The sequence below is a fragment of the Staurois parvus genome, unplaced genomic scaffold (assembly GCF_062004578.1).
Source record: "Staurois parvus isolate SC_StPar_1 unplaced genomic scaffold, SC_StPar_1.0 ptg003039l, whole genome shotgun sequence".
NCBI classification, from domain to species: Eukaryota; Metazoa; Chordata; class Amphibia; order Anura; family Ranidae; genus Staurois; species Staurois parvus.
In genome coordinates this window covers 951-73,039 of record NW_028320835.1, presented here as the reverse complement: position 1 = coordinate 73,039, position 72,089 = coordinate 951, and the positions used below count along the sequence as shown (strand labels likewise).

Below are 72,089 nucleotides of genomic sequence, written 5' to 3'. Positions count from 1 at the left end.
TGTATGCTTTGTATTCATCCTCTCCATGTTCCCCCATACTCCCCGCCATCTTCTTGTAGGACCTCAGGATGTATGCTTTGTATTCATCCTCTCCATGTTCCCCCATACTCCCCGCCATCTTCTTGTAGGACCTCAGGATGTATGCTTTGTATTCAGTCTCTCAATGTTCCCCAATACTACCCACCATCTTGTAGGACCTCAGGATGTATGCTTTGTATTCAGTCTCTCCATGTTCCCCCATACTCCCCGCCATCTTCTTGTAGGACCTCAGGATGTATGCTTTGTATTCATCCTCTCCATGTTCCCCAATACTCCCCACCATCTTCTTGTAGGACCTCAGGATGTATGCTTTGTATTCAGTCTCTCCATGTTCCCCCATACTCCCCGCCATCTTCTTGTAGGACCTCAGGATGTATGCTTTGTATTCAGTCTCTCCATGTTCCCCCATACTCCCCATCTTCTTGTAGGACCTCAGGATGTATGCTTTGTATTCAGTCTCTCCATGTTCCCCCATACTACCCTCCATCTTGTATGACCTCAGGATGTATGCTTTGTATTCATCCTCTCCATGTTCCCCAATACTACCCACCATCTTGTAGGACCTCAGGATGTATGCTTTGTATTCAGTCTCTCCATGTTCCCCCATACTCCCCATCTTCTTGTAGGACCTCAGGATGTATGCTTTGTATTCATCCTCCCCATGTTCCCCCATACTCCCCGCCATCTTCTTGTAGGACCTCAGGATGTATGCTTTGTATTCAGTCTCTCCATGTTCCCCCATACTCCCCGCCATCTTCTTGTAGGACCTCAGGATGTATGCTTTGTATTCAGTCTCTCCATGTTCCCCCATACTCCCCGCCATCTTCTTGTAGGACCTCAGGATGTATGCTTTGTATTCATCCTCTCCATGTTCCCCCATACTACCCTCCATCTTCTTGTATGACCTCAGGATGTATGCTTTGTATTCAGTCTCTCCATGTTCCCCCATACTACCCTCCATCTTGTATGACCTCAGGATGTATGCTTTGTATTCATCCTCTCCATGTTCCCCAATACTACCCACCATCTTGTAGGACCTCAGGATGTATGCTTTGTATTCAGTCTCTCCATGTTCCCCCATACTCCCCGCCATCTTCTTGTAGGACCTTGTCCTGGATTTTTGCAGCTTCTTTGTAATATAAATATTATTATTGAATGTTATTTTCGGTTACATTTTGAATAATCGGGTGATTTTTTATTTTATGAATTTTATGGAAAGCTTTATTGTATTTGTTGTTTTTTTATGTATTTCTATAAATCGCTTTCTATGGATTTTCTTTTCAATGGCTTGTACATGAAAGTGTGAGAAACATGAATTCAATAGTTCAGTGAATGAAGAGTTCTCGTTCTTGTTGTCACCTATTGGATTGTATTTTGTACTTGTCTGACATCATCCAATCAGAATCAGGCTGGGGCAGGATTACAGCTCAGATATGGGACGACAAGGGGCACCTGGACCCTGGCCAGGCCTTGGGAAAAGGTTTGTGGCCTCAAGCAGCTGACCTGTTGTAGTGCTGCCCCTGCAGGGGCCACTGGTAGTATCTGGTTCTTCCCTACTAGTACCAAGGCTGCCCACCACCACAAGCACCAGTCCATACACTCCAGCTCCAGTAACTCAGGGGATGACTTTTTCACATGTATTGCTTGAAGAACTTTACACAGAAGAGAGGTTAGGGCCCAGGATACTCTGAAACCCTGCACAGTAATAGGAGGACACTACTCTAGCCTGAAACTCCCAGATTCTGCTGAGGAGGGGGAAGGGACTGAGATCCAATGAGAGCCGTCTCAGTCCAAACAACCTTACATCCCAAATGTCACTGGGAATCGGTTCAAGGTCATTACTCACAAGTCACCATCCAGCTGGTCCATTGTGAGAGACAGTCCTTCTCCAGACCAGATCCCGTATGGTGAAGTCCTACAGACAGCTCCTCAGAAGATCACTTCAGGCCCTCAGCTTTGCCACCACTGGGACCTCAAAGACCAGCTACAACGTCCACAGGCTGCCTCAGAGGGGCAGCAGCCCCCCCAAGGCTTGGAACCTTCCTGAGGAGAAAGAACAATCTCTGCAGGGCTTCAGACTATTATATATAAAGCAGCTGCAGTTGCTCCTCTCCCAGGAGCTTGTCAGAGATTAGTTGGCAGTTGGGTGTATTCAGATGGGGCCACATTTGTCTATAAACCCCCAATCATTGAATTATGAGCACATTGGTGATATTTCCACCACTCCTTCTATAGTTCATGGTATATTGGGGATTAGTATTTCAGGGTTTATTGGTCTGAGAGGGTATATGGCAGGGATTAGTATTTCAGGGTTTATTGGTCTGAGGGGTATATGGTGGGGATTAGTATTTCAGGGTTTCTGTTTCTGAGGGGTATATGGTGGGGATTAGTATTTCAGTGTTTATTTTTCGGGGGGGGGGGGGTATATGGTGGGGATTAGTATTTCAGGGTTTATTGGTCTGAGGGGGTATATTGGGGAGTAGTATTTCGGGGTTTATTGGTCTGAGGGGGTATAGGGTGGGGATTAGTATTTCAGGGTTTATTGGTCTGAGGGGTATATGGCGGGGATTAGTATTTCAGGGTTTATTGGTCTGGGGGGGTATATGGTAGGGATTAGTATTTCAGGGTTTCTGTTTCTGAGGGGTATATGGCGGGCATTAGTATTTCAGGGTTTATTTTTCGGGGGGGGGGGGGGGTATATGGTAGGGATTAGTATTTCAGGGTTTCTGTTTCTGAGGGGTATATGGCGGGCATTAGTATTTCAGGGTTTATTTTTCGGGGGGGGGGGGGGGTATATGGTGGGGATTAGTATTTCAGGGTTTATTGGTCTGAGGGGGTATATGGTGGGGATTAGTATTTCAGGGTTTATTGGTCTGGGGGGGTATATGGCGGGGATTAGTATTTCAGTGTTTATTTTTCGGGGGGGGGGGGGGTATATGGCGGGGATTAGTATTTCAGGGTTTATTGGTCTGAGGGGGTATATGGTGGGGATTAGTATTTCAGGGTTTCTGTTTCTGAGGGGTATATGGCGGGCATTAGTATTTCAGTGTTTATTTTTCGGGGGGGGGGGGATATGGCGGGGATTAGTATTTGAGGGTTTCTGTTTCTGAGGGGGTATATGGTGGGGATTAGTATTTCAGGGTTTATTGGTCTGAGGGGTATATTGGGGATTAGTATTTCAGGGTTTATTGGTCTGAGGGGTATATGGCGGGCATTAGTATTTCAGGGTTTATTTTTCAGGGGGGGGGGGGGTATATGGTGGGGATTAGTATTTCAGGGTTTATTGGTCTGAGGGGGTATATTGGGGAGTAGTATTTCGGGGTTTATTGGTCTGAGGGGGTATATGGCGGGGATTAGTATTTCAGGGTTTCTGTTTCTGAGGGGTATATGGCGGGCATTAGTATTTCAGTGTTTATTTTTCGGGGGGGGGGGGTATATGGTGGGGATTAGTATTTCAGGGTTTATTGGTCTGAGGGGTATATGGTGGGGATTAGTATTTCAGGGTTTCTGTTTCTGAGGGGTATATGGCGGGCATTAGTATTTCAGTGTTTATTTTTCGGGGGGGGGGGGTATATGGTGGGGATTAGTATTTCAGGGTTTATTGGTCTGAGGGGGTATATGGCGGGGATTAGTATTTCAGGGTTTATTTTTCGGGGGGGGGGGAGGGGTATATGGTGGGGATTAGTATTTCAGGGTTTATTGGTCTGGGGGGGTATATGGTGGGGATTAGTATTTCAGGGTTTATTGGTCTGGGGGGGTATATGGTGGGGATTAGTATTTCAGGGTTTCTGTTTCTGAGGGGGTATATGGTGGGCATTAGTATTTCAGGGTTTATTTTTCGGGGGGGGGGGGGGTATATGGTGGGGATTAGTATTTCAGGGTTTATTGGTCTGAGGGGTATATGGCGGGCATTAGTATTTCAGTGTTTATTTTTCGGGGGGGGGGGGGATATGGCGGGGATTAGTATTTGAGGGTTTCTGTTTCTGAGGGGTATATGGCGGGCATTAGTATTTCAGTGTTTATTTTTCGGGGGGGGGGGGTATATGGTGGGGATTAGTATTTCAGGGTTTATTGGTCTGAGGGGGTATATGGCGGGGATTAGTATTTCAGGGTTTATTTTTCGGGGGGGGGGGGAGGGGTATATGGTGGGGATTAGTATTTCAAGGTTTATTGGTCTGGGGGGGTATATGGTGGGGATTAGTATTTCAGGGTTTATTGGTCTGGGGGGGTATATGGTGGGGATTAGTATTTCAGGGTTTCTGTTTCTGAGGGGTATATGGCGGGCATTAGTATTTCAGTGTTTATTTTTCGGGGGGGGGGGGGGATATGGCGGGGATTAGTATTTGAGGGTTTCTGTTTCTGAGGGGGTATATGGTGGGGATTAGTATTTCAGGGTTTATTTTTCGGGGGGGGATATGGCGGGGATTAGTATTTGAGGGTTTCTGTTTCTGGGGGGGTATATGGTGGGGATTAGTATTTCAGGGTTTCTGTTTCTGAGGGGTATATGGCGGGCATTAGTATTTCAGTGTTTATTTTTCGGGGGGGGGGGGTATATGGCGGGGATTAGTATTTCAGGGTTTCTGTTTCTGAGGGGTATATGGCGGGCATTACTATTTCAGGGTTTATTTTTCGGGGGGGAAGGGGGTATATGGCGGGGATTAGTATTTCAGGGTTTATTGTTCGGGAGGGGGGGGTATATGGTGGGGATTAGTATTTCAGGGTTTCTGTTTCTGAGGGGTGTATGGCGGGCATTAGTATTTCAGTGTTTATTTTTCGGGGGGGGGGGGGGGTATATGGTAGGGATTAGTATTTCAGGGTTTATTTTTCTGGGGGGGTATATGGCGGGGATTAGTATTTCAGGGTTTATTTTTCGGGGGGGGGGGGGGTATATGGTGGGGATTAGTATTTCAGGGTTTATTTTTCTGGGGGGGTATAGGGTGGGGATTAGTATTTCAGGGTTTATTTTTCTGGGGGGGTATAGGGTGGGGATTAGTATTTCAGGGTTTATTTTTCTGGGGGGGTATATGGTGGGGATTAGTATTTCAGGGTTTATTTTTTGGGGGGGGGGGTGGTATATGGTGGGGATTAGTATTTCAGGGTTTCTGTTTCTGGGGGGGTATATGGCGGGGATTAGTATTTCAGGGTTTATTTTTCTGGGGGGGTATATGGCAGGGATTAGTATTTCAGGGTTTATTTTTCGGGGGGGGGGGTATATGGTGGGGATTAGTATTTCAGGGTTTATTTTTCTGGGGGGGTATAGGGTGGGGATTAGTATTTCAGGGTTTATTTTTCTGGGGGGGTATATGGCGGGGATTAGTATTTCAGGGTTTCGGTTTCTGGGGGAGTATAGGGTGGGGATTAGTATTTCAGGGTTTATTTTTTTGGGGGGGGGGGGGTATATGGCGGGGATTAGTATTTCAGGGTTTATTGGTCTGAGGGGTATATGGTGGGGATTAGTATTTCAGGGTTTATTTTTCTGGGGGGGTATATGGCGGGGATTAGTATTTCAGGGTTTATTTTTCTGGGGGGGTATATGGTGGGGATTAGTATTTCAGGGTTTATTTTTCTGGGGGGGTATATGGCGGGGATTAGTATTTCAGGGTTTATTTTTCTGGGGGGGTATATGGTGGGGATTAGTATTTCAGGGTTTATTTTTCTGGGGGGGGGTATATGGTGGGGATTAGTATTTCAGGGTTTATTTTTCTGGGGGGGGGGTATATGGTGGGGATTAGTATTTCAGGGTTTATTTTTCGGGGGGGGGTATATGGTTCTAATAGGAGGTCTGTATGAAAGGTAATGTAAAAGTGGACATAAGTTATTCTAATTTCATGTGTAGGGTAAAGTCGGCCATGGATGGTTCAAAAGCTGGTTCAGGAGGGACCGACTGAAATTCCATCCACCTACGGGCAGGCTGGTTGTACTGAATTTGATCCAATCAATCATATTTAGTACATCCAGCCTGCCGTGTTTTTGACATGCGATCACTGCCGGGGGCTATAGCCGCTAGCAGTAATCATTGTGTTCTGGCGGCAGGGAAGGCTCCCTGCTGGCAGAAACCAGTAGCTCTGTGGGAAGGATTCCAACAGTCAGTGTTGATGGGAGAATCAAGCATCATCTATGGATTGCCTAACTCTATAGTAACTCTTCTTCGTCATTGCAGGTAAATAATGGATTCCAAGCAGAAGCAATGGTCAGTCACTTCTTGATGAAGGACAATCGTGTCAGTGGTTGATGGTTTGTCTTCAATACTGGTTTCCCCTCCTTTAAACTCCCGTCCATCTGTGCCCATCGGTCTTGTCAATGGTGTCATCTCTGTAGACGTTCTTTAACCTTCTGTGGTTGTTGGACAGCCGGCACTCCTCCTTCATCAAGAACTCGATGACGGCACGTTGCTCCTGCTTGCAATCCATTATATACCTGCCATGAAAAAGAGGAAGAATTACTCGACCAACATGTGAGATCTGAAGAATCCATGCTAGATAATAAAAGGCCCTCTGATGCATTACTTTCCGTCACGTAGTCTATACTGGAGGTAAAGGGTCTTCAGGGTCAGCAGGGTTGGTTGTGTTCCTGACACCAGAAAAGCTGCCCTTAGCCACACATCACTTCTATCTTGTATACAGTTTAGTGCACCGAACGACCACAACTTCACCCCTCCCCCCTCCTTGGCCATAGATGATAATAACATTAAGCAATGGCTTGTATTAATAATAATGTCAAATCTAAAGGAGGAGGCCCAGGTTCTGCATCTGCAAATGAAATAACGTGCCACTTAGAAGTGGTGGTGCAGAAGAACCTCTTGGACACATTTCCAAAGAGTGGCAGGGTCCTCGCTTGTGACTAATGCCTCACACCTGACAGGATCACTGAAAGGAGGAACATCGGTGTGGTGGTTGCCTCCAAAATGCTTTCAAACCATTTTTTCAGCCGCAGCAGGTGGACCTGGTTGCATGCAGCACTCACCGCCAATGCCTAAATCATAGGACTGCAGACTACTTGTCCAGGCCTGGAGGTGGACATCCTTAGAAGTGAGAACCTCGTGAACTATTGGGTGTTCCGGCTGGATCACTGGCCTGATATTGCACAACACACATTGGGTCTTCTAGCTTTCACTGCAGCCACTGTGTTGTCTGAGATGGCCTTCAGTGCAGCAGGTGGTTTTTTGACAGAAAGGTGAAATGCCTTTCCCCTGACATTATGGAATGGCTCATGTTCATGACTATTTTTCCTTATAATCTTTCCCCCAAAAATGTTACTTTACAACAGTACCAGGTACTGCAAACCTCTGCTGGCCATCTGCCTTTACCAGTTCTGGCCACCATTACCAGCATCTTCCACCTCTGCTGGCCTGCCACCAGTACCAGCTCCTTCCAGCTCTGCTGGCCTGCCACCATTACCAGCTATTGCCACCTCCGCTGGCCCGCCACCATTACCAGCTCCATCCAGCTCCACTGGCCTGCCACCATTACCAGCTATTGCCACCTCCGCTGGCCCGCCCCCCTTACCAGCTCAATCCACCTCCACTGGCCCGCCACCATTACCAGCTCAATCCACCTCCACTGGCCCGCCACCATTACCAGCTCCTTCCACTGCTGTTGGCCATCCAACATTACCAGCTTCTGCCACCTTTACTGGCCATCCATGACCAACTCATTCCACCTCTACTAACCATCCTCCATTACCAGCTCCTTCCACCTCTGTTGGCCTGCCACCATTACCATCTCCATCCAGCTCTGCTGGCCATCCACTATTACTAGCTCCTTCCACTTTTGCTGACCATCCACCATTACTAAGCTCATGCCACTGGTAATCCACCATTACCAGCTCAATCCACATCCACTGGCCCGCCACCATTACCAGCTGCTTCCACTGCTGTTGGCCATCCAACATTACCAGTTCCTCCCACCTCTGTTGGCCTGCCACCATTACCAGCTCCTCCCACCTCTGTTGGCCATCCACCATTACCATCTCCATCCAGCTCTGCTGGCCATCCACTATTACTAGCTCCTTCCACTTTTGCTGACCATCCACCATTACTAGCTCATGCCACTGGTAATCCACCATTACCAGCTCAATCCACATCCACTGGCCCGCCACCATTACCAGCTGCTTCCACTGCTGTTGGCCATCCAACATTACCAGCTTCTGCCACCCCTACTGGCCATCCATGACCAGCTCATTCCACCTCTGCTAACCATCCTCCATTACCAGCTCCTTCCACCTCTGCTGGCCCTCCACCATTACCAGCTCCTCCCACTTCTGTTGGCCTGCCACCATTACCAGCTCCTCCCACCTCTGTTGGCCTGACACCATTACCAGCTCCATCCAGCTCTGCTGGCCATCCACCATTACTAGCTCCTTCCACTTTTGCTGGTCATCCACCATTACTAGCTCGTGCCACTGGTAATCCACCATTACCAGCTCCTGCCACTCATAATCCATCATTACCAGCTCCTGCCACTGCTGCTGGTCAACCACCATTACCAGCTCCTGCCGCTGATCATCCACCATTACTAGCTCCTGCCGCTGGTCATCCATCATTACCAGCTCCTGCCACTCATAATCCATCATTACCAGCTCCTGCCACTGCTGCTGGTCAACCACCATTACCAGCTCCTGCCACTGGTCATCCACCATTGCCAGCTCCTGCCGCTGATCATCCACCATTACTAGCTCCTGCCACTGGTCATCCATCATTACCAGTTCCTGCCACTGCTGCTGGCCTGCCATCCCAGACAGAAATCATGGAGGCCATATGTGACTATAAGACTGCATTGGTGACACAAATTGAGGAGGTCAGGGCAGATCTGTCTTTATTGAAACAGGACCTGCAAAATCTGCATAAATGCATGTCACATGCTGAAAACTGCATCAGTACTACTGAGGATAGCCTCTCCCTTCTAGCTACAGACACCAGAGCATCACAGAGCAAGCGCCTCATTTTAGGTGGAATAATTTACACTTTGTAGGTTTCTTGGAAGAGGCTGAACATAAAAACCCTTTTCTTGGAGAACTGACTCAAAGGAGAACCTGCAGACCCTGGGCACCTCACCATCTACTACTGAATAGGCACATGGCACACTCTACAACCAATGGACAGGGGAACCCTAGCCCCCTGATCGTGAAGATTCTGAATTTTGTGACAAGGTGGTCACATTGCGGGCAGCCCAAAATACTGGAGACCTCTCCTGTAATGGCAACAAGATCACCGTATTCCCGTATTTCCCATTCATGGTGTAACATAGGCAGGACACAATCCTGAAGGTGAAAAAGCGGCTGTGAGAAATGCCTTAGGAGATGTTATATCGGATGTAATATTTGGGGGATGTTTAGCTCAGTGGTAGATGCGTTTACAAGTGAGTTCAAGACAGTCAGGAACTATATTTCAGGGCTTGGTAACCCACTTTTATTAATAGAAAAAGGCAAAAACAAAAGTCCAACATAAGGTTTCCCACACAACGGTTCTTCTCCAGTCCAAATGAAAATGATAGCCCATCTGGCTACTCTTCAGCAGCACTGCTGCTCTAGATATTGGTCCCTCTGACCACCAGCCCTTCCAGGCACACAACTTGGAGATTCTCAGACACACACGGCTCCTCTGGTCAAGTCCTCCAGCCATTAACTGTCTCTAGCAGACAATCATACTCTTGCTGCCACATGCAGCCTCTCTGACTCCTGTAGGAGACCTCCTGTCTCTCTTGGGTGGAGCCCTGAGGTATTCCTAAACCTCCATTCTAAGGCCTGTGTGCACCTAGGCACACACCCTGCTGTTCCTCCACAAAACCCAGACTCTGGGTTGGAGATTCCATCCCGCCCATGGCACTATGGAATCTCCAAACTAGGAAGCCCCATCATGGACTACCAAAACCCGGAGAAAGCTGCAAAATCATGTTTCTCGATTTAAAACCTATGCTTCCTAGTCCTGCACTCAGCAAAAGTGCAAACCCCGTGTCCTTTTGTTGACCAATTTCACCATGACAGAGTCTAGTCCTGTCACACTGTCCAAACTTTGGATTTTGTTGAATAGCAAATCATTCTTCTTTACATCCCCAGCCTAAGCCTCTGATTGGATCGATCGCCAAGGGGTGTTACTTCAACATGGTCACCAGAACCAAAGATAGGTTCCTCCAGAAGGCTGATCCACTCTTCACAGCACCTATAGTGCCAGGAACTGCATTTTGATGACCAATTTCACCATGACAGAGTCTCGTCCTGTCACATATCCCCCCTTGTTTCGACCGAGTAGAAGGCAGAACACAGCAGCCAGAATTCTTGATTGGGGCACCTATGCGCCAGCCACGTAGGCCCAATCTTTTTTCTAGGTGCATTTCCAGGCATGCCCTCACCTGAATCTCAGCGGTGTCCTACTATTTACCATACTCAGCCTGACCGTGGGAATCCTGGGCTTAACAGTCTTTTTGTGAGGTCCTCTGCCTTTTCTAACACCTCTCCCCAACTCTCTGTCCTGAAGGTGTAGGGATCTGCCTTTGCCTAACACCTTCTTGTGGTTACCCTTGACAACCAAATTACCAGAGATCAACCACTGCTTATCACGCTCATCTACCAATGAATTAATCATCTCCATATCATCAATGCCATCATTTACAGCAGCCTCCTGTAATAAATCACCTTGTCCACAATTACCAACACGGTCAGTTCTCTCTCTCTCAGTGTTTGATAGGGCGAGGGCCAAGTCCAAGGAAGGGCCAAGTCCAAGGAGGGACCCCAAACACAGGTGAGCAAATATCCCCTGCAGAACCTTTGCAAGGCCTTATTTTGTCTATTATCCAAGGCTCTATGGGCAGCTGGCCTAACACTTGACACTGATGAATACTTAAACCATTGCCTAATACCTTACTTCCCACTGGTGTATTATGGATACCATCACAGTCCCGGCAACCATTGTTAGTAGGACCAATGCTTCACAGATCACACTTTTTAATGTCCCAGTTTCTGATGTCATCAATATTGTATTTTAGAGTGTCTCCAAGGACGTCAACCCGTACATCTCTGCAGGTGACAGACAGAATATCTGCTTTTGCCGGGTCCATATCAGGCCCTTCCTTCTAATGAGGATTACCAGGTGAGGGAGTATCCACGCCATTTATTGCCGTTTGCTCAGCTGCACCTGGGACCGCACTAGCAGATGTGTCCATCACCACTACAGGAGGAGAGAACTCTGATATCTGACCGTTCTCCAGAGCGCCTTCCATCCAAACCAGTGACTGGAAGCACCCCCATAAGGAGCTGTGAGAGCACTTTCCACACAGGTAATGAGCATTGGACCAACCATTTCCACACTTGGTCAACATTACCCAGCACAGCCTGTACTACCTGGCTCCACCTATTGGTACCCCACAGTACCACCTTGTCTGACTGCGGTGAAGACACCCAAGTGTAGAGCAATTGCTTTTCTGCCAACTCTAGCAGGTCTAGTAATGTTTCTGTCATCTCTATACATTCCATGTCTAAATGTGTGACCTCTTTCTGGACCTTTCCCTTGTCAGAGAAGTGAAGGGGCTCATCCACTGCAGCTTGAGACATTTGAAGAGACCTCCACCTCACTGGAGGTACTCACCATCAAAGCCTGATGCTCTCCCAAAGCTCTGTCAGACGCATGTCTCCTACTCATCCCTTCTAACTCAACATTGAACCTCTGCAAGTCAACATTAGTTGCCTGGTCATCTTGACATTATTCAGCTGTTGGGATGTGGACAACACATCTGCCATACATGAGTCCTTATCCGGTTGTTCTGACTGGATGGAAACAACCTTAGCTGGGGCCACTACGTCCTCAACCACCGGCCGCTCTGTGATCATCCTGTCTGGCACAGCAGTCCACATCCTTGTTGCATACTATAGCCTTGTCTAGCATGGCTAGCAATTGTTTGGCCCAATTGTCCCAATCCATTGTACTTCCATCATGGGTGCTGCCTCAGCACCGCATCACCTGCTCTAGGAGGCACCTGGGACTTTGCAGCACAGACAGTCCCTTTGTCGGTTCTATGTACATCACATTGTGACAACATGCTTTTAGTTGTATCACACGGAGATAATGATCCATTAACTGAGGCAGGCTGCAATACACCATTTTGGCCTGCTTGCTCTGATGGCGCCACAGATACACACAGTTTTGTACATTCCGCTTTGATCTGCTGACTTAACCCCTTACTCTCCGGGTTACACATAGGGTGAATGGACTGTTCCCACACATTCTTACAGCATGGGGCAGATTCCTCCTATCCCAGCAGGGTGGTATCAGTGCTGTCCTGGTCAATCTCTGGTTCAAACACATGGAGACCCCTGGAGATTTCCATAGACAACCCTGTGTCTCTGCCTCTGGTTGCCAAGGGAGATATCTCTCTTTCATCACTATTAATGAACACATCACCAAATCATCATAAGACATAGCAGATCTTGCTGGTGGTCTCTTCCAAAACTAAAACACCCCCCTTGGGCAGCTCCATAGCTGACCTTGGAAACCCTCTGCTTCATCACTGTGGGCTCCTGGGAGGTTTCCCTGGGCGACTCTGCAGCACCTGTCCCTAGGGACCCTGGCACACAGACTGTTTTGGTCACCCCTAGATTAACATTCCCAGCACTATGCTGGATGGCACCAGGCACATTCAGAGTCCTCAGGTCTTTTTGAGTCCTTACTCTTTGTGACGGGAGTGACTGTTGGGGGTGGGGGGACCTCTGTGTCAGCTCATGTTCCCCTCATTATGTTTAATCCACCCTGTGCCTGTTAAGGGGTAAAGGGTGTGAATGTGAATGTCCTAGTAATGTCTATTGGTGTGTTGTCATTTGTTCTCTGCCACATGGCTGTCCATTGTCCTTTGCCATGTGCTGCAGCCCATTGTTCTGTGTCTTGGTTGGGTGGGGCGGGCTGATGATGTTTCCTGTAGCCCTCCCCACTGATGGGGCGGGCTGATGATGTACAGAATAACAATCGGATAGCACACACCCCCTATACCCTAATAAAGTGACAAAACAAGTCAACCTATACACTCCTTCACCCTAAAGGAGGACTAACCAAATACTACAGCAGACTTGAATGAATATAATAGTATCTAAAAAGTCCAAAAATAGTCCAAACATTAGCCCTTCAACATGTGAAAAGGTGACAACAATGCTCAGAGCAGATCCAAATAGCTTAGATTCCTAAGGGGTCGATGATGGATTCCAGATACTCCTCATAGACCTCAAATAAAACAAAACCTAAACATAGTGTATTATCTGAGGATAACATATATGTGCCACTCGTGTTACATGCAAAAAATCAAGTGCCGCAGCAATCGTGAACATAAACTAAATAAAATGAACCCACTGCACACGGTAAGGTAAAAATGCATAATTACCCGAAGGTAAACATAACCAGCATTGAATCCATATGTGGGATGGAGCTTCATCAAAATGCCATGAGCTTCTCTGGATACTTTTCCACAGACCTCATAGACAGATCAAGGTCAGTATTAAGATCAAGTAAAACCACAATTTTATTGTATCAACTTACATAGAAAAAGGCTGAAATCGGCATCCATAATGGGGGAAATACAATCGGCGTCCACATAGAAAAAGGAGAGTCTCAGAGCCACCTCCAATGGTGGTAAATAGAAGTCCACAGTATTGTTTGGTTACTCCCCAGTCTGTCCTGCACAGAAATCTGTTTCAAGGTTTGGCTCCAACTGGACACACTCCTGCTTCACTGGGACCAGTCCCATAAACGGCAAGTCTTAGCAGATCCTGTATCAGGTGACTTTCGCTGCATTTGAGTCCGCTGTCTGTTACCTGTGGCCCAGGCAGATTCCCCCATGCAGTCACGGGGCATCACTGCAGCCCTTCTTCACCCTCCAGCACCCTCTGCACGAAAAATGGGCTCCCGATTTCTAGGGGTAACTGAAGCTCTGGGCTTCTTAGGAATATGCTGACTTTTCTCCACTACCATGGGATACAGCCCTCTGTCACATGCTTTTCACTGGCTACTCCAAATGGCTTGATCCCCTCTCTCTGGGATGCCACTGTTCACATTCTCTGGCAGGTAAGCTCCAGGATTCATCAACCTTCCATCCAGCCTTGGTTACTCTGCAGACCTTCCTGTGATAAAGGGCCCTGGGCAACCGTATGTCCCCATTCGCTACAACGCATGCACAGGCCTCCTTGCCTCACACTGTGGCACCCTAGGGACACTGTCCTTCACTTCCCCTGGGAAGATCAGTTTGGACCAGTCCACAGCTAGTGCACCCACAGTTGAATTTTCTGGCTTGGCTGGGGCATGTGGTGTATAACCCTCTAGCCATAGTAGCCTTTCCCTTGCTTCAGCAAAGATGGCTGCACTTCCAGAGACAAACCTTTCCTGATGTTCAAACTCATTGTGGAGCAAGGACCTAGATTCCACCACCTTCTTTTCGCATCCAGCAACCACCATTTGTAATGTTTGGGGGATGTTTAGCTCAGTGGTAGATGCGTTTACAAGTGATTTCACGCCAGTCAGGAACTATATTTCAGGGCTTGGTAGCCCACTTTCATTAAAAGGAAAGGCAAAAACAAACGTCCAACACAAGGTTTCCCACTCAGGGGTTCTTCTCCAGAAAAGTATATGCAGTCCAAATGAAAATTCTAGCCCACCTGGCTACTCTTTAGCAGCACTGCTGCTATAGACACTGGTCCTTCAAACCACCAGCTCTTCCAGGCACACAGCTTAGAGCTTCTCAGACACACACGGCTCCTCTGGCCAAGTCCTCAGGCCGTAAACTATCTCTTGCAGACCATCATACTCCAGCTGCTACCTGCAGCCTCTCCTACTCCTGTAGGAGACCTCCTGTCTCTCTTGGGTGGAGCCCTGAGGAATTCCTAAACCTCCATTTTATAATGGTGCACCTAGGCACACTCCCTGCTGTTCCTCCACAAAAGCCAGACTCTGGGCTGGAGATTCCGTCCCGCCCAAGGCACGATGGAATCTCCAAACTAGGGAGCCCCATCCAGGGCTACAAAACCTGGAGAAAGCTGCAAAATCATGTTTCTCCATTTAAAACCTATGCTCCCTAGTCCTGCACTCAGCAAAAGTGCAAACCCCGTGTCCTTTTGTTGACCAATTTCACCATGACAGAGTCTAGTCCTGTCACACTGTCCAAACTTTGGATTTTGTTGAATAGCAAATCATTCTTCTTAACATCCCCAGCCGAAGCCTCTGATTGGATCGATCACCAAGGGGTGTTACTTCAACATGGTCACCAGAACCAAAGATAGGTTCCTCCAGAAGGCTGATCCACTCTTCACAGCACCTATAGTGCCAGGAACTACTGCCTACTCACCAAATATTCAACAGCACCTTCCCGGGAATGAACCTGGCTTATTTTCCTTTTCTCTAGATCCTCCATAATGGACCATCTTACATCGGATTATATCACTTTTACTTGCAGATTCTCCCCTAGATGGAGATATTGCTCTTTCAATGATTCTGTTTATTAGTCTGACTTGTCTCCTGCAGATTCTTGACACAGCATGTCATTTCCAAACTAGTTGACATTCTCCATTCCTATGTGCCATCGTCACTTTCCTCTCGGGGACAAGCTTGTTTGATTGTATTTGAAGTGTAGCGCTACCCTTGCGGGGGCGGCTTGTATGATGTCCCACTTTCCCCTTACTTCGCCCCGCAGCCAGGCATAGTATATTCCTTCAGCCAAATACACACACACGCTTCTGCCCGTTGTCTCCAATGACCAGTCTCGGGGATATTTGTTTTTGGAGTTTTATTGTAGAACTGGGGATAGGGATGGGGAATGTAGTAGGATCCTCCAAATCAGAACTCTTCACACTGAGGACATCTCGCCGAGCTCTTAGTTGAACACTGTAGAAGTCTTGGCTGACTGTAGATAGCAGACTTCCCTTTGACACATACAGCAGGAAGTAGTTTAGGAGTCAGCAAAGTCCCATTTTGCAGCAGTAGTAGTTACAGGGCTGAGCTCCTCAGGAATATGCCAGTTACCACAGACTGCGACAGCCCAAAGGTAACGTAGCTGAGCAAAGTTTGCAGTAGCAACACTTGGAGAAGCTCTTCAGAACACTAGCCAGTGCTCCCTTTTTCCAGACACACGCTGACTATCAAGCACCAGGGGAGGTAGCAAGCGCACAGCGTCCCCAAATTCCTCAATGTCATTACTCACAAGGTTTACAGACAGAATGGTTGCCTCCTTCCAATCTTCCAAGCATAAGTTTCTCTAGGTAGAGCCCTACCAAGTGCAACTTTTATGTGTACCCCCTGCAAAAAAAATGGAATTGGTGTGGTAAAGTAAACACATCCCTACCTATACCCTGAACTACCTAAAACATTTCAGACAGTATCAGCAATGTACAATATATTACAGTGAGGGGCCTCAGATGAGGCAGAGCAGGTCCTTGAAGTCCTGCAGGAAGAGAGAAGAGAACAGATATGCACACATTACATATCCTACCCTGCAGGCTAAATGTGGGAACGCCCTCTCACTAAGAGGTGATCTGCTCACCAAGAATGCAATTATCAAATCTTCTCTGACCTTCTCATAGCAGACAGTTCTAATGATGGCTCCTTAAGGGCAACTCTTGACATGTCATCTCTCAGAGCTCTGAAAGAAAACAGAAGTAGAGATGTGACTAATCTTGCTAGCTAGGCATGTCATGAAAAATAGACTCATTAAGCTTTAAAGTCCTTTTCCAAGATAGAGGACCAGGCTTTGCTAACCAAAGTCCATGGTCCTCACAGAGAGGATTGGGAGCTGAAGTCTCTTTCCATGCGGAACACCTTTCCTTGAGGTACCAGGAATACCTGCCCACACAGAGGCAGTAAGCTCAGCAAGGGGTCCTCCCCTCACTGGGCACAATAACATCAACGGAAAAGATCTTCGCAAAGTGTCCTTTCAAATGAAGAACTTGGCAAGGGGTCCTCCCCTCACTGGGCTCAATAACATCAACGGCAAAGATCTTCACAAAGAGTCCTTTCAAATGAAGAACTTGGCAAGGGGTCCTCCCCTCACTGGGCACAATAACATCAACGGAAAAGATCTTCGCAAAGTGTCCTCTCAAATGAAGAACTTGGCAAGGGGTCCTCCCCTCACTGGGCACAATAACATCAACGGAAAAGATCTTCGCAAAGTGTCCTCTCAAATGAAGAACTTGGCAAGGGGTCCTCCCCTCACTGGGCTCAATAACATCAACAGCAAAGATCTTCGCAAAGTGTCCATGACGAGAATCTTCGCAAAGTGTCCTTTCAAATGAAGAACTTGGCTAGGGATCCTTCACCTGCCGTTTGGAAGTAGCTTTCTGTAGGAGTCTCTGCTTATGAACCATCCCCTGGCCTCTAAGACAGAGACATCTCCTAACGAGGAACAAAGGCTGCCCCCTACACTAAGGCTCTGTTGCTTACGCATACATTTACAAATGTGTGCTAACGCATACTGATAGACAGGTTGATTCGGGTTGTTTGCAGGCTGGCTGGCAAGTTAGAGCTGGGAATTTTTCTTTTTTGTTGTTTGACATGCATTGCCCTTCCATGTGCTCCTTGCTGTGAAGGCCAGTTATAGACTGGGGCAGTGGCCATTTTTTGTACTGTTGAATTGTTGATGAGGGGGTGCACTGTACACCTTAGCTGCCATTGTGCTACATGCTGGGTGTCCAGTGCGCTCCTGTACCTTTAAGGAGGGGTGGGCTCCCTCAGGTTCTTCTGCCCTTGGTCAATCCATTAAATACATGTGCCTCTATTATGGGGGCTCTTAAAATTATAGAGTTAGCAACTACAGAATACTGGGGTGTCATGACATACGTCTCCCTTCCATGTGCTCCTTGTTGTGAAGGCCAGTTAAAGACTGGGACATTTTTTGTACTGTTGAATTCACAGCAAAGATCGTCGCAAAGTGTCCATAACGAGAATCTTCGCAAAGGGTCCTTTCAAATGAAGAACTTGGCAAGGGATCCTTCACCTGCAGTTTGGAAGCAGCTTTCTGTAGGAGTCTCTGCTTATGAGCCACCTCCTGGCCTCTAAGACAGCGGCTCAAGAGACATCCCCTAAAGAGGAACAAAGCCTGCCCCCTACACTGGGAAACAGTTCAGTTTTCTAGCTGAAGATCCAAGACTTCACAAAGGTTCCTTTTCCTTTGGGAACAACTTCTTCTTGTGGCAAGCCATTGCCCGGCATCACAGCCATGACTTACCCGAAGTCACTTTAGCATGGCATGTCCAGGCATGAGCCAAAGTCCCCTTCCTCCTTGTCACAAGACGGTAAAGGAAGGGATTTAGAACTAGGGAGTTATCCCTTTAAGTGGCAGTTCCTTTAACACTTGAGCTTGAAACAACTGGAGGTCTCTCAATAGGAAGTCTTTTCTCCTGCACAGTAGAACAGACGTGAGCAGCTGTCCTTTCACCACAACAGCCGCCCACATAGACTTGACTGGTGGAAAAACAGAGTTCTCTGAACATCAGGGGTTAATCCCCTCCAGGTTGTAATCCTGAGTGTTGGATAGGAGAAGTCCTTTTCTTCTGAAGATAGAAACAATCCCCAGACGCGTCCCTCTTCAATGTGCAAGAATAGAAGGGGAATTGGGGAATAGAGGGTTTGCCTTCTAGTAACAATCTAGAACTAAAGAACTTCAGTCAGGAGCCCCTGACACACAATTTGCAAAAACTTCAACTACAAGTCCCGTCAAGAACAAAAAACATCTTCAGCAGTGGAAGTCAGGGTGTGGAATCTGGACCATCTATCCATCAGGGCCCCAGACATTACTGGTCCACACTTGACAACCATCCGGATTTCCTAATCACCACCCTGTCTATGAATATAGATCTTCCCAGGCTCCAATTGTCCTTGACAGACAAAAATTCCACCCACAGTAGAGGTTTTGATTCGTTGCGGAAGGGTTTGGGTGGGTACATGAAGTCCCACACAGCCTCCTCACACCAGGAAATTCTCTTCGCCTCTATCCCCTCCATGACCTTCCTCGGTGCATAGGGGTAGTCATACACATATTCTAGAGCTACCTTCCGCTGTACAATATGCTGGGAGTGGGAGAATCTGGGTACCTACTGCCTGTCACCTCTCCCTGGTGGAGCATATGGGGTGTTCTCCTTTGAGATGAGAAGAATGTAAGCCTCATTCTCTGCTTGGGCCCGAGCATTACTTTTAGGAGGGAACAGATCGGGCCTCCGGTTTGGATAGGCTTCAGAGAACCCCAAATTTCTGGCACACTGCACCAGAATGGCATCTTCCTGCCCCTCCTCAGAAGCTTCTTCTGCTGACCCCCAGTCAATGGTCCCTTCTCCCAAGGATCTGTAACAATGCTGGAAGTTAGGTGACCCTGTGTCAATAAGCTTCGGCCCTCCTTCTCCTGAAAAGCCCAAGGATGCTAGCTTCTGCACTCTGCGGGCTGCAGGAACAGGGGCTTCCACTCATGGGTAGCTGGTGAGAATGGCTGTGGAAGGAGCCTGTGCTTGTATAGTCTGAACTGGGTAGACGCCCCCACACAGAAATGACTCTGGTCTCCTTGGTCTGGAAGATGGTAGTGCGGGTATGCACAGTGATCCTGGCCCCAGCTTCTTCGCTGTACCCGGTCTCCCAGTTCACTTGCAGCAGTTTGGGCTGACAGTCAGTCTTCAACATTTCTCTGCAGTGACCACACGGGCCCACGCATGCAGCTTCATGGTCACACACTGGCATCTGCCACATACCAGTCCTAATCGATCTCTGTCCTCTCCGCTGCACAAGGCCAGATTCCTGTGGGGGACAGACGCACTCTGGTGTTGGTCAGCCATGCTGGAAATTCACCACCTCTCTTGGTAGCTCCGGCAAGCACACCTGCTGCTCCTCACACGTGGCTCTCTCTCAGCTACACCCAGAAATGGTGGCTTGACTCCCCCCTGCTCCCTGGATTGGCCGACATTAGCTGCCTCCTCTGCCCACTCTTCCTGATTGGCAGACGCTCTGGCGGCAGCCCCTTCGGTTGGGCAGACACTCCCAGCGCGCTCTTCCCCGCACTGCGCGTTGACCCTTTCACTACCACCACTTGAAAATGTCCCGTTACTGGTAACTGTGTAGCAGACATTTTCCGTGGTGCAGCCACTGATAACGATCCCGTCTCTTCTCAGGCACGGATTCTCCTCTCAGGCACTCAGACTTCACTGATGTTCACACTTTCGCTCCACACATCAACTCTTCCTCTGCTGCCACCTGGAAATGCTGCTGCTCTGGCAGAGTCTCTGACTGTAAAGCAGAAGTTCTCCATTGCGGCACAAGAGTTCTCCAGCACACCGACTGCCTCGCTGCAATCCACATGGCACTGCCAGCGACACTGACGGTCTCTTCTGTTGCCCACAGCAACCACTGGGGAAAATCCTGGACTGAGCTCCTGAATGTAGCGCTACCCTCGCGAGGGCCGCTTGTATGATGTCCCGCTATCCCCGTACTTCACCCCGCAGCCAGGCATAGTGTATTCCTTCAGCCAAATACACACACACTTCTGCCCGTTGTCTCCAATGACCATTCTCGGGGATTTTTGTTTTTGGAGTTCTATTGTAGAACTGGGGATAGGGACGGGGACTGTAGTAGGATCCTCCAAATCAGAACTCACACTGTCTAGCTGAGCTCCTCAGGTATACGTCAGTTACCACAAACTGCGACAGCCCAAAGGTAACGTAGCCAAGCAAAGTTTGCAGTAGCAACACTTGGAGCAGCTCCTCAGAACACTAGCCAGTGCTCCCTTTTTCCAGACCCATGCTAACTATCAAGCACCAGGGGAAGTATCAAGCAGAGTCCCCAAATTCCTCAATGTCAACTCACCTCAGTCATCTTACTGAAGAACCATGGTCACTCTCTCTAACTTCAGGCCCTCAGGTCCACCTACCTTAGACCAATGGTAGCAAGCACACAGCGTCCCAAAATTCCTCAATGGCAGTACTCACAAGGCTCAAGGACAGAATGGTTGCCTCCTTCCAATCTTCCAAGTGAAACCTTCCAGTGATACCAGAGAGAGCCTTGGTGGACAACTCCCCTCGGTCAACTTACTGAAGAACCATGGTCACTCTCTCTAACTTCAGGCCCTCAGGTCAACCAACCTGAGGCCAATGGTAGCAAGCGCACAGCCCTACCAAGTGCAACTTTTATTTGTACCCCCTGCAAAAAAAATGGAATTGGTGTGGTGAAGTAAACACATCCCTACCTATACCCTGAACTACCTAAAACATTTCAGACAGTATCAGCAATGTACAATATATTACAGTGAGGGGCCTCAGACGAGACAGAGTAGGTCCTTGAAGTCCTGCAGGAAGAGGGAAGAGAACAGATATGCACACATTACATATCCTACCCTGCAGGCTAAATGTGGGAACGCCCTCTCACTAAGAGGTGATCTGCTCACCAAGAATGCAATTATCAAATCTTCTCTGACCTTCTCATAGCAGACAGTTCTAATGATGGCTCCTTAAGGGCAACTCTTGACATGTCATCTCTCAGAGCCCTGAAAGAAAACAGAAGTAGAGATGTGACTAATCTTGCTAGCTAGGCATGTCATGAAAAATAGACTCATTAAGCTTTAAAGTCCTTTTCCAAGATAGAGGCCCAGGCTTTGCTAACCAAAGTCCATGGTCCTCACAGAGAGGATTGGGAGCTGAAGTCTCTTTCCATGCGGAACACCTTTTCTTGAGGTACCAGGAATACCTGCCCACACAGAGGCAGTAAGCTCAGCAAGGGGTCCTCCCCTCACTGGGCACAATGACATCAACGGCAAAGATCTTCGCAAAGTGTCCATAACGAGAATCTTCGCAAAGTGTCCTTTCAAATAAAGAACATGGCAAGGGGTCCTCCCCTCACTGGGCACAATAACATCAGCAGCAAAGATCTTCACAAAGTGTCCTTTCAAATGAAGAACTTGGCAAGGGGATCTCTTGTTTGTTGTATTGTTGGGTCAGTAGCCAGACCTGAACCTTGTAGCTCTCCCCATTGTGTCTTTTCCCCTATGCTAGCATTGTGTCCACAGTAGCATTTGCGTAGGCAGAGCGGAGTAGGGACTGGCCATAGAGGGATGACTTTGACGCAGTTGGCCAGCTTAAGCATGTATTGCAATATGTGTGAACCAAATATCCCCATTTATTGCATAGTTTGCTTGAAAGGGTATATACCAGTGTGCAGAGGGGCCTTCAGAATTCACTAAACATCCACCCCAGGAGAATCAATCTGGCATTGGGAACACATAGAATCAGGCAGATACATCTGCAGTAAATGTTTGCTGGAGGTCACATTCATTGCTTCATAAATATCCCCCCAGAATGGTCCACAGATCAGATACATGGATTGATGGATCCAACCACTGACGTCCATACAGGAGAATGTAGAGTACAGACATAAGCCCCGCCCAAAACCACACCCAGTAAGGGCACTGCCCGGCCCAACAGAACTGCTCGCCCCCCCAAGTGTCTTCACCCTTTCCTGTGTACATCATTCCTGCCAGATCTTTCTCCCTCCCTCTCTCCCCCCTCTCCCTCCCTCTCTCCCCCCTCTCCTCTCTCCCTCCTTCTCCCCCCTCTCCTCTCTCCCCCCTCTCTCCCTCCCTCTCTCTCCCCCTTCCTTTCTCCTCTCTCTCCCCCCTCCCTTTCTCCTCTCTCTCCCTCCCTCTCTCCCCCTCTCCTCCCTCCCTCCCCCCTCTCCTCCCTCTCCCCCCTCTCCTCTCTCCCCCCCTCCTCTCTCCCCCCTCCTCTCTCCCCCCTCTATCTCCCCCCTCCCTCTCTCTCTTCCCTATTTTCTCCCCCCTCTCTCTCTCTCCCCCCTCTCTCTCTCCCTCCCTCCCTCTCTTCCCCCCTCTCTCCTCCCCTCCCCCCTCTTTCTCCCCACTCTCCCTCCCCTCCTCTTTCTCCCCTCTCTCTCTCCCTCCCCTCCTCTTTCTCCCTCCCTCTTCCCTCTCTCTCCCCTCTCTCTCCCTCCCTCCTTCTCCCCTCTCTCTCCCTCACTCTTCCCTCTCTTTCCCTCCCTCCCTCTCCCCTCTCTCTTTTCTCTCCCCCTCCCTCTCTCTCCCTCCCTTTCTCCCCTCTCTCCCCCTCCCTCTCTCTCCCCCCCTCTCCCTCTCACACTCCCCAGTATATGAACACATATCCAACATTTCCTCTACTGCAGCCTACCAATTCTGGGATGTGATGACTGCCTTTGTTTTCCTTTTTCAGCTTTCGTTCTTATCTGTATCTTTATCTGGTGATCCTGCCAGTAAGTCTGTTGTTTTTCAACAGAACAAGCTCTCCTGCAGATGTCACAGTTAAAGGGCTGGATTAAACCATTCCCCACTATGTATTCATATATAAACTTTGTCCTAAAAAAAAGGAAAATGTTTTCTGTAACTGCCACGTGATCCGGAGTTCAGCTTCAATGTGTTAGTGTATGTAAATCTGCTAGTCTGACACTCCCCTCCCCCAGACTGACAATGCTGCCGTCCAAAGGTGCCCCCTGTGCCCCTTCCTCCAGAGTGGGGACAGGCTAGTACAGGAGGCGTGTTACCGACCAGATCACCTTAAAAAAAGAAAACGAATGCAGCCGCCACGCCTAATGATTGGTAAGCGGCAATATATAGCATTTTGGGGGTTAAATCCACTTTAATGGAGCCGTGACCCTCAACAAACATTCCCTGCAGGTGAATCATCCTGGCTCATGATTGATCTACTGCCGGTGAATGTCATGTGAAAGTCACGGTCGCTGCCTCTGTAAGGTGGAGCCCTCCTCTGCTTCACAACCAAGGAAGCCGCCATCTTGGCCTCACGGTGCTGCACATGTGATCAGCTATGTCTACGGCCATTTAATGATTTGACGTTTTGGTTGAGGACACAAGCAACTGTGACAGCCAGAAACCCGGCATGCTGGGAATAGAACCGGGAAATTGATGGGTTTAGTTCCACTCCTCACTGTCCCCTGGTGACTATGTACCTGTGGAGGTCACCAAGGTTGTCACGCGTCTCCGTCTCATCATTTCCATGAGGTGGGAGGAATCCGGCATTCACAGAGGATCGGAGGAAGTAGGATTCTGTTGTTTCATTCTGGCAGGATCAGCGGGGATATCTTTTTTCCTGGTGGTCCTTCTGGTCCTCCTATGCCAGGGTGACAACGTTCCCTCACCAGACCTTATCTTTGGAGGACCATCATAGTCACACCGGGCCGCTCTCTTTATTAGGACTACAAGGGCCTCTCCTCATCTCCATCACATAAAGAGGAGGTGTTCTGTAGTTCTCAGAAAATAGCGGGGGAGGGGAGCAAGGAACATTGTTGGAAATCCTAGTTCTGGAAGTGATGAGGACAACGGCTTTTTAGGCGGGTTGCCTACGTTAGTTAGTAGACTTTGGCTGGTCCAGGTAAGGGAAGGGGTTAAACTCTTGTTTCTTTTCCTGGGCTTTTTAGACCCCCCCCTCCCCCCCATGCTGCTAATATAAAGGGGGGTGCCAAAGGCTCTGGTCCATGTGCCTCCTCTGTGTGCTTGAACCATGCCTTGTGCTGGATCGTTGTGTGGTCCCCGGTTGGGAAAGTCATGACACCATTTTATGGAGGGGATTGCACTCTGCCCAAAGACAGCGACTTATCCAGAGACCTGACAGAAATGGACTCTTACTAAAAATGGACTGTCACCTTCTAAGGCCAGGGCCTCAAACTGGTGGCCCTCCAGCTGTTGCGAAACTACAAGTCCCATCATGCCTTTGCCTTTGGGAGTCATGCTTGTAACTGTCAATGCCTCATGGGATTTGTAGTTTGGCAACCAGTTTGACACCTGTGTTCTAAGGTATGCCTGGGCAGCCACAAATCAGGAGAGTAGTTGGGCTCAGGACTCGTGTTATGCTACGGTACTCTCAATAAAGTGTGTTGAACTTTTCCCGGGCCTGGTCTGAACTCACAAGAAGGATGCATGAAGGTCAAATGGCAGTTAAACTACCTTGGGTCAGTTAAAGTACATAGGAGGTATGAAGCAAGTCGGTCATTGAAGGTCAGCCCGTCAGCAGGAGGAAGGGAGGCAGCAGTTGCCACGGGTAGCCGAAGGACTGGTGTGAGGTGAACAGCAGTCTGCCATGGAACGTGGTATCTAGACAAGGTGAGGTGTCCTCCGGTTGCAGGGGGTTGCTGCATTGGCTTCTTCCTTAGTGGTTGGTTCCTCATAGCAACTAGAACTGAACCAGAGGGACCCTAAGTCTGGGTGGAGAGAGGTCCACACCGGTGCTCAGCGGGACCCCATTCTGGCACTGGGAGAGAGGTGGTGGAGGTACCTTGGACGGGTGGAGAGAACCCAGGCTCAGCATCTCGGTGTCCCTCCTGAAGGCAACAGTTCATGGTCAAAGTATGCCGTGACACGGGACAACATGTTTAACCGGGAATCATTCATTGCGTGTGGTGCATGGAACATTTCTAAGTCAGGGGTCTGCCTTTAGGTTGATGTTATGGCGGCCTCCACCATACCCCGGGGCATTGATGAGCAAGGTAACCGGCGTGCAGGGAGAGTGAACCCGCCCACACTGCTTGGCATAGCCTGAAGAACCCTGGTGGGAGTGGACTATCCATGGCACATAGTCTGCCATGATCAGCCCGCCCCCTACAGGATTACAACAGGATTTTGTGTGTAGTGGGAGAAAATGGACCTATAGTCTGAAAGGAAGACAAATGCATCCATGACATCAAATGGCCTGTGAGCTGCAACATCGAATTTCTGCCCCTGGGTAGGGTCGTTCTGAATGTTCTGGGGTTCCTTCACATGATGCTAGCCGCAGCAATCAAAATGTTTGGGAAGGAAAGCCAATAGGAGCCGAATCTTGCAATTAATTTCTCTCCATTTTCTGGACCAGGGGTGTCAAACTGGCGGCCCTCCAGCTGTTGTGAAACTACAAGTCCCATCATGCCTCTGCCTTTGAGAGCCATGCTTGTAACAGTCAGTCTTGCAATGCCTTATGGGACTTGTAGTTTGGCAACAGCTGGAGGGCCACCAGTATAGTTCAAGACCATAAGGCCAAAACGAGATTACAGCGTGGAGCCAATAGAAGAGGACTCTAGTAGGACCGCCTCCGAAAATTCATGAACCATTCTAGGTCATAAATGTCCATCAATCGGTCCCGGAACAGACCCGCGCCCCCTTCCTAATGCACGGCTTACCCCCCTGTGCCCATTCTTCGCCCCAACTCTCCATGGTTGCCCCTGCCTGGCCAATCGCTTGCTTTCTTGTGGTCAGAAGGCCGTTGAGCCCGCACGTTGATGCTAGGGGTGGAGGGCGGCTATGGTGGAACGCGGTATGACCCCAGTAGCTGTCGGGGCGGACATGAAACTGAGACCCCCTGGCTGCTAACCACTGATCTGGAGCTTGTGGTGAGAGGGTGCCCTCCCCTACCCCCCCATGCCTTGAGCGGCTACCTCTCCTGCCCACCCCTTGTCCTGCCCACCCCTTTTCCTGCCCATGACTTCCATTTTTTTTTTTTGGTTGAACTGGATGGACTTTGGTCTTCTTTCAGCCAGACGAATGCAGGCTATACATGGGTCGAATTCCAAATGATTTTTCGTCCAAAAATCAAAAAACGTAGTTTGCTCGGTAATCTGATGGTGCCATCAATGATTTCGGTCGTCCAAGTCAAAGTTCACCCCGTCTAACAGTCAAAACTTCTGTTCTTTCCAGGTCACGGCTCGCGCGCATATTCTTTTCGGAGAAACGACCGTACGATTTGACCATCATTGAGTCGAAAATCGGTCGTTTTTCATTAATTTTTCAACATGCCCGATCACTGAAAATGGGAGGAAGCACGAAAATCGTCCAGTGCCATTGACCCACTAACAGAGCGAAAATCGGCCGTTATTCTTTGGTCCGTTTTTCAAACGAAAAATCGGTCAAATTTCGACCCATGTATGGCCGGCCTAACTATGTGAGAAAAGATCAAAAATACAAAAACATAACTTCCAAAAAAAAAAAGAAGAGCAATCCCGATCTTCGGTGAGAAAGGATACAAAACACTCCGATGTCGTCTTTAGAATGCAAACCTGGTGAGATGTTATCTGGGCAGCAGAAGACCACTGGAAGGTGCAAGGAAGTGAACCTGCATCGGTCATCTGCTCGTCCCCTCTTCAGGTCTTCAGCCATGCATGGAGTCCTCTGATCTCCCCCGGAATGATGATCTCAATATAAAGAAACAAATCGAGGGTGCACGGGCCTAGTGCATCCACTTCACATGATCGGCTCTGAGGAAGAGGCAAGCCCTTGAAACGCGTCAGTTTGGAGGTCTAGGAGTCCCATCATGGATATCATCCAGTGTGACCGGACCTTGCTGTACCATATACGATGTGCCTTGACATTCGTTCCTTTGTGAGTATTTATTTATTGACTAAACGATCTCCTAAAAAGTGAATGCGCGAGGCCCGCGCGCCCTCCGTTTGTTTCTTCGTATGCGGCATTCTGGATCCCCCTGGTCCGGTGCGGGCAGCAAGGCCTAGAGTGTCCAGGCATCCCACTTGTGGTCTCCTACCTCTGTGGAGTCCATCATGGAGTGCAGGATATGTCTATGGCATTCTTTGTCATGATGATATCCATAGCGTGGCTCCAGCCTGACACGTTGCGACCAAATAGGGACTTCTTCAGGGTCTTTGCACTATTGAGTCGAATATGAAGGAAGAGGTGGACTTTATTCTCTCCATGGAGGAGTGCAGGAGCCGAATTCTTCTCTTCTGTGTTTGTAGACCGGATTTATGTCACCGAGGTTTGTATATGAAGGTGAGTGGAGGTAGGTACAAAGGCTGTACACAAAGTTACGGCAGTGTTCCTGGAGGACATAGTAGACTATTGTCATGGTGAGGGGTCCAGGGTCAGGGGACCTGGGTCAGGCTCAGAGACCAGTAGCAGTTGAGAGATTCCCACAGACCAGTGGGATAAATAGATGAGAAGAACACCCTGAAGGATGATGTGGGCTTGCCTGAGATGCAAGAGCTAAGCACTAGCAGGTCTTCTCCAGAGCCCCTGTCGGTAAGTTTGTAAAAGCTGCAATTTAGGTTGGAAATTAGGTTTGGCGAAGCTGCCAACTCATCTCCAGTAGGCAATAACCTTCTGCAAACCTTGGCACTTATCTTGGTAACCCCGAGTCATTCATGAACACGGTGAGGACCCTAGATTCAGGTAGGTACAGCTGAAGATATCTGGCTTTTGGATAAATGAGGCCTTTACCACAGAACCTTTCCTGGTCCTCACCTACAGAATATACAAAGAATGAAAAATGAGATGTGGCCAGCAGTGTTCCTGGAGGAGACAGTAGACTATTGTCATGGTCAGGGGTCCAGGGTCAGGGGTCAGGCTCGGAAACCAGTAGCAGTTGAGAGATTCCCACTGACCAGCGGGATAAATACACGAGAAGAACACCCTGAATGATGATGTGGGCTTGCCTGAGATGCAAGGTCCAAGCACTAGCAGGTGTTAACCAGAACCCCTGATGGTGGAGATAGGTTTTTCTACCTGCTAGCGCCAGGTCATGGTTACATAGTTAGTCTGGCTGAAAAAAGACAAAAGTCCATCCAGTTCAACCATTAAAAAAACATTTTTTTCAGGTAAGTACAGCTGAATATATCTGGCTTACTGGATAAATGAGGCCTTCACCACAGAACCTGTTCCTCACCTACAGAATATACAAAGAATGAAGAATGAGAAGTGGCCAGCAGTGTTCCTGGAGGAGATAGTAGACTATTGCCATGGTCAGGGGTCCAGGGTCAGGGGTCAGGCTCAGAAACCAGTAGCAGTTGAGAGATTCCCACCGACCAGCGGGATAAATAGACGAGAAGAACACCCTGAAGGATGATGTGGGCTTGCCTGAGATGCAAGGTCCAAGCACTAGCAGGTGTTAACCAGAACCCCTGATGGTGATGGGTTTTTCTACCTGCTAGCGCCAGGTCATGGTTACATAGTTAGTCTGGCTGAAAAAAGACAGAAGTCCATCCAGTTCAACCATTAAAAAAAAAAAAAAGTTATAATCCTCCACCCACAGTGGATCCAGAGGAAGGCAAACAATCCCATTCAGCATGGACCAGCCCTTTAATAATACCGATAGTGAATAGTAATAGCGAAAACCAGGAAAAGTGCGCAGTCCCTTTAACCCCTTCAATACCGGACCCTTCCCCCATTCCCGCCCGGGACATTTTCTCTCACACTTTGAATGACAATTACTCAGTCCTACAACACCGCACCCAAATTACAGTTTTAGCTTTTTTTTTAATTGCCACTGTTTTTTAATATTTAAAAATACCCCCAAATGTCCTCTTTTTCAAAAGTAGACACCCCAAGATACAGTGGGGCAAAAAAGTATTTAGTCACCACCAATGGTGCAAGTTCTCCCACTTACAAAGATGAGAGAGGCCTGTAATTGGCATCATAGGGAGACCTCAACTATGAGAGACAAAATGAGAAAACAAATCCAGACAATCTCATTGGCTGATCTGGAAAGAATTTATTTGCAAATTATGGTGGAAAATAAGTATTTGGTGACCTACAAACAAGCAAGATTTCTGGCTCTCACAGACCTGGACCTTCTTCTATAAGAGGCTCCTCTGTCCTGCACTCATTACCTGTATCAATGGCACCTGTTTGAACTTGTTATCAGTATAAAAGACACCTGTCCACAACCTCAAACAGTCACACTCCAAACTCCACTATGGTGAAGACCAAAGAGCTGTCGAAGGACACCAGAAACAAAATTGTAGCCCTGCACCAGGCTGGGAAGACTGAATCTGCAATAGGCAAGCAGCTTGGTGTGAACAAATCAACTGTGGGAGCAATAATTAGAAAATGGAAGACATACAAGACCACTGATAATCTCCCTCCATCTGGGGCTCCACGCAAGATCTCACCCCGTGGGGTCAAAATGATCACAAGAACGGTGAGCAAAAATCCCAGGACCACACGGGGGGACCTAGTGAATGACCTGCAGAGAGCTGGGACCAATGTAACAAAGGCTACCATCAGTAACACACTACGCCGCCAGGGACTCAGATCCTGCAGTGCCAGACGTGGCCCCCTGCTTAAGCCAGTACATGTCCGGGGCCCCTCTGAAGTTTGCTAGAGAGCATTTGGATGATCCAGAAGAGGATTGGGAGAATGTCATATGGTCAGATGAAACCAAAATAGAACTGTTTGGTAGAAACACAACTCGTCGTGTTTGGAGGAGAGAGAATGCTGAGTCGCATCCAAAGAACACCATACCTACTGTGAAGCATGGGGGTGGCAACATCATGCTTTGGGGCTGTTTCTCCGCAAAGGGACCAGGACGACTGATCCATGTACAGGACAGAATGAATGGGGCCATGTATCGTGAGAGTGCAAACCTCCTTCCATCAGCAAGGGCATTGAAGATGAAACGTGGCTGGGTCTTCCAACATGACAATGACCCCAAACATACCGCCCGGGCAATGAAGGAGTGGCTTCGTAAGAAGCATTTCAAGGTCCTGGAGTGGCCTAGCCAGTCTCCAGATCTCAACCCCATAGAAAACCTTTGGAGGGAGTTGAAAGTCCGCGTTGCCCAGCGACAGCCCCAAAACATCACTGCTCTAGAGGAGATCTGCATGGAGGAGGAGATCTGCATGGAGGATGGGCCAACATACCAGCAACAGTGTGTACCAACCTTGTGAGGACTTCCAGGAAACGTACAGGGCCCGTCTGAAATTTGCTAGAGAGCATTTGGATGATCCAGAAGAGGATTGGGAGAATGTCATATGGTCAGATGAAACCAAAATAGAACTGTTTGGTAGAAACACAACTCGCGTGTTTGGAGGAGAGAGAATGCTGAGTTGCATCCAAAGAACACCATACCTACTGTGAAGCATGGGGGTGGCAACATCATGCTTTGGGGCTGTTTCTCCGCAAAGGGACAAGGACGACTGATCCATGTACAGGACAGAATGAATGGAGCCATGTATCGTGAGATTTTGAGTGCAAACCTCCTTCCATCAGCAAGGGCATTGAAGATGAAACGTGGCTGGGTCTTCCAACATGACAATGATCCCAAACATACCACCCGGGCAATGAAGGAGGGGCTTCGTAAGAAGCATTTCAAGGTCCTGGAGTGGCCTAGCCAGTCTCCAGATCTCAACCCCATAGAAAACCTTTGGAGGGAGTTGAAAGTCCGTGTTGCCCAGCGACAGCCCCAAAACATCACTGCTCTAGAGGAGATCTGCATGGAGGAGGAGATCTGCATGGAGGATGGGCCAACATACCAACAACAGTGTGTGCCAACCTTGTGAGGACTTCCAGGAAACGTCTGACCTCTGTCATTGCCAACAAAGGATATATAACAAAGTATTGACATGAACTTTTCATATTCACCAAATACTTATTTTCCACCATAATTTGCAAATAAATTCTTTCCAGATCAGCCAATGAGATTGTCTGGATTTGTTTTCTCATTTTGTCTCTCATAGTTGAGGTCTCCCTATGATACCAATTACAGGCCTCTCTCATCTCTGTAAGTGGGAGAACTTGCACCATTGGTGGGGACTAAATACTTTTTTGCCCCACTGTATGGCAAGTTTTTCGTATTTTCCTTCTCAAGGTGTTGTTTTTTTCAAAATTTTTTGGAAAATGAAAGAAATGAAAAAGAAATTAAATACATTTTTCTTCATTTTTGTACATCCTGTCCTTCCTCTGACTTAACTGTGGCTATAGGGTTATAACTTTTGTTTTCTTTTTTTACGAGGCATTGCAAGTTTTTTGAAGTTGTCATTTTCCAAAAAAAGACAAAGAAATTAAATACATTTTTTTCCCCTTTTTTTTTACCATCCTGTCACCAGAGCAGTGCCAGTTCACCATAGAGCTCTGGGGACGTGATCAGAAATGTCTTTTTTTTATTGCTTTTCACTGTCCTATTTTTGTTTTATTTTTTGTTGTTACTATATTTGTAAAACCAAATAAAAATGTATTATGGAAAAAAAATCTATATATTTTTTAATTCTTTTTTGTGACTGTCGTCCATTCATGTAGTATTGCGTACAATTGTGATCGCTATAATTTATATATTTTGGAGTGGGGGGGGTCTCGGGAGTTTGCGTACATTTTTAACGGGCGTTGTGACTGAAAAAGTGTCGAGAACCGATGCTCTAACGCATGAGTTGGGAGGAGCAAATGGCCAGTCAATACGAACCAGTATGTCATCGCAGAGGCCACGGGTTTCCAACTGGCGGCCCTCCAGCCATTGCCAAACTACAAGTCCCATGAGGCATTGCAAGATTGACAGTTACAAGCATGACTCCCAATGGCAGAGGCATGATGGGACTTGTAGTTTGGCAATGGCTGGAGGGGCACCAGTTGGACACCCCTGACATAGGCAGTTTGTATTTTGATTCCACTGCTGAGGCATTGATGGGCCAATGGGCCTTAATGTGCCAAACTTGCTTCTGATCCTCAGAGGACGTCCCCCCGCGCTCCAGGGGGGTGGGGCCCAGACTCTAAGCAGTCAATTATAATGAATAAATATGATGTCCCTGGTAACCGGGTAACGAAGACATTTGTCCTCCGATGGAGCTCGGGATTGAAGGGGAGAAGATTTATTGATGGTCCAAATGGCAAAAGTCCTGACTTGTAGATATTGAAGGATCTTTGCTGGGACATCATGGGAGATGCATGAAGAACCAGGACTTCCTCAAGAGTTACCAAGGTATGGATTGTATGGAGGCCTCATAAAACCCACCATTGGAAGAGAGTCAGTGCCGGGTGGCCTGGAACTATGAATCAAAAGCAGCTAAATTGGGAGTTAAGGGACATCAGTCTGCCCGAGTATTTTTACCATCCCAAATTTTCAGGGAATGGTGTACCATAAGATTGGTGATTTGCTTACCCGCAAGAGGGAAAATACATAACAAAGTTTCTACCAGGATGGGGTCAGCATCCAAGACTTGTAGAGAGACTCAGGGGTGGGGGGGGGGGGTGCGGTAGTAGGACGGTGGGCTCTAAAGCTGCACAGATTGTTCCTTATGTGTGGAACCAACAGGCCTCCCCCCCCCCCCATCTAGTCTGAAATTATTATACAGTATTTATAAAGTGCCAATAGTTGGCTCAGCGCTGTACATTACAAAGGGGGACAGAACATGTGACAGAACAATGCAAAACATGAGGGGATCGAGGGCCCTGAAATGACACCAAATAAGACTTGGGGTCTATAGATAGAATATCAGAGGGCCCAGACACGCCTCCGGCCGTGCCGATGGGGGCCCAACCATGACTATGATCACGTGGCACATCAGTTATGACATGAATGGGAAAAATGTCAGACATCTCAGGAAACTGATGGAGATGACCCTCCATGTGGTGAAAGATGGAAGACGTGGCTCTAGGCCGGCACACTCATCTGTTGTGGAACGCTGTAACTATCTCAGCAATTTCTCTACAAAGATACCAACTGCACCTCCTGATAAACGACACACAAGATGCCAGGAAAGGGTTCTCCTACAAGACGCCAAGGTGGGTATGTCTGCATGTGGAAACGCGTGGTCTTTGCCTGGCTCCAATGATCATGTAGGAGTCCCTCATACATAAAGAACTTGGAAATGTTAGAACAGAGAAGAAACAGAATCATCTGATCCAACTCCGAGGCTGCAGGAGGAGGAGGTGCGTTGACCTGGAGGAACGTCTGGATGGTTAGCAGGTCAGAGAGGAAATGTGAGATTAGAATCTTCTCCGTCTTTCATCTGATCAATGTGGAAGATAAAAACCCATTTCTACAAACCTTCACCTCTGATGATGCTCCTGCGCTGGGAGACCATTGTGTCCCCTCACCAATGGGACAATATTCTCAGGTATTCTATGGACTCCCAACAGATGACCATGAGCCCTTCAAATCAATAGATTGGGTCAGGAGCCCCCTTTATTGAGATCATAAAATACAGCAGATGGGACCAGCCACCAGTCATTATTACGATTGTCAGAATTCACAGTGTATGGGCAGCAATTTCCTTCATCACAATCAGAGTACAGTGCAAGAAGTACGCCGATTCCGACAGATCTGTGCAAAAATATCCCCAGAACCACCCAAGCCGAGGACAATGTGAGAGCGAGAGAGAGAGCGAGAGAGAGAGAGGGGGGGCTCTGCATAGAGAGAAGGGGGGGAGACTCTGCATAGAGAGAGAGGGGGGAGGGGGAGAGAAAGACCCTGAGAAAGAGAGGGGGAGACTCTGCATAGAGAGAGAGGGTGAGAGAGGGACCCTGAGAAAGAGAGGGGGGAGACTCTGCATAGAGAGAACGAGAGGGGGGAGACTCTGCATAGAGAGAACGAGAGGGGGGAGACTCTGCATAGAGAGAACGAGAGGGGGGAGGGGGAGAGAAAGACCCTGAGAAAGAGAGGGGGAGACTCTGCATAGAGAGAGAGGGTGAGAGAGAGACCCTGCATAGAGAGAACGAGAGGGGGGAGACTCTGCATAGAGAGAACGAGAGGGGGGAGACTCTGCATAGAGAGAGAGGGTGAGAGAGAGACCCTGCATAGAGAGAACGAGAGGGGGGAGACTCTGCATAGAGAGAACGAGAGGGGGGAGACTCTGCATAGAGAGAACGAGAGGGGGGAGACTCTGCATAGAGAGAACGAGAGGGGGGAGACTCTGCATAGAGAGAACGAGAGGGGGGAGACTCTGCATAGAGAGAACGAGAGGGGGGAGACTCTGCATAGAGAGAACGAGAGGGGAGAGACTCTGCATAGAGAGAGAGGGAGAGACTCTGCATAGAGAGAGAGGGAGAGACTCTGCATAGGGACTGACCTTACATTGGGTGGAGGGAGGGAGAGGGAAAAATGGAATAGAGAACGACCTGAGGGTGAGCAGAGACAGCGACCCCAGAAAGAGAGATGAGGTCACTTAGACCCAAAGAGCTGCCAGGAAGAGACATTCCGTGATTAGACAGACTTTGTACAGAGACGTTTTGTAATAAATAATTTGATTTCTGTGTGACCTCCATACATGCACAGTATATACCCGTCTATAGAGGACACGGGTCCTTCACCCCCCAGCGTACCCCTCTATAGAGGACACGGGTCCTTCACGCCCAGCGTACCCCTCTATAGAGGACACGGGTCCTTCACGCCCAGCGTACCCGTCTATAGAGGACACGGGTCCTTCACCCCCCAGCGTACTCCTCTATAGAGGACACGGGTCCTTCACGCCCAGCGTACCCCTCTATAGAGGACACGGGTCCTTCACGCCCAGCGTACCCCTCTATAGAGGACACGGGTCCTTCACCCCCAGCGTACCCCTCTATAGAGGACACAGGTCCTTCACCCCCCAGCGTACCCGTCTATAGAGGACACGGGTCCTTCACCCCCAGCGTACCCTGTCTATAGAGGACACGGGTCCTTCACCCCCAGCGTACCCTGTCTATAGAGGACACGGGTCCTTCACCCCCAGCGTACCCGTCAATAGAGGACACGGGTCCTTCACGCCCAGCGTACCCCTCTATAGAGGACACGGGTCCTTCACGCCCAGCATACCCCTCTATAGAGGACACGGGTCCTTCACCCCCCAGCGTACCCCTCTATAGAGGACACGGGTCCTTCACCCCCCAGCGTACCCCTCTATAGAGGACACGGGTCCTTCACCCCCCAGCGTACCCCTCTATAGAGGACACGGGTCCTTCACCCCCCAGCGTACCAGTCTATAGAGGACACGGGTCCTTCACCCCCAGCGTACCCCTCTATAGAGGACACGGGTCCTTCACCCCCCAGCGTACCCCTCTATAGAGGACACGGGTCCTTCACCCCCCAGCGTACCCCTCTATAGAGGACACGGGTCCTTCACCCCCCAGCGTACCAGTCTATAGAGGACACGGGTCCTTCACCCCCAGCGTACCCCTCTATAGAGGACACGGGTCCTTCACCCCCCAGCGTACCCCTCTATAGAGGACATAGATAGATATATATATATATATATATATATATATATATATACACACACACACACACGCTCACACGCACGCACTGTATATGGGGAGGGGTAAACTACAAAAAGTCCTATACAGCTGGACTGAGTGGGGGGAGTCTAAGATGAGCCCCGCCCTCTGTACATTGCAGGGTACAGAGGATGGAATGATGGGGTGTGGAACATTCCCTCACCTTCAGTGACACCAGACAGTACAATCATGGCATTGGGTACACTCCATCCATGGAACATTCCAGTCCCAGCATGCACTGGTCCAAAGACACTCCCAGCCTATCAGAATCCAGCTGTTAGCATTGCCGAGTGTTGGTTATAATGGGCTACAGCCACTTCCTCCACCAGGAATGACTCCAACACCTCATTGGATGGAGCTCTGTAGGCCGTGTGTAGACATTACAATTCCCGATTCCTCTGGATTTAAATCATAGAACGGAGTGCCGACCTGTGATTGGCCGAATTTTGAGGTAGCACAGCCAGCACCTACTCATAGTCCAAAGGCATTTTAGGAACAAAAAAAAAATTCTGAGGTTCACTGAACCCACCAACGTCCGAGCCCCCCCCCCCCCCAAACGTCCATTATATGTAAGATTCCCCATTGGAGTCCGATTGGGAGGAGGACGGGATTGTCTACAAGGTATGCACACAGCCGCAGGAGGAAAACCGGATCTCCACGCTGACAATGAGGATCCTCCTAATGTTCCTTCCACCTGAAAATACAACAGAAACCGATGAGAGAGACCCGCCGTATACTAGGAGGTAGTGACGTCATTGTGAGGTCACAGCAACAGATCCTGGAATGTCACTTACTCGGTCTGTTCTTCTCCCACCGGTCTCCTGCAATTTAGTTCTTTCTTGATCAGACGCAACAAGCACTGCAAAAGAGAAACATGACATCACAGCGAGAGATCTGACATCATATCGTAGAGGGATAGGTCATAGGAACATAACACAGACAGAGATGACATCATACATCAGCAGATGGCACAGCCAGTGCTATGATATGTATGGGGGGAGGGCAGGCGGTACAAGAGGACAGGAGATGCTGGGCACTATAGATGTGATGTCATAGAGAAGAGCGGGGGATGGGAATTATACAGGAGATTGGACCAGGCTCATACTGGTCTCCATTATTCTGACAATACTCACCAACAAGGCAAAGGCATCGCTCATCATCAGCATGAAGAAGACATTGTGCCAACCATACGGTGACAGAAGTCCTGCCAACAGGGGGCCGAGAGCAGCACCTGGAGAGAGAGGGACAGGGGGTCACCAGGGAGGGAGAGGAAGAGGGACAGAGGGTCACCAGGGAGGGAGAGGAAGAGGGACAGAGAGTCACCATGGAGGGAGAGGAAGAGGGACAGAGAGTCACCATGGAGGGAGAGGGACAGAGGGTCACCAGGGAGGGAGAGGAAGAGGGACAGAGGGTCACCATGGAGGGAGAGGGACAGAGGGTCACCATGGAGGGAGAGGAAGAGGGACAGAGTCACCATGGAGGGAGAGGAAGAGGGACAGAGAGTCACCATGGAGGGAGAGGGACAGAGGGTCACCATGGAGGGAGAGGAAGAGGGACAGAGTCACCATGGAGGGAGATCAGGAGGAATAGTCACCATGGAGGGAGATCAGGAGGAATAGAGAGTCACCATGGAGGGAGAGGAAGAGGGATAGAGGGTCACCAGGGAGGGAGAGGAAGAGGGATAGAGGGTCACCAGGGAGGGAGAGGAAGAGGGACAGAGGGTCACCATGGAGGGAGATCAGGAGGAATAGAGAGTCACCATGGAGGGAGAGGAAGAAGGACAGAGGGTCACCAGGGAGGGAGGTCAAGAGGGACGGAGAGAAGGAGGGACAGAGAGGAAGAGGGATGCAGAGGAAGAGGGACGGAGAGTCACCATGGAGGAAGAGGAAGAGGGGCAGAGAGACACCATGGAGGGAGAAGAAGGGGGACAGAGAGTCACCATGGAGGGAGAGGAAGGGGGACAGAGAGTCACCATGGAGGGAGAGGAAGGGGGACAGAGAGTCACCATGGAGGGAGAGGAAGGGGGACAGAGAGTCACCATGGAGGGAGAGGAAGGGGGACAGAGAGTCACCATGGAGGGAGAGGAAGGGGGACAGAGAGTCACCATGGAGGGAGAATAAGAGGGACAGAGAGTCACCATGGAGGGAGAGGAAGGGGGACAGAGAGTCACCATGGAGGGAGAAGAGGGGGGACAGAGAGTCACCATGGAGGGAGAAGAAGGGGGACAGAGAGTCACCATGGAGGGAGAAGAAGGGGGACAGAGAGTCACCATGGAGGGAGAAGAGGGGGGACAGAGAGTCACCATGGAGGGAGAGGAAGGGGGACAGAGAGTCACCATGGAGGGAGAAGAAGGGGGACAGAGAGTCACCATGGAGGGAGAGGAAGGGGGACAGAGAGTCACCATGGAGGGAGAAGAAGGGAGACAGAGAGTCACCATGGAGGGAGAGGAAGGGGGACAGAGAATTAGCATGGAGGGAGAAGAAGGGGGACAGAGAGTCACCATGGAGGGAGAGGAAGGGGGACAGAGAGTCACCATGGAGGAGAAGGGAACACCATGATGCTTAAAAAAGGATTGGCGGACACAGTGATGGAAGGATGCCAGAAAGGGAACATGGTGGAAGGGATGCCTGGATGGGGGGGATATTCCGGGCGATCAGTAGGAGGAAATGGTAAAGTTGGCGACTCACCTACAGATCCAGTGCCGTCTATAATGGCCGTCACCGTAGACAGAGCGTGTGCATTCCCCTTCAATGACTTGTGTGTCCCCTGTGAAGAGATGGAGGAGATTTTAGTTCAGGAAGACCTCGGAGGAGATCCGATCAGGAATGAAGATTTCACAGGTAGATGTATGGGGTGAGATTTCTTCTGACCCGCCATGCCGCCCCAAGCTCTCCACCCACATCAGGCAGATAGTCATCTCATGTGACCGGGTGGTCAGGTGTACGAGGAGAGGACAACTACGACATGGGAATGATTGGAAGACTCACCAGGTCAGCTGACACGGCGGTTGTGATCAGCGAGTACGGCCCATTCACCAACGCTCCGCACACCAGCAACATCACTGGAAGGAACACAGACGGTTAGTGACCGTGGTGGGCACACGGAATACATGGGGGGCACACAGGGGGGCTTACAGGTGGGCACGCAGAGTACACGGGGGGTATACAGGGGGGCACACAGTACACAGGGGGCATACAGGGGGGCACACGGAGTGCACAGGGGGGCATACAGGGGGGCACACAGAGTGCACAGGGGGGCATACAGGGGGGAGCACACAGGATGGCTCACGGAGTACACTGGGGGCATACAGGAGCAGACATGGTACTATGGAGGCAAGGAGAGAGTCTGCAGTGCCTGGAACCACCAATCACATTGCAGCGGTCATCCAACATGTTATAGAATGAGAGCACCACCGGGACACTTGTCCTTACTCCAGATGGGACCGAAGAGGATGAGGAGGTCGAGGCAAACAGAGGAGAAGGAGGAGGGGGATGTTGGGGCAAACAAAGGACGGGGATGTCGGGGCAAACGTCAATACTCACACACGGTGAACACGGGACCAGTTTTGCTGACCGCAGAGAAGAAATAGAGCTGCAAATGGAGAGAAGAATCAGACGGATGTACAGACGGCGACCAGCGAGACATACAGCAGTGTGATGTCATCAGTGATGTCACTGTTCTGCAGGGATCACCTACCTCTCTATATTAGATCCCTCCCATTGGACTGTATCTAGATAAGTCTTATAGGACTGTGTGATGTCATCGGTGATGTCATTCCTCTTCCAAGGATGACCCCATCCCTCTATATTATATCCCTCCCATCGGACTGTATCTAGTTGTGTCTTATAGAACTATGATGTCATCGGTAAGGTCACTCTTCTCCCAGGGATGACCCTCCCTTCTACATCAGCTCCTATTGGACGCCCAGTATCTTCCCATCTATTGGTCCCCGAGGGCCATGTGTAGATGATGCCGGTACTCACAGTGGGGGCGGCACACAGCAGCATGACTCCACAGGTTGTGGCACGTTTGTGAGATTTGTCGGAGATTACACCGGCTATAATTCCACCTAGAAATGAAACAAGACCATCGTCATTGTGTCATGGTGAGCTCCTCATCCTCGACCCTTTACTACCCACCAGTCCCTGAACCAGTCACTTCCTTTACTACCCATCAGTCCCTGAACCATTCAAATCCCATACTACCCACCAGTCCCTGAACCATTCAAATCCCATAATACCCACCAGTCCCTGAACCATTCAAATCTTTTACTACCCACCAGTCCCTAAACCATTCAAATCCCATACTACTTACCAGTCCCTGATCCATTCAAATCCCTTGCTACCCACCAGTCTCTGAACCATTCAAATCCCATACTACCCACCAGTCCCTGAACCATTCAAATCCCATACTACCCACCAGTCCCTGAACCATTCAAATCCCATACTACCCACCAGTCCCTGAACCATTCAAATCCCATACTACCCATCAGTCCCTGAACCATTCAAATCCTTTACTACCCATCAGTCCTACCATTTCACTTCTCTCCATCCACCATGCGCTTTACTGCCCTCCAATCCATCCACCAATCACAACCTTTACTATCTTTTCATTCTCACGCCAGAAACAACCTTTACTACCCTCATTCTGCCTTCCAACCCCTGCAAACTTCTTCCTGCCCTTTATAGCCACAGTCCTTCCTTCCATCCTCACCCTTTACTACTCACCAATCCCTCCACCTCCATTCCCCTCCATAAATGACACCCTCATCTACCCTCCGATCCTTCTATTCCAGTTCCCTCCCAACCTGTATCCTGGATCTACGACACCCTCATCTACCCTCTGATCCTTCAATTCCAGTTCCCTCCCAACCTGTATCCTGGATCTACGACACCCTCATCTACCCTCCGATCCTTCTATTCCAGTTACCTCCCAACCTGTATCCTGGATCTACGACACCCTCATCTACCCTCCGATCCTTCAATTCCAGTTCCCTCCCAACCTGTATCCTCGATCTACGACACCCACATCTACCCTCCGATCCTTCAATTCCAGTTCCCTCCCAACCTGTATCCTGGATCTACGACACCCACATCTACCCTCCGATCCTTCAATTCCAGTTCCCTCCCAACCTGTATCCTGGATCTACGACACCCTCATCTACCCTCCGATCCTTCTATTCCAGTTACCTCCCAACCTGTATCCTGGATCTACGACACCCTCATCTACCCTCCGATCCTTCATTTCCAGTTCCCTCCCAACCTGTATCCTCGATCTACGACACCCACATCTACCCTCCGATCCTTCAATTCCAGTTCCCTCCCAACCTGTATCCTGGATCTACGACACCCTCATCTACCCTCCGATCCTTCTATTCCAGTTACCTCCCAACCTGTATCCTGGATCTACGACACCCTCATCTACCCTCCGATCCTTCAATTCCAGTTCCCTCCCAACCTGTATCCTCGATCTACGACACCCACATCTACCCTCCAATCCTTCAATTCCAGTTCCCTCCCAACCTGTATCCTGGATCTACGACACCCTCATCTACCCTCCGATCCTTCTATTCCAGTTACCTCCCAACCTGTATCCTGGATCTACGACACCCTCATCTACCCTCCGATCCTTCTATTCCAGTTACCTCCCAACCTGTATCCTGGATCTACGACACCCTCATCTACCCTCCGATCCTTCAATTCCAGTTCCCTCCCAACCTGTATCCTGGATCTACGACACCCTCATCTACCCTCCGATCCTTCTATTCCAGTTACCTCCCAACCTGTATCCTCGATCTACGACACCCACATCTACCCTCCGATCCTTCTATTCCAGTTACCTCCCAACCTGTATCCTGGATCTACGACACCCACATCTACCCTCCGATCCTTCAATTCCAGTTCCCTCCCAACCTGTATCCTCGATCTACGACACCCACATCTACCCTCCGATCCTTCAATTCCAGTTCCCTCCCAACCTGTATCCTGGATCTACGACACCCTCATCTACCCTCCGATCCTTCTATTCCAGTTACCTCCCAACCTGTATCCTGGATCTACGACACCCTCATCTACCCTCCGATCCTTCTATTCCAGTTACTTCCCAACCTGTATCCTCGATCTACGACACCCACATCTACCCTCCGATCCTTCAATTCCAGTTACCTCCCAACCTGTATCCTCGATCTACGACACCCACATCTACCCTCCGATCCTTCAATTCCAGTTCCCTCCCAACCTGTATCCTGGATCTACGACACCCTCATCTACCCTCCGATCCTTCTATTCCAGTTCCCTCCCAACCTGTATCCTGGATCTACGACACCCACATCTACCCTCCGATCCTTCAATTCCAGTTCCCTCCCAACCTGTATCCTGGATCTACGACACCCACATCTACCCTCCGATCCTTCAATTCCAGTTACCTCCCAACCTGTATCCTGGATCTACGACACCCTCATCTACCCTCCGATCCTTCTATTCCAGTTCCCTCCCAACCTGTATCCTGGATCTACGACACCCACATCTACCCTCCGATCCTTCAATTCCAGTTCCCTCCCAACCTGTATCCTGGATCTACGACACCCTCATCTACCCTCCGATCCTTCTATTCCAGTTCCCTCCATCCACCACACTCATTACTAACCTACAATCCCTACACCAGCCATTGATTTTCTACCCTCCAATACCTCCTCCACCCACACATGTTACAACTATCCAATACCTTTACTGCCCTCCAAACCCTCCAATACGTTCACCAATTATAACCTTTCCTATTCTCCACACCCCTCACAAACCACACCCTTTGCTATTCTCCACACCCCTGACAAACTACACCCTTTGCTATTCTCCACACCCCTGACAAACCACACCCTTTGCTATTCTCCACACCCCTCACAATCCACACCTTTTGCTATTCTCCATACTGTCCTATACCCGCACCCTTTCCTATCCTTTTCTCCGATTCCTTCACCAATCACACTTTACAGATATCTTGTCTCTTACCGATCCCACCCTTTATTACCCACCATCTACTCATCAGTTTCTCCACAAACAGCACCGTCTTCTATCCTTTTTACTTTTGCTCATCCAAACCTTTTACCTGGACTCTCTTATGATTGTCTCATCCTCTGACATTCCCAAATAAAAACTCCATACTTCAAACTCACCAAAAATTCCACCCACATCGAAGAGAGTGGACAAGTCACCAGCATGACGAGCGTCCATCCCACCTGCCGGGAGAACAAGATGGCGGAAACCGTTACCATACCAAGAAATGGGGAGACTGATAATAGGTTGGATGCAGTGGGAGTGTTATGCAAGCAGTGGGAGGGGCCACATGGAAGTAGGAGGAGGTATGTAGAGCGTTACATCACCGAAAGGTGTAGCAGGAGAGGAAATGTGAAGCCATGGTCAGGATTCCAAGAAGTAATATCAGAGAAGCTCTATAGAGGGGTACAAGGGCCACTAGGGACAGATGGGAGTTCTATCAAGTAGCAGGCTTGGTCCTGTACAGTAATTGGAGGAGTTATGAGGTGTATTAGGGGAAGTTATATGGCGAAGGGGGAGGAGTTCTATGGAGGGTCTACATGGCAGGCGTTGTGTGTTTGGAACGCATAAATGGAGTATTTCTAGAGGTAGTACTCACCAGTATTTGCCATATACAGGGGCAGCCAGAAGAGGAAGGTGTAACTGACCAACTTGGCGAATAACAAGCACATGGAAAACTCCACCACACCCTGGCGGGACACACAAAAACAACAATGTTACTGGAACACTCCTAATTGGACTCCCTGGTATTCAGAATCTGGCCAATTAGAAATAGATATGCAGTTGGCTAAATGATAGATATCTGAATGTGCTACTAAATGGAGTTCATGCAGAACAGAGAACAGACACTAGTGGTGTAGCCCAAGGCTCCGAGAAAGGAGGTCCTGATTCCTCTATATAGATCCTATCACTAGAGGGGTCACCGGCAGGAGGAAGGAGGTCCTGATTCCTCTATATAGATCCTATCACTAGAGGGGTCACCGGCAGGAGGAAGGAGGTCCTGATTCCTCTATATAGATCCTATCACTAGAGGGGTCACCGGCAGGAGGAAGGAGGTCCTGATTCTTCTATATAGATCTTTCTATCACTAGAGGGGTCACCGGCAGGAGGAAGGAGGTCCTAATTCTTCTATATAGATCTATCACTAGAGGGGTCACCAGCAGGAAGGAGGTCCTGATTCCTCTATATAGATCTTTATATCACTAGAGGGGTCACCGGCAGGAGGAAGGAGGTCCTGATTCCTCTATATAGATATTTATATCACTAGAGGGGTCACCGGCAGGAGGAAGGAGGTCCTGATTCCTCTATATAGATATTTATATCACTAGAGGGGTCACCGGCAGGAGGAAGGAGGTCCTGATTCCTCTATATAGATCTTTATATCACTAGAGGGGTCACCGGGGGGAGGAAGGAGGTCCTGATTCCTCTATATAGATCTTTATATCACTAGAGGGGTCACCGGCAGGAGGAAGGAGGTCCTGATTCCTCTATATAGATATTTATATCACTAGAGGGGTCACCGGCAGGAGGAAGGAGGTCCTGATTCCTCTATATAGATCCTATCACTAGAGGGGTCACCGGTAGGAGGAAGGAGGTCCTGATTCCTCTATATAGATCTTTATATCACTAGAGGGGTCACCGGCAGGAGGAAGGAGGTCCTGATTACTCTATATAGATCTTTATATCACTAGAGGGGTCACCGGCAGGAGGAAGGAGGTCCTGATTCCTCTATATAGATCCTATCACTAGAGGGGTCACCGGCAGGAGGAAGGAGGTCCTGATTCCTCTATATAGATCTATCACTAGAGGGGTCACCGGCAGGAGGAAGGAGGTCCTGATTCCTCTATATAGATCTTTATATCACTAGAGGGGTCACCGGCAGGAGGAAGGAGGTCCTGATTCCTCTATATAGATCCTATCACTAGAGGGGTCACCGGCAGGAGGAAGGAGGTCCCGATTCCTCTATATAGATCCTATCACTAGAGGGATCACCGGCGGGAGGAAGGAGGTCCTGATTCCTCTATATAGATCTTTATATCACTAGAGGGGTCACCGGCGGGAGGAAGGAGGTCCCGATTCCTCTATATAGATCCTATCACTAGAGGGGTCACCGGCAGGAGGAAGGAGGTCCTGATTCCTCTATATAGATCCTATCACTAGAGGGGTCACCGGCAGGAGGAAGGAGGTTCTGATTCCTCTATATAGATCCTATCACTAGAGGGGTCACTGGCAGGAGGAAGGAGGTCCTGATTCCTCTATATAGATCCTATCACTAGAGGGGTCACCGGCAGGAGGAAGGAGGTCCCGATTCCTCTATATAGATCCTATCACTAGAGGGATCACCGGCGGGAGGAAGGAGGTCCTGATTCCTCTATATAGATCTTTATATCACTAGAGGGGTCACCGGCGGGAGGAAGGAGGTCCCGATTCCTCTATATAGATCCTATCACTAGAGGGGTCACCGGCAGGAGGAAGGAGGTCCTGATTCCTCTATATAGATCTATCACTAGAGGGGTCACCGGCAGGAGGAAGGAGGTCCTGATTCCTCTATATAGATCCTATCACTAGAGGGGTCACCGGCAGGAGGAAGGAGGTCCCGATTCCTCTATATAGATCCTATCACTAGAGGGTCACCGGCAGGAGGAAGGAGGTCCTGATTCCTCTATATAGATCCTATCACTAGAGGGGTCACCGGCAGGAGGAAGGAGGTCCCGATTCCTCTATATAGATCCTATCACTAGAGGGGTCACCGGCAGGAGGAAGGAGGTCCCGATTCCTCTATATAGATCCTATCACTAGAGGGGTCACCGGCAGGAGGAAGGAGGTCCCGATTCCTCTATATAGATCCTATCACTAGAGGGGTCACCAGAAGGAAGGATGTAACATGTATATGAGGGTTGAGCTGTGAGTGTTCTGGATTGCAGATGGTGGTGGTACACTGGATTGTTAGTGGTAAGATGGATATTGGGGAGTGTTTAGTGGAGTGTAGATCTGAATGGTAACATACTGGGTGGTGAGGTGTGGAGTGAAAATATTATGAAATGGATTTATAAATTTCCCCTTTAAGAAACATTTTGGATTGCTTCCCCTTGCAAAATTCCTTCAGTCTGAAGATGTTCTTGAATTTCCCCCCAAAAACAAAAGGTGAATAGTGGGTTCAATAGAAAGAAAATGTGATTCTCCTATGGCTGAACCTTTCCAGAGACAACCAGCTAGAACATCACAACATAGGACCTTCTTAGAATCCCCAGAGACAACCTATTGGACCTTTCCAGATGAATCTTCCTTCCCAAAGACATTCTGCTTATCTTCTCCAGAGGCACTCCATTGTACATCACAAATTAGAACTTTCTGGATCTTCCCAGAGAAAATCTTTGGAAAATGCTCCGGAACCTGTGACCACCCTCCCAGACACCCTTCTGAACATACCTCCCGCCCCTCCCAGTCATGCAGGTTGGCATGTTATGTCACACTCACCGGAATTTTGAGGGCACCAAAAAAGCTGATAGCGGAGGTTGCACTTTTCCCATTCCCAGGCTCCTTCTGTAGGACAACAACGTGCTGTGTGGGGTAGACGGGGGACTGTCCCAGCATGCTCTGTGTTTCCCAACTCTAGAACATAGAGGAAGAGAGCTTCTGATTGGCAATTGTACTGGATTTACAGGGCGAGGAGTGTATGAACCTTCTCTCCTTGTCCAATAACAGAAAGCCTTGTAGCCGTTTTAAGGAATACAAGGGTTTTTCTGAATGGAGGAGCTGCACAGTAAGCTGTGATCACTGTGCTGTTTCACCACCTGATCCCCAGCAATCACATCAACCTCAGAGGCCGCATGTGGGTTACATTTTTAAGAAAAAAAAAAAAAAGCAGTAGCCTCCAGTGGGGCGGACAAGGTGAGACGTACCCTACTGGTACCTGGCCAATGCCCCAATTATGGCTCACACTGCAGATTTAAAGTGGGGGGGGGGTGCTGCACTGTGAGACAGTAAGGTTCTATTGTATTGCAGTGTTCCCAATATAACATGTTTCAGGCACTGAGGTTTACAGCATGGGAGCTCAGGGGAACCTCTGAAGTGGATTGATGTGTCACAGTTACATAGAGAACGGTGGGGGAACCCTCTGGCTGGGCAGTGTGACGGGAACATGTGAATCACATGACTAGCTGAACAGCATTACTAAACTTTAGGCCGGTGCATTTCGTTTGGCATTCTGAAGAAAAGACGATGTGTGGAACCTTCACCCAGCTAGATTCCCACAGCTCACACCATACCAGAAATGGTCCACAATTCCCACCCACAGTCTGGATATTATTTACCTTCTCTGCTACAGACTCTTCCGCTCTTAATATTTGATTCTGGATCTTGAAACCGTTACACGACAAACTGGGAGGAGCCTGTGGATTGTACAACACCTGGGTCAGGTAATGGTGGTGGAGGAGGAGGAGGAGTCATATGATAAAAGTACATTGGAAGAAGGTGAATAGAGGAGAAGCATGACAGGGGATGGTCCTCAAGTCATATAAATGAAGGAACATTGGAAGGGGAAGAGATGATAGACATGCCGGGAAAGTCACACAAGAAGGCTTCATGTTCACGGACGCTTTCAGGCACCAGACATAAATGGAGGGAATATTTCTGTGTTTGGGATAGACACATGCACTCTACAGTCTGCCCATAGGAACGAATGGCTGTACATAGCTATATACCATTCTTGTGTAAACCCGCTCACAGAATGTGACTTCTTGCATGTTCCGGTGTTTAGCCCATGTGCTTGCATGGTGGATACCTGCACACATCCATTCATTACTATGGGCGGCTGTTCACTGCAGCATATCTCTTGGGTACGGAGATACACCTGCAATTTAAGCTGGATACCCAAATGCATCCATGTCCATGAAGCCTAAAGGAGCTCTAGAGGTGGGAACGAGATTAGGGTGGACATGGCTGGGGATATGGTCTGGCGGGTTCAGATGTGGCAGGCCAGATCAGAATTGGGAGAGCAGACCCCTGGATGGAAGATTCTTCTTACCCTAGGAGGATCGGAGTTGATGTCCCGGGGATCTGCAGGTAGAGAAGAGACAGCCACATGTGAGATAGCCGGAGATCACAATGCCACACATTCCAAAAATGCATCACTTACGCTCTATGAGGAACAGGAAACAGACGATGCCCATCACTCCAATGATTATACCCGGAACAACAAAGGACATCCCCCAACATGAGGACACCCAGAAGCCAGCAATCAGGGACCCCAAAATATTTCCAACCGATGTGTGCGAATTCCACACTCCCATAATGAAACCTCGCCTGTGGACAGCAGGAAGATGACAAGGGTTAGATATCTGGCATTGTTGAGACAGACTGAAGAAGGATGAGGATTAGAGCATCACCTGGACAGCCAGAGAAAAGATTACAGACCAAGAGCCTCACTGAGACAGTTAGGGGATGGAAGAAGGACCAAGAGCCACACCACAATAGCCAGAGGATGGAAGAGGGACCAAGAGCCTCACCACTATAGTCAGAGAATGGAAAAAGAACCGAGAGTCTCACCAAGACAGAGGATGGAAGAGGGACCGAGAGTCTCACCAAGACAGAGGATGGAAGAGGGATTAAGAGCCTCACAATAGTCAGAGGATGGAAGAGGGGACCGGGAGCCTCTCCAAGAGAGGATGGAAGAGAGAAAGAGAGCCTCACCAAGATAACCAGGGGATGGGAAAGGGACTAAAAGCTTCACCAAGATGGACAGAGAATGAAGCGAGACTGAGAGGCTTATCTAGACAACTACAGAATAGAAGAAGGACCAAGAGCCTCACTGAGACAGTAAAGGGATGGAAGAGGGATCAAGAGCCTCACCACGATAGTCAGGGGATGGAAGATGGGACCGAGAGCCTCACCAAGACAGAGGATGGAAGAGGGACAGAAAGTCTCACCAAGATGGACAGAGGATGACGCAAATCTGAGAGGCTTAACTAGACAACTACAGAATAGAAGAAGGACCAAGGGCCTCACTGAGACAGTAAGGGGATCAAAAGCCTCACTATGATAGCCAGAGGATGGAAGAGGGGACCAAGAGTCTCACCAAGATAACCAGGGCATGGGAAAGGGACTAAAAGCCTCACTAAGATGGACAGAGGATGACGCAAGACTGAGAGCCTTATCTAAACAACTACAGAATAGAAGGGGGACAAAGAGCCTCACTGAGACAGTAAGGGAATCAAAAGTCTCACTATGATAGCCAGAGGATGGAAGAGGGGACCAAGAGCCTCACTAAAGCTAAAGGAAGGAAAAAGGGTCAAAAGCACCACCAAGATAACCAGGGGATGAGAGACTCACCAAGAGAGTCAGAGAATGGAAAAGGGACTGAGAGCCTCAATGAGAGCCAGAGAAAGGAACATGAAATTAGTTTTATTGAAACAGCCAGAATAAAGATAAGAGATCAAGAATCTTAATAAGACAACCACAGGAAGGCAGAGGGACCAGGAGCCATGGCAAGACAGCTAGCGAATGCAAAAGGGACAAAGAGTCTCACTGCAACAACTAGAGGAGAAATGAAAAAACATCCTGGAGAGAGCCAGAGAAAGGATGAAACCTAGAGCATTACCAAGACAGAAGACGGCTGAGCTAGCATGTACCTCAACAAGACAGAAAAAGGATGGAAGAGGGGCAGAGTGGCTAAATGAGAATGCCAGAGGATGAAAGAGGGGCAGAGAGGCTCGGTGTGAATGCCAGAAGATGAAAGAGGAGCAGAGGGGCTCGGTGAGAATGCCAGAGGATGCCAGAGGAGCAGAGGGGCTCGGTGAGAATGCCAGAGGATGGAAGAGGAGCAGAGGGGCTCGGTGAGAATGCCAGAGGATGGAAGAGGAGCAGAGGGGCTCGGTGAGAATGCCAGAGGATGGAAGAGGAGCAGAGGGGCTCGGTGAGAATGCCAGAGGATGGAAGAGGAGCAGAGGGGCTTGGTGAGAATGCCAGAGGATGGAAGAGGAGCAGAGGGGCTCGGTGAGAATGCCAGAGGATGGAAGAGGAGCAGAGGGGCTCGGTGAGAATGCCAGAGGATGGAAGAGGAGCATGCAAACCTCACCCAGACAGCTGGAGAAGGATGGGAGAACAAGAGCCATACCAAGAGAGCCAGAGGATTAATAAGAGGAAATAGTATTTCCGAGACAGCGATACGAAGGATGAAAGACAAAGAAATTCATCAAGCCAGGCAGAGGAAGGATGAGACAGAGAGTATCCTTATTGGAGCCAGAGGTAGGATGAGAAACCGAGAGCATCACTGAAAGGAAAAAGGAAGAGAAAGAGACCTACATGGGGAGGCCAAAAAATGTTGGTGTGGGAGGTAGTGGAAGAGAAACAGAGGAGAGGGTAGAGGTTGAGGAGGACACAGTAAGTGGTCAGCAGGTCAGATAAAATAAAGACTTAGCCAATATATAGGGTGACAAAATGCTGTCAGGGTGAAGGGTCAATTATTGCACCTATAGAACATTAGAGACCTTAATTAAGTGCCATGTGTCTGTGACCACACTATTCCCAGTACTAAATACACCAACTTCCAACCCTGCAGTTACCAGAGATCACCTACCTCCCTTTCCCAAACCAGTTCCCGATGCAGGTCACCACACTCGGCCACCCAGTGGTCTGCACCAAACCATTCAGCACCTGTAGAAAAAGGACATGAAGAGTTATGCCCCAAGTGTGTCCAGGACTGACCTAGAGACCCGCAGGAAAGATCACTTACCTGGATGATAATATAATAGGTTAGGTTGTGGATGTTGTAGAAATAGCCCAGTCCGAACAGTCCAGTGAAGAAGCCACTGGCCACCATGCCACAAGACAGGAAATAGCGGAGAGGTAAGCGTTCCCCAATCATACCACTAATAGGAAAGAGTAGAGCGTAAGCTGCTGGAACCACAACTGGATATACAAGAGACTACAGAAAACGAGAACTCAGGAAGAGAATCACGATTATCTTCAGCCCTCTACATACGATTTGACGTTTATAATACATGTGAACCCAAATCCTAACCTGTAATTCAAACTAAACCTAAACCTTTGGCCTTCCAACAGCTGCCATCCTCTGCCAATACAACCATCTACAAGACATCATGTACTAGATCATCAAGAATTACTCCACCCCAGGCATTGGTGACAAGAGTCCCAGAATGTCCAGATGTGGATGATCGTGCATGGACCGGATGTGTGTGTAGTTCAGCCATTTCTGGCAGCCATTAATATGGAGCTCAGCGGAGGAGACAGCTCCAGCATAAACCCGCCTGCTCCACCCAATCTTTGCTTGTGCCGGAACTACGAAATAAAGCTGAGCTAGCTGTATGTGAACGATTGTAACAGAAAGAAACCTTTACACGTCAATTCCAAAGGACTGCTAGGGGTTACCACAAATATTACAAAATCCTGGCAGATAAAGGCATGTGTATCCCCCTACATTCTTCCCGTGGCCTGCTGCCCCCCCATGGGTGCTCTCAGGGCAGATGAATGTTCTATGTGCTCGGTGCCACACAGCCAATGTTACCTGAAGAACATGCCCACGGCGTACGCACACAGGAAGGAATAGTCCAGAGCTCCCAGCAACTGTTTATAGTTCTTCTTATCTGTGGAGAGATGAATGGAGATGGTAAGCTGGGGGAGCCAATACTTCTAGCATGACAACTGGACAGGAAGGAACATCACAGGATCTCACCAAATGGTGCCCAGCCACAGCGGGAAGCATTCTGAATGGCATTCTCTGTAGATGGCTTCAAGATGACGAATTCCTTGTAGCTGTGAGGCTCAAACTCATGGGGCTCTGAACAATGTTTATGTAGTTCTCCCTAGGAGACAATAGAGAAGCTATCACTAGTATTCCAACTTTGGCGATTGTTCTCTAGCTCTTCTTCCAGCTGTAAAATATAAACCTTTCTTCTAAGACCAAAAATGTACCTCCATGGTGGACAGCCTTTGCACTAGAGGGCCAAATCCCTGCAAAACCAAGGATCAAGCTTGGTCGCTCCTCAGCAGGCACAGTTCATGGTTCTGAAACTAGAGGGCCAAATATTCCTTCAAGACCAATGACCAAGCTTGACCACTCTTGGACAACCATGGTGGATGGTCCTGGCACTAGAAGGCCAGAATATTCCTACAATAGTAATGACCAAGCATGACCACTCTTGGACAACCATGGTGGATGGTCCTGGCACTAGAAGGCCAGAATATTCCTACAATAGTAATGACCAAGCATGACCACTCTTGGACAACCATGGTGGAAAGTGTTGCAGTAATGACTCACCCTAACCATTATATATGGCTACCTGAAGTGAATGGTAGTGAACCCGAGACTACGACTACCAGTCCCATAGATGGCTAAACCATAAAGAGAACTTTACCAGAGACTGGGGAGCTGTGTCAGCACTGCCAATTACTATGGTTAATAAGTGTGTAACTAGAGACTAATGAAAATATAGCTACAGGTAATGATCATGTACTAGACTACCATGGTGCACGGTGCAACAAAGTATAGATCATTATATCTACCCGGCCCATCGAATCTCCAACATGAGAGATTCAGCTGATATATGGCCCCCCAAAGTCCCAACAATGATGGTGGACATACAATTCTGGATTCAAACTTCAGATGTATGAAGATAGGTAGAGACACTTCTCAGACAGAGTGAACATGATGTCCCACCTCAAACATTCCCCTCTCCTCTTTCATTTTCCATCTATCCATTCCCCTTCTCTCCCAGCCCATCCCACTCTCTCATCACCCCACTTGCAATCTGCCCCCCCATCTTGCCCATCCCTGGTCCTGTTATTTCCCTCATCTCCCATCCCTCTTCCCTCTCTCTGATCACCCCACTTCCCATCTGCCCTCCATCACCCATCCGTTACCCTGTTATCAGTCCTCATCTCCCATCACCCCAATTCCCATCTGCTCTCCATCACCCATCCCTGGCCCCGTTATCAGTCCCCTCATCTCCCATCCACCTCCCACCGCATCCCGCTCCCATCACCACACTTCCCATCTGCCTTTCATCCCCATCCCTGGCTCTATTACTAGTTCTCTCATTTCCCATCACCCCACTTCCCATCTGCCCTCCATCACCCATCCCTGATCCTGTTACCAATCCCCTCATCTCCTATCCTCCTCCCACCCCACCTCCCATCTTCCCCTCCATCGCCCATCCCTGTTACCAATCCCCTCATCTCCTATCCTCCTCCCACCCCACCTCCCATCTTCCCCTCCATCACCCATCCCTGTTCCTGTTACCAGTCCTCTCATCTCCCATCCTCCTCCCCTCCATCACCCATCCCTGGTCCTGTTACCAGTCCCTTCATCGCCCATCCTCCACTCACCCCATCCCTCTCCCATCACCCCACTTCCCATCTGCCTTCCATCATCCATCTCTGGCCCTGTTACTAGTCCTCATCTCCCATCACCCCACTTCCCATCTGCCCTCCATCACCCATCCCTGGTCTGGTTACCAATCCCCTCATCTCCCATCCTCCTCCCACCCCACCTCCCATCTTCCCCTCCATCGCCCATCCCTGTTACCAATCCCCTCATCTCCTATCCTCCTCCCACCCCACCTCCCATCTTCCCCTCCATCACCCATCCCTGTTCCTGTTACCAGTCCTCTCATCTCCCATCCTCCTCCCCTCCATCACCCATCCCTGGTCCTGTTACCAGTCCCTTCATCGCCCATCCTCCACTCACCCCATCCCTCTCCCATCACCCCACTTCCCATCTGCCTTCCATCATCCATCTCTGGCCCTGTTACTAGTCCTCATCTCCCATCACCCCACTTCCTATCTGCGATCCATCACCCATCCCTTACCTTGTTATCAGTGCTCATCTCCCATCACCCCAATTCCCATCTGCTCTCCATCACCCATCCCTGGCCCCGTTACCAGTCCCCTCATCTCCCATCCACCTCCCACCGCATCCCGCTCCCATCACCACACTTCCCATCTGCCTTCCATCGCCCATCCCTGGCTCTGTTACTAGTTCTCTCATTTCCCATCACCCCACTTCCCATCTGCCCTCCATCACCCATCCCTGGTCTGGTTACCAATCCCCTCATCTCCCATCCTCCTCCCACCCCACCTCCCATCTTCCCTTCCATCACCCATCCCTGGTCCGGTTACCAGTCCCTTCATCGCCCATCCTCCACTCACCCCATCCCTCTTCCATCACCCCACTTCCCATCTGCCCTCCATCACCCATCCCTGATCCTGTTACCAATCCCCTCATCTCCTATCCTCCTCCCACCCCACCTCCCATCTTCCCCTCCATCACCCATCCCTGTTCCTGTTACCAGTCCTCTCATCTCCCATCCTCCTCCCCTCCATCACCCATCCCTGGTCCTGTTACCAGTCCCTTCATCGCCCATCCTCCACTCACCCCATCCCTCTCCCATCACCCCACTTCCCATCTGCCTTCCATCATCCATCTCTGGCCCTGTTACTAGTCCTCATCTCCCATCACCCCACTTCCTATCTGCGATCCATCACCCATCCCTTACCTTGTTATCAGTGCTCATCTCCCATCACCCCAATTCCCATCTGCTCTCCATCACCCATCCCTGGCCCCGTTACCAGTCCCCTCATCTCCCATCCACCTCCCACCGCATCCCGCTCCCATCACCACACTTCCCATCTGCCTTCCATCGCCCATCCCTGGCTCTGTTACTAGTTCTCTCATTTCCCATCACCCCACTTCCCATCTGCCCTCCATCACCCATCCCTGGTCTGGTTACCAATCCCCTCATCTCCCATCCTCCTCCCACCCCACCTCCCATCTTCCCTTCCATCACCCATCCCTGGTCCGGTTACCAGTCCCTTCATCGCCCATCCTCCACTCACCCCATCCCTCTTCCATCACCCCACTTCCCATCTGCCCTCCATCACCCATCCCTGATCCTGTTACCAATCCCCTCATCTCCTATCCTCCTCCCACCCCACCTCCCATCTTCCCCTCCATCACCCATCCCTGTTCCTGTTACCAGTCCTCTCATCTCCCATCCTCCTCCCCTCCATCACCCATCCCTGGTCCTGTTACCAGTCCCTTCATCGCCCATCCTCCACTCACCCCATCCTTCTTCCATCACCCCACTTCCCATCTGCCCTCCATCACCCATCCCTGGTCCTGTTACCAGTCCCCTTCTCTCCCATCCTCCTCCTAGTCCATTCCACTCTCCCATCACCCCACTTCCCATCTACCCTCCATCACCCATCCCTGGTCCTGTTACCAATCCCCTCATCTCCCATCACCCCACTTCCCATCTGCCCTCCATCATCCATCCATGGCCCCGTTACCAGTGCTCTCATCACCCCACTTTCCATCTGCCCTCCATCAACCATCCCTTACCCTGTTACCAATCCCCTCACCGCTCATCCTTCTCCCTGCCTCCTATTGTCATACCTCTACCCATGCCTCATCCATCTCCCATTCCCCCACCCCCGTCTTCCATCCCCCCCACACACACCTTGACAATGGTAATGGGCTTTCTGGAGAGGTGGAAGCTGCAGTAGAGGAGGTAGGTGAGTATCAGCACCAGAGCGCGGAACCTGCAAAGAGAAGATCAGTCACTGAAAAATCCGAGGGAAGAAATCTTCTACCAACACAGAAGCTTAGACACAATGAGACACGTCCGTCCAGCGATGCTACTACCTGGCTGTACATATAGCCAAACCTGTACCACCTGCAGGGGATCGATGTGGGTGGATTTTGATCGCCACCATCTTGTTTCTAGATCACTAATTTTACCATTTTATAAGATGAATAATGTACATATTTGTCAGATTTTTTCATGTGGAACAGAAAATGCTGCATTCAGCTCACCGCCCCCTGCAATCAAGACATTGTAGAAGCCTCAGGTAGGTCTGCAGGACACTTACCACTCATCCCGTGAGAAGGAAAGGAAGAAGCGTATCCCAGGGGGCAGAACTGCCATTGGCTACTCGGAGGCGGAGTGTAGGCCGGGCTAGTCTGGAAGGAGAACAAGTAAAGATTAGTGGAATGGATGGATCTACGACAGAGGACAACAGTTTCTATGGTCACTACAATCCCTGTGACGTGGAAATCAGGCAAAACGGCTGAAACTTCTTAGAATTCCTATATTAAAGTCCACAGATAAACCAACTCATGTCATCAGATATACAACCTGGCTGGTACACGGGAGATACAAGGACGGCTCAGAGAAGTCAATGTAATGGTTTCAGGATGGTATCACCCATTATATTCTGGTCTGACATGTCCTACATGATCTGTAAAGTGACACCAGTGGTTGGCGCCACGCCTAACATGGCGGATCAGATCACAATCTTCCACTGGATATCAAATTTCAACAGGACAGAGGGCCTCACAAGTGCTGGCCATTTGTTGGATCCATCTGATGGTGTTCTTTTTCCATTATCCTCCAATCTGGTTTTACCGGTTTACGGTTTCACAGAAATCTTCCCTGAGGGTTGGTGATATCGCGCCCAGCGATGCGGAAGACATCAGTAGGGTAAGTTTAATTCTAACACGCACATCAACTAACATTGGTTGATTTGTAAAGGGGGAGCAAAGTTCCATAGTTAGTCTGGCTGAAAAAAGACAAAAGTCCATCCAGTTCAACCATAGAAAAAAAAAAAAAAGTTATAAATCCTACACCCACAGTTGATCCAGATGAAGGCCAAAAAAGCCAGCAAAGCACGAACCAATTTGCTCCTGCAGGGGAAAATATTCCTTCCTGATCCCCTGAGAGGCAATCGGATATTCCCGGGATCAACTTTACCTATAAATGTTATATCCAGTTATATTCTGTGTGTCCAAGAAAGGATCCAGGACTTTCCTCCAGCAATCCACTGAGCTGGCCACAACCAACTCTTGAGGGGGCAATGTGAGGAAACCTTGAATTTTGATGCTCCTTTGGATAGACATCTAAGAACTACAAGACTACTGCTGGGTGCCGCCATCTTGAATATGATGTCATCAGCCCCAGCAGTCTCTCAAGTCAAGCTCTATATTATTCCCCTTTGCTCTTCAGCTACATCAAAGCTGCATATCCCAGAATGGTCATCAGTTTCCAGCCTGGGGAGAGCAAGCAACTCTCTGAATTTCTGAGGAAATATATGGGACAATGTGGTCACCAATATTCACTATCTGGCTAGAGGAGGAGTGACCCTACTGATTTCTTAGGAAATGTACTGTATAGGACATGTGGTCACCGATATTTAGCTGGAGGAGAGCGAACAGCTCTCTGGATTTCTGAGGAAATGTATGGGACAATGTGGTCACCAATATTCAATATCCAGCTGGAGGACAGGGAGCAGCTCTTTCGATTTTGGAGGAAATGTATGGGACAATGTGGTTACCAATATTTATGATCTGGCTGGGAGGAGAAGGAGTGACTCTACTGATTTCTGAGGAAATTTATGGGACAATGTGGTCACCAATAGTCAATCACCAGCTGGAGGACAGCAAGCAGCTCTCTCAATTTCTGAGGAAATGTATGGGACAATGTGGTCACCAATATTCACGATCTGGTCTTGGGGGATGGTGGGATCTCTCCAATGTTCTTCCAGGTAATAATCGGAGTCTTTTGGGAACTATATGGCCGGGAAGCGCAGTATGAGAGAGATTGTGTCATTCGGAGAACGCACCTCTAAGGCAGCCCAGGAGACGACTGCCTATATGGAAGATGCTGGCATTCATCTACAGACTGAAGACTCTCCAGTAGGATTCAGTCCTCCTCCTGTAGGGTTCAGTCCTCCTCCTGTAGGGTTCAGTCCTCCTCCTGTAGGGTTCAGTCCTCCTCCTATCAGTTTAGGTTGTATCTGCAACACCATATTAACCTTTTGATGCCCTTTATATGGATCTTAATGGCAAAGGTCAGTAGGAGTGTCTCCAATCATGCGATGACTGTGATGGGCTCACAGTAATCATGTATGTACATATGTGGCCGATAGGAATTGAAGTCCACTCCCCCGCTGTGCATGCCCGGAGAGAAGAGGTCGTAGGGCTGGGGTGTGAGGAGAAGGAGATGTGAGCAAGTATGGTGCCCGATGTAGAGCTCCTGAGTCTCGGTGACTCCTGACTGTTGGAAGTAAGGCCGTCTTGTAGACAGTCGGATCCACCAATTATGCCGGTAAATGCAGGCGATTGCCTACGCCTAAAGAGGGGTGTACCTACAGCAGATTGACCTGGGGGCGGGGCCACGGTTAGGTCACACTTACCTGCAACTACAGCAGCAAACTGACGTGTACAATATCCTGGGGGGGCGGGACTAGAGCACAGCCATAGGAAAAGTAATCCACACATTGCTAGCCTGGTCCAAAGAATCGGTGGGAAGGTGGTGAGGAGCAATGAGCTGGAGGGTGACAACAAGGAATGACAGTACAGAGGAGGAGGAGATGGAGGAGGAAGACGATGACGAGGAGATGGAGGAGGAAGACGATGACGAGGAGATGGAGGAGGAAGACGATGACGAGGAGATGGAGGAGGAAGACGATGACGAGGAGATGGAGGAGGAAGACGATGACGAGGAGATGGAGGAGGAAGACGATGACGAGGAGATGGAGGAGGAAGACGATGACGAGGAGATGGAGGAGGAAGACGATGACGAGGAGAAAGACGATGAGGGGATGGAGGAGGAAGACGATGAGGGGATGGAGGAGGAAGACGATGACGAGGAGATGGAGGAGGAAGACGATGACGAGGAGATGGAGGAGGAAGACGATGACGAGGAGATGGAGGAGGAAGACGATGACGAGGAGATGGAGGAGGAAGACGATGACGAGGAGATGGAGGAGGAAGACGATGACGAGGAGATGGAGGAGGAAGACGATGACGAGGAGATGGAGGAGGAAGACGATGACGAGGAGATGGAGGAGGAAGACGATGAGGGGATGGAGGAGGAAGACGATGAGGGGATGGAGGAGGAAGAAGATGAGGGGATGGAGGAGGAAGAAGATGAGGGGATGGAGGAGGAAGAAGATGAGGGGATGGAGGAGGAAGACTATGAGGATGACGAGAAGAAGGAAGACGAGGGCGAGGAGGAGGAGGAGGAAGATGACAAGGGTAAGGAAGAGGACGAGAAGAAAAAGGACGAGGAGGAGAAGAAGAAGTAGGACGACGAGGAGTAGGATGAAGATGGGGGAGACGAAGATGAGGAAGATGAAGACGAGGAGGACAGAACCTCCCAGCAAATCACCCAAAATGCTGAACCCGTCACAGTCACATGACCCCACAAAGGAAGAAGGAACTACTCAGCAAGGACACCGAGTACAACAACTTCCTGCATTTTATTAATGGCCTCCAGCTTCCTGATATACACCACACAGGGCAGGACACGTGATACTGAGATCCAGAACAAGAACAGATACCGAGAATGACACCCGGCATCCAGGACAGGAGAAGTGGGACTGTGCAGAGTCCATACATACAGAATAAGGACAGATACCGAGAATGACACCCAACATCCGGGACAGGAGAAGTGGGACTGTGCTGAGTCCATACATAGAGAATAAGAAGAGATACCGAGAATGACACCCAGCATCCGGAACAGGAGAAGCGGGACTGTGCAGAGTCCATACATACAGAATGAGGACAGATACCAAGAATGACACCCAACATCCGGGACAGGAGAAGTGGGACTGTGCAGAGTCTATACATACAGAATAGGGACAGATACCGAGAATGACACTCGGCATCCGGGACAGGAGAAGTGGGACTGTGCTGAGTCCATACATACAGAATAAGGACAGATACTGAGAATGACACCCGACATCCAGGACAGGAGAAGTGGGACTGTGCAGAGTCTATACATACAGAATAGGGACAGATACCGAGAATGACACCCGGCATCCAGGACAGGAGAAGCGGGACTGTGCAGAGTCCATACATACAGAATAGGGACAGATACCGAGAATGACACCCGGCATCCAGGACAGGAGAAGTGGGACTGTGCAGAGTCCATACATACAGAATAGGGACAGATACCGAGAATGACACCCGGCATCCAGGACAGGAGAAGTGGGACTGTGCAGAGTCTATACATACAGAATAGGGACAGATACCGAGAATGACACCCGGCATCCGGGACAGGAGAAGTGGGACTGTGCAGAGTCCATACATACAGAATAAGGACAGATACTGAGAATGACACTCAGCATCCAGGACAGGAGAAGTGGGACTGTGCAGAGTCCATACATACAGAATGAGGACAGATACTGAGAATGACACCCAACATCCGGGACAGGAGAAGTGGAACTGTGCAGAGTCCATACATACAGAATGAGGACAGATACCAAGAATGACACCCAACATCCGGGACAGGAGAAGTGGGACTGTACAGAGTCCATACATACAGAATAAGGACAGATACCGAGAATGACACCCAGCATCCGGGACAGGAGAAGTGGGACTGTGTGGAGTCCATACTGATACTGAGAATGACATGTAATGGATGGACACGCAGTATGCTGGGGGTGGGGTATCGGTCACAATCTCTCTGTGTGAAGGCGACACACCAGCAGGATGTGTACAGGATGTGGAGGTAGTCAGGTGTGTCAGGATGGAGGACATGTGACCAGCTGAGATGGAGGATTCTGGGGACAATACAAGTCCTGGAATGTGCAGTCACTCAGTGTTGTCACACATGTCCCTGGAGATGAGGAGCTCCACATGGGGGGGTCCCCAGAGCTGAGGAGCTCCACGTGGGGGGGTCCCCAGAGCTCCACGTCAGTGTCCCCAGAGCTGAGGAACTCAACGTGAGGGTCCCCAGAACTGAGGAGCTCTATGTGGGGGTCCCCAGAGATGAGGAGCGCTATGTGGGGGGTCCCCAGAGATGAGGAGCGCTATGTGGGGGGTCCCCAGAGATGAGGAGTGCTTTGTGGGGGGTCCCCAGAGATGAGGAGCTCTATGAGGGGGGTCCCTGGGGACGAGATGCTCTATGTGGGGGGTCCCTGGGGACGAGATGCTCTATGTGGGGGGTCCCTGGGGACGAGATGCTCTATGTGGGGGGTCCCTGGGGACGAGGAGCTCTATGTGGGGGGTCCCTGGGGACGAGGAGCTCTATGTGGGGGGTCCCTGGGGACGAGGAGCTCTATGTGGGGGGTCCCTGGGGACGAGATGCTCTATGTGAGGGGTCCTTGGGCATAAGGAGCTCTATGTGGGGGGTCCCCGGGGACGAGAAGCTCTATGTAAAGTCCATGGTGCTGTAGATAGTCTCCGTAGCACTAAAGAACATCTCCATCCACAATGGACATTTCACTTCTGGTTGGATGTTGGAGAGGTAATAGGATCTTGGTTTGGGATCTATTGCTCTGTTTGCGATGGTCATGGCGAGAGTAGAAGAATGTCCAGCCAAGTGCTGAGTGTTTGGTGTGTGGCCGACCACTGAACATCAGACAATCAGACTTTGATGTGTGACACCAGCAGTGTATTGTGGGGTGTACCTCCCAACAGTCCTTGATTATACACAACCCCAACATCCTGCAGATCCGGGCCATCTCCCACTGCCAGCCGGGTGAGGAAATGTTCATCCTTGCTCCTGGCTTTAGCTCCATAGCTACTCTGTGAGGTGGAGTCATCTCCTTCCCAACAGGAGCACCGTAGTTCCATCAAAGGAAGGCGGAGCATAGATAGGTAAGTGAGGTCATCCACTAAACACCAATACTGTCCGTGGAACAGCAATGGAAACCCACCGGCACCAATGACTCCTATGGAGCACCAATGACCTCCAATAAATCCCATGGAGCACCAACAACCCCCAATGACCACTAATGACTCCCATGGAGCACATATGACCCCCAATGAACACCAATGACTCCCATGGAGCACATATGACCCCCAATGACTCCCACGGAGCACATATGACCCCCAATGACTCCCACGGAGCACATATGACCCCCAATGAACACCAATGACTCCCACGGAGCACATATGACCCCCAATGAACACCAATGACTCCCACGGAGCACATATGACCCCCAATGAACACCAATGACTCCCACGGAGCACATATGACCCCCAATGAACACCAATAACTCCCACGGAGCACATATGACCCCCAATGAACACCAATGACTCCCACGGAGCACATATGACCCCCAATGAACACCAATGACTCCCACGGAGCATTCATGAAAACCAGTGTTCCCTATGGCGCACCAATGACAACCAGGAAACACCAATGACCACCAAATAGTCCCATGGAGCACCAATAATCAGCAATGACTCCCATGGAGCATCTGTGACCCCCATGAAGAACCAATGACCCACAGAGAGCACCAGCAACTGCCAATAAACAGCAATGACAACCAGTGACTCTTTGGAGCACCAATGACCCCCAATGACAACCAGTGACTCTTTTGGAGCACCAATGACTCCAATGCAGCATTAATGAACACCAGTTACCCCTATGGAGCACCAATAACCCCCATGGAGTACCAATGAACAGCAACAACCCCCCAGTGACTCCCATGAAGCACCAATGACTCCCATGGTGCACCAATGACCCCCAATGACAACCACTGACTGCCATGGAGCACCAATGACACCCACGGAGCACCAAGGAACATCAATGACCCCCAAGGAATACCAATTATTTTCATGGACCACCAATGACCCCCAATGAATACCAATTATTTTCATGGACCACCAATGACCCCCAATGAATACCAGTACTGCCCGTTAAAGCCAAATGACTGCCGTGCCACACCAATGAACTCCAGTGACCCCAGGGTTGCCACCTCATCCCTTTAAAACCAAAACACGTTAATGACACTGGTTTTGAGGCTAATTTGATGCAGATACGACACTAAGTGAGTTTAATTACCACCTTCATCAGCCACAGAACCCAGGTAATCATGTGTGTGGGTTAAAGAGATGAGCTGGCAACCCCAAGGAACCCCATTGAAATTATTATATTGGGGAGGGGTCACTTGTGATAATTTGGTGTGTTAATGGGAGATCAGTGAGAGTTTTTGATGTTTCATGGGAGTCATTGGTGTCAGCTGGGCTCATTGGTGGTCAGTGTTAGTCACCAGCATTTCATGAGAGTCATTGGTGGATCACTAGTATCAGCAGGGTCATTGGTGGTCAGTGGTGGGTCACTAGCATCAGCAGGGGCATTAGTGGTCAGTGGTGGGTCACTAGCATCAGCAGGGTCATTGGTGGTCAGTGGTGGGTCACTAGTATCAGCAGGGTCATTGGTGGTCAGTGGTGGGTCACTAGTGTCAGCAGGGTCATTGGTGGTCAGTGGTGGGTCACTAGTGTCAGCAGGGTCATTGGTGGTCAGTGGTCGGTCACTAGTGTCAGCAGGGTCATTGGTGGTCAGTGGTGGGTCACTAGTGTCAGCAGGGTCATTGGTGGTCAGTGGTGGGTCACTAGTGTCAGCAGGGTCATTGGTGGTCAGTGGTGGGTCACTAGTGTCAGCAGGGTCATTGGTGGTCAGTGGTCGGTCACTAGTGTCAGCAGGGTCATTGGTGGTCAGTGGTGGGTCACTAGCATCAGCAGGGTCATTGGTGGTCAGTGGTGGGTCACTAGTATCAGCAGGGTCATTGGTGGTCAGTGGTGGGTCACTAGTGTCAGCAGGGTCATTGGTGGTCAGTTGTGGGTCACTAGTGTCAGCAGGGTCATTGGTGGTCAGTTGTGGGTCACTAGTATCAGCAGGGTCATTGGTGGTCAGTGGTCGGTCACTAGTGTCAGCAGGGTCATTGGTGGTCAGTGGAGATCACTGGTGGTCAGGGGGGTAATTGGTGGACAGTGGTGGGTCACTAGTGGTCAGGGGGGTCATTGGTGGTCAGTGGTGGGTCACTAGTGTCAGCAGGGTCATTGGTGTCAGTGGTGGGTCACTAGTGTCAGCAGGGTCATTGGTGTCAGTGGTGGGTCACTAGTGTCAGCAGGGTCATTGGTGGTCAGTGGAGGGTCACTAGTGTCAGCAGTGTCAATGGTGGTCAGTGGAGATCACTGGTGGTCGGGGGGGGGGGGGTCATTGCTTCCATGATAACTGCCATGTTCCTTTAGGCCATGCTCAATATCCAGGATTCCCCCCACTCTTCACGGTCATGTTCCCCAGTTTTCTCGGTTTCAGGTTGTTGGATTCTCCCATCTTTGGATGTTGGGAGGTGTGTTGTGTCACCAGACAATCCTACAATCTGATTGTAACATGAGGAGAAGCTCAGCAGGGAAAATGCCTTTAACTCTTTGATTGGGATGGAGCCGCCCAAGGAATAAATGACCCGAATTTGTATCTCAAGGAGCCGAACAATAATTGTCCTCCAGGATTAGTCAGTAATGAGGTTCCTGCTGATTGTGGACAATGAGACGGCTCCATTCACAATGCAAATCCAAACAAATCCAAACAAAGCGAACTGTCAGAGAGGAGACACAAGGGAGCCGATCCCAAATCTGAGAGATAATCAGATCACAAAGAACACAGACCTCTGGGGGCCACAGACCAACTTATCTCCAACAACAACCAGACCTCTGGGGGCACAGACCGTCTTATCTCCAACAACAACCAGACCTCTGGGGTCACAGACCGTCTTATCTCCAACAACAACCAGACCTCTGGGGGCACAGACCGTCTTATCTCCAACAACAACCAGACCTCTGGGGGCACAGACCGTCTTATCTCCAACAACAACCAGACCTCTGGGGGCACAGACCGTCTTATCTCCAACAACAACCAGACCTCTGGGGTCAGAGATAGGCTACAGACCTACTTATCTCCAACAACAACCAGACCTCTGGGGGCACAGACCGACTACAGACCGACTAATCTCCAATAACACCGAGACCTCTGGGGCACAGACTGACTACAGACTGACTTACCTCCAATAACACCCGAGACCTCTGAGGTCACAGACCAACTTATCTCCAATAACACCGAGACCTCTGGGGCACAGACCGACTACAGACTGACTTACCTCCAATAACACCCGAGACCTCTGAGGCAGAGACCGACTACAGACCGACTTATCTCCAATAACACCCGAGACCTCTGGGGCACAGACCGACTACAGACTGACTTACCTCCAATAACACCCGAGACCTCTGAGGCAGAGACCGACTACAGACCGACTTATCTCCAATAACACCGAGACCTCTGGGGCACAGACTGACTACAGACTGACTTACCTCCAATAATACCGAGACCTCTGAGGCAGAGATCGACTACAGACCGACTAATCTCCAATAACACCGAGACCTCTGGGGCACAGACTGACTACAAACTGACTTACCTCCAATAATACCGAGACCTCTGGGGCAGAGACCGACTACAGACCGACTAATCTCCAATAATACCGAGACCTCTGGGGTACAGACCGACTACAGACTGACTTATCTCCAATAACACCCGAGACCTCTGGGGCACAGACCGACTACAAACTGACTTACCTCCAATAACACCGAGACCTCTGAGGCAGAGACCGACTACAGACCGACTTATCTCCAATAACACCGAGACCTCTGGGGCAGAGACCGACTACAGACCGACTAATCTCCAATAACACCGAGACCTCTGGGGCACAGACTGACTACAGACTGACTTACCTCCAATAATACCGAGACCTCTGAGGCAGAGATCGACTACAGACCGACTAATCTCCAATAACACCGAGACCTCTGGGGCACAGACTGACTACAGACTGACTTACCTCCAATAATACCGAGACCTCTGAGGCAGAGATCGACTACAGACCGACTAATCTCCAATAACACCGAGACCTCTGGGGCACAGACCGACTACAGACTGACTTACCTCCAATAACACCCGAGACCTCTGAGGTCACAGACCGACTTATCTCCAATAACACCGAGACCTCTGGGGCACAGACCGACTACAGACTGACTTACCTCCAATAATACCGAGACCTCTGGGGGCACAGACCGTCTTATCTCCAACAACAACCAGACCTCTGGGGTCAGAGATCGGCTACAAACTGACTTATCGCTAATAACACCGAGACCTCTGGGGCACAGACCGACTACAGAACGACTTATCTCCAATAACACCCGAGACCTCTGGGGTACAGACCGACTACAGACTGACTTACCTCCAATAACACCGAGACCTCTGGGGCACAGACCGACTACAGAACGACTTATCTCCAATAACACCGAGACCTCTGGGGCACAGACCAACTACAGAATGACTTATCTCCAATAACACCGAGACCTCTGGGGCACAGACCGACTACAGAACGACTTACCTCCAATAACACCCGAGACCTCTGCGGCACAGACCGACTACAGAACGACTTATCTCCAATAACACCCGAGACCTCTGGGGTACAGACCGACTACAGACTGACTTACCTCCAATAACACCGAGACCTCTGGGGCACAGACCGACTACAGAACGACTTATCTCCAATAACACCGAGACCTCTGGGGCACAGACCGACTACAGAACGACTTATCTCCAATAACACCGAGACCTCTGGGGCACAGACCGACTACAGACTGACTTACCTCCAATAACACCGAGACCTCTGGGGTACAGACCGACTACAGACTGACTTACCTCCAATAACATCGAGACCTCTGGGGCACAGACCGACTACAGAACGACTTATCTCCAATAACACCGAGACCTCTGGGGCACAGACCGACTACAGAACGACTTATCTCCAATAACACCGAGACCTCTGGGGCACAGACCGACTACAGAACGACTTATCTCCAATAACACCGAGACCTCTGGGGCACAGACCGACTACAGAACGACTTACCTCCAATAACACCGAGACCTCTGGGGCACAGACCGACTACAGAACGACTTATCTCCAATAACACCCGAGACCTCTGGGGCACAGACCGACTACAGAACGACTTATCTCCAATAACACCCGAGACCTCTGGGGTACAGACCGACTACAGACTGACTTACCTCCAATAACACCGAGACCTCTGGGGTACAGACCGACTACAGACTGACTTACCTCCAATAACACCGAGACCTCTGGGGCAGAGACTGACTACAGACTGACTTACCTCCAATAACACCCGAGACCTCTGGGGCACAGACCGACTACAGACTGACTTACCTCCAATAACACCGAGACCTCTGGGGCACAGACCGACTACAGACTGACTTACCTCCAATAACACCGAGACCTCTGGGGCAGAGACTGACTACAGACTGACTTACCTCCAATAACACCCGAGACCTCTGGGGCACAGACCGACTACAGACTGACTTATCTCCAATAACACAGAGACCTCTGGGGGCACAGACCGTCTTATCTCCAACAACAACCAGACCTCTGGGGGCACAGACCGACTACAGACTGACTTACCTCCAATAACACCCGAGACCTCTGAGGTCACAGACCAACTTATCTCCAATAACACCGAGACCTCTGAGGTCACAGACCGACTTATCTCCAATAACACCGAGACCTCTGGGGCACAGACTGACTACAGACTGACTTACCTCCAATAACACCCGAGACCTCTGAGGTCACAGACCGACTACAGACTGACTTACCTCCAATAACACCCGAGACCTCTGAGGTCACAGACCAACTTATCTCCAATAACACCCGAGACCTCTGGGGGCACAGACCGACTACAGACTGACTTACCTCCAATAACACCCGAGACCTCTGAGGTCACAGACCAACTTATCTCCAATAACACCCGAGACCTCTGAGGTCACAGACCGTCTTATCTCCAACAACAACCAGACCTCTGGGGGCACAGACCGACTACAGACTGACTTACCTCCAATAACACCCGAGACCTCTGGGGCACAGACTGACTACAGACTGACTTACCTCCAATAATACCGAGACCTCTGAGGCAGAGACCGACTACAGACCGACTAATCTCCAATAACACCAAGACCTCTGGGGCAGAGACTGACTACAGACTGACTTACCTCCAATAACACCCGAGACCTCTGAGGTCACAGACTGACTACAGACTGACTTACCTCCAATAACACCCGAGACCTCTGAGGTCACAGACTGACTACAGACTGACTTACCTCCAATAACACCCGAGACCTCTGAGGTCACAGACCGACTTACCTCCAATAACACCCGAGACCTCTGAGGTCACAGACCGACTTATCTCCAATAACACCGAGACCTCTGGGGCACAGACCGACTACAGACTGACTTACCTCCAATAACACCCGAGACCTCTGAGGTCACAGACCGACTACAGACTGACTTACCTCCAATAACACCCGAGACCTCTGAGGTCACAGACCGACTTATCTCCAATAACACCGAGACCTCTGGGGTCAGAGATCGGCTACAAACTGACTTATCACTAATAACACCGAGACCTCTGGGGCACAGACCGACTACAGAACAACTTATCTCCAATAATACCGAGACCTCTGGGGCACAGACCGACTACAGAACGACTTATCTCCAATAACACCCGAGACCTCTGGGGTACAGACCGACTACAGACTGACTTACCTCCAATAATACCGAGACCTCTGGGGCACAGATAGACTACAGACTGACTTACCTCCAATAACACCGAGACCTCTGGGGCACAGACCGACTACAGAACGACTTATCTCCAATAACACCCGAGACCTCTGCGGCACAGACCGACTACAGAACGACTTACCTCCAATAACACGAGACCTCTGGGGTACAGACCGACTACAGAACGACTTATCTCCAATAACACCCGAGACCTCTGCGGCACAGACCGACTACAGAACGACTTATTTCTAATAATACCGAGACCTCTGGGGCACAGACCGACTACAGACTGACTTACCTCCAATAACACCGAGACCTCTGGGGCACAGACCGACTACAGAACGACTTATCTCCAATAACACCGAGACCTCTGGGGCACAGACCGACTACAGACTGACTTACCTCCAATAATACCGAGACCTCTGGGGCACAGACCGACTACAGACTGACTTACCTCCAATAACACCGAGACCTCTGAGGTCACAGACCGACTACAGAACGACTTATTTCTAATAATACCGAGACCTCTGGGGCACAGACCGACTACAGACTGACTTACCTCCAATAATACCGAGACCTCTGGGGCACAGACCGACTACAGACTGACTTACCTCCAATAACACCGAGACCTCTGAGGTCACAGACCGACTACAGAACGACTTATTTCTAATAATACCGAGACCTCTGGGGCACAGACCGACTACAGACTGACTTACCTCCAATAACACCGAGACCTCTGGGGCACAGACCGACTATAGAACGACTTACCTCCAATAACACGAGACCTCTGGGGTACAGACCGACTACAGAACGACTTATCTCCAATAACACCCGAGACCTCTGGGGCACAGACCGACTACAGAACGACTTATCTCCAATAACACCCGAGACCTCTGGGGTACAGATAGACTACAGACTGACTTACCTCCAATAACACCGAGACCTCTGGGGCACAGACCGACTACAGACTGACTTACCTCCAATAACACCGAGACCTCTGGGGCACAGACCGACTACAGACTGACTTACCTCCAATAACACCGAGACCTCTGGGGCACAGACCGACTACAGACTGACTTACCTCCAATAATACCGAGACCTCTGGGGCACAGACCGACTACAGACTGACTTACCTCCAATAACACCGAGACCTCTGAGGTCACAGACCGACTACAGAACGACTTATTTCTAATAATACCGAGACCTCTGGGGCACAGACCGACTACAGACTGACTTACCTCCAATAACACCGAGACCTCTGGGGCACAGACCGACTACAGAACGACTTATCTCCAATAATACCGAGACCTCTGGGGTACAGACCGACTACAGACTGACTTACCTCCAATAACACCGAGACCTCTGGGGCACAGACCGACTACAGAACGACTTATTTCTAATAATACCGAGACCTCTGGGAGCACAGACCAATTTATCTCTAATAACAGATCTCACGGCAGGGCACAGATCTCACACATCTTCTACAGAAGCAGTTCTCCCATCAGGGGGCCCCACAAAGCTGTACATGTGATGGGGCCCCATAGCAAATCCATTAGAACCCCAATAATCTTCATCTTGAAGAAAATCATATACAGTCCAACCTATCTAATCGTTTCTTCCAAACGGGGAAGTTCTACCCACATAGACCACTGTGTGACCAGGCAGACCCGGGCCCCCTCAGGATTTCATGATGTGCGATGGCTCTAGTCACACCCTTGATGTTTTCCATTTACCAATAGTCAGCTGATCATAGAAGAGCTAAAGGGCCCAGACCAACCCATTCATGTATGGATTTGTGTGGGGGAGTCACCTCATTGTGGGTCTAACATATACTGGAGGGTTGTACTGTGGATCTGCACCCATGTCTCATGTAATACAAGAAATGTGCTCTCCCCGGCAACTTTCTGAGGTCCACTTTGCTAGTCCTGGGTTGGACCCCATTTTGCCTTCATTCTTCATGGCATAGATCCAACAAGGTGTTGGAAACGTTCCTCAGAGGTCACTCCCCATATTGATATGATGGCATCACGCAGTCACTGCAGATTTGTCGGCTGCACATCCATGATGCCAATCTCCCATTCCACCACATCCCAAAAGGAGCTCTATTGGATGGAGATCTGGTGACTGTGGAGGACATTGGCATGCAGTGACCTCATTGTCATGTTCCAGAAACCAGTTGGAGATGATTGGAGATTTGTGACATGGTGCATTATCCTGCTGGAAGGAGCCATCAGAAGATGGGGACACTGGAGTCATAGAGGGGTGGACATGGTCAGCAACAATACTCAGGTAGGCCATGGGGTTTAGAAGATGCTCAGTTGGTACTAAGGGGCCCAAAGTGTGCCAAGAAAATCTCCCCCACACCATGACACCACCACCACCAGTCTGAACCACTGATACAAGGCAGGATGGATCCCCCACACCATGACACCACCACCACCAGCAGTCCCGTATACCGGATGTATCTACATCACCCCGAGCCCCGCTCAACTATGCTGTCCCTGAGTCCCACCAATGTACATGAAATGGTATCACTTACCTACACTGTTTGGGTCTCAGATGGTCTCTCCCCTTAGCTCTCTCGGTGTCAGGCGGTCTCTCCTCTTAGCTCTCTCGGTGTCAGGCGGTCTCTCTTCTTAGCTCTCTCAGTGTCAGGCGATCTCTCCCCGTAGCTCTCTTAGCTCTCTCGGTGTCAGGCGGTCTCTCCTCTAAGCTCTCTCGGTGTCAGGCGGTCTCTCCTCTTAGCTCTCTCGGTGTCAGGCGGTCTCTCTTCTTAGCTCTCTCGGTGTCAGGAGGTCTCTCCTCTAAGCTCTCTCGGTGTCAGGCGGTCTCTCCTCTTAGCTCTCTCGGTGTCAGGCGGTCTCTCCTCTAAGCTCTCTCGGTGTCAGGCGGTCTCTCCTCTAAGCTCTCTCGGTGTCAGGCGGTCTCTCCTCTTAGCTCTCTCGGTGTCAGGCGGTCTCTCCTCTAAGCTCTCTCGGTGTCAGGCGGTCTCTCCTCTAAGCTCTCTCGGTGTCAGGCGGTCTCTCCTCTTAGCTCTCTCGGTGTCAGGCGGTCTCTCCTCTTAGCTCTCTCGGTGTCAGGCGGTCTCTCCTCTAAGCTCTCTCGGTGTCAGGCGGTCTCTCCCCAGAGCACTTTCTTCATCTTTTGCAGGCAGTCTCCTCTCTCTGTTTCCTGGTTACAGGAGAAGCTCAGAATGAAACTAATAAACTTCCTCATTCTCATCACCTGAAGATTTCCCTCCCCTCTGGCCCCTCCCGGCCCCCTGTCCTCCTCTCTGGCCCCGCCCAGCTCCCTGTCCTCCACCTTTATTACAGGTGATCAGACAGGTTGGACCGGATGCCAGGAATGCGCCAGGTGACAGTCACACACCCAGCGGTGCAGTCATTGCGTCACACGTTGTTTGTCTGCAGATAATGAGCCTCCTCCAGTATGACGTCTTATGGAAAATGTATTGATATTGAGGGCTGGAGCTCCGCGCTGGATGATGGAACGTGGACACGCCATGGCGGAGATACACATGAATGTGGTGGGAAAAGACCGCTTGTGTTCTCTTGTATGGATGAACTTGATGGACTTTTGTCTTTTTTCAGCCAGACTATGTAACTATGTATGGGGGGGAGAGCGCAGTTATCCTCTAGTATGGGGGGGAGAGCGC

General features: G+C 49.8%; 1 protein-coding gene across 1 annotated transcript; it reads right to left on the bottom strand.

Annotated features, from left to right (window-relative positions):
- Positions 1-36,476: 36,476 nt before the first annotated feature.
- Positions 36,477-71,610, bottom strand: LOC149428683 (glucose-6-phosphate exchanger SLC37A1-like). The gene is made up of 20 exons (XM_089667117.1): positions 70,974-71,610; positions 55,886-55,976; positions 55,474-55,555; positions 51,690-51,819; positions 51,522-51,600; positions 50,730-50,865; positions 50,574-50,650; positions 48,135-48,301; positions 48,024-48,055; positions 47,311-47,388; positions 46,475-46,609; positions 43,596-43,686; positions 43,117-43,179; positions 39,932-40,017; positions 39,491-39,539; positions 38,936-39,009; positions 38,636-38,714; positions 37,082-37,179; positions 36,743-36,807; positions 36,477-36,642 (listed from the first exon to the last, which is right to left on the bottom strand). Exons 2-20 carry the CDS (start codon positions 55,939-55,941, stop codon positions 36,627-36,629), a joined length of 1,593 nt encoding a protein of 530 aa, XP_089523243.1. The 5' UTR covers positions 55,942-55,976; positions 70,974-71,610; the 3' UTR covers positions 36,477-36,626.
- Between the last annotated feature and the right edge of the window lie 479 nt (positions 71,611-72,089).

Excerpts from the sequence above, each read along its gene's own strand:
- LOC149428683 (XM_089667117.1), bottom strand. The coding sequence starts at position 55,941 with ATGGCAGTTCTGCCCCCTGGGATACGCTTCTTCCTTTCCTTCTCACGG. Across the intron at positions 51,820-55,473 it reads AGCCCATTACCATTGTCAAG|GGAGAACTACATAAACATTG; the intron begins GTGTGTGTGGGG and ends ATTGTCTCCTAG. Across the intron at positions 39,010-39,490 it reads TGGTCCCGTGTTCACCGTGT|TGATGTTGCTGGTGTGCGGA; the intron begins GTGAGTATTGAC and ends TGTTCCTTCCAG.